At 46.4% G+C, this 72,089-nt stretch overlaps 1 protein-coding gene across 1 annotated transcript; it reads right to left on the reverse strand.

Annotated features, from left to right (window-relative positions):
• Positions 1-10,533: 10,533 nt before the first annotated feature.
• On the reverse strand, positions 10,534-33,591 carry oprk1 (opioid receptor, kappa 1). Its single transcript, XM_065013867.1, has 4 exons — positions 33,321-33,591; positions 26,254-26,380; positions 25,028-25,253; positions 10,534-11,006 (listed from the first exon to the last, which is right to left on the reverse strand). The coding sequence occupies exons 1-4, from the start codon at positions 33,584-33,586 to the stop codon at positions 10,534-10,536; spliced, it is 1,092 nt and encodes a 363-aa protein (XP_064869939.1). The 5' UTR covers positions 33,587-33,591.
• Positions 33,592-72,089: the final 38,498 nt, after the last annotated feature.

Raw genomic sequence — 72,089 nt, forward strand, 5'->3', positions numbered from 1 at the left:
ATACACATGGACTGGGGATATTCTGTAGTGGACTGGGGATATTCTGTAGTGATGAAATACACATGGACTGGGGATATTCTGTAGTGATGAAATACACAAGGACTGGGGATATTCTGTAGTGATGAAATACACATGGACTGGGGATATTCTGTAGTGATGAAATACACATGGACTGGGGATATTCTGTAGTGATGAAATACACATGGACTGGGGATATTCTGTAGTGGACTGGGGATATTCTGTAGTGATGAAATACACATGGACTGGGGATATTCTGTAGTGGACTGGGATATTCTGTAGTGATGAAATACACATGGACTGGGGATATTCTGTAGTGGACTGGGGATATTCTGTAGTGATGAAATACACATGTAGACTGGGGATATTCTGTAGTGATGAAATACACATGGACTGGGGATATTCTGTAGTGATGAAATACACATGGACTGGGGATATTCTGTGGTGATGAAATAAACATGGACTGGGGATATTCTGTAGTGATGAAATACACATGGACTGGGGATATTCTGTAGTGATGAAATACACATGGACTGGGGATATTCTGTAGTGATGAAATACACATGGACTGGGGATATTCTGTAGTGATGAAATACACATGGACTGGGGATATTCTGTAGTGGACTGGGGATATTCTGTAGTGGACTGGGGATATTCTGTAGTGGACTGGGGATATTCTGTAGTGGACTGGGGATATTCTGTAGTGGACTGGGGATATTCTGTAGTGATGAAATACACATGGACTGGGGATATTCTGTAGTGGACTGGGGATATTCTGTAGTGATGAAATACACATGGACTGGGGATATTCTGTAGTGATGAAATACACATGGACTGGGGATATTCTGTAGTGATGAAATACACATGGACTGGGGATATTCTGTAGTGATGAAATACACATGGACTGGGGATATTCTGTAGTGATGAAATACACATGGACTGGGGATATTCTGTAGTGATGAAATACACATGGACTGGGGATATTCTGTAGTGGACTGGGGATATTCTGTAGTGATGAAATACACATGGACTGGGGATATTCTGTAGTGATGAAATACACATGGACTGGGGATATTCTGTAGTGATGAAATACACAAGGACTGGGGATATTCTGTAGTGATGAAATACACATGGACTGGGGATATTCTGTAGTGATGAAATACACATGGACTGGGGATATTCTGTAGTGATGAAATACACATGGACTGGGGATATTCTGTAGTGGACTGGGGATATTCTGTAGTGATGAAATACACATGGACTGGGGATATTCTGTAGTGGACTGGGATATTCTGTAGTGATGAAATACACATGGACTGGGGATATTCTGTAGTGGACTGGGGATATTCTGTAGTGATGAAATACACATGGACTGGGGATATTCTGTAGTGATGAAATACACATGGACTGGGGATATTCTGTAGTGATGAAATACACATGGACTGGGGATATTCTGTGGTGATGAAATAAACATGGACTGGGGATATTCTGTAGTGATGAAATACACATGGACTGGGGATATTCTGTAGTGATGAAATACACATGGACTGGGGATATTCTGTAGTGATGAAATACACATGGACTGGGGATATTCTGTAGTGATGAAATACACATGGACTGGGGATATTCTGTAGTGGACTGGGGATATTCTGTAGTGGACTGGGGATATTCTGTAGTGGACTGGGGATATTCTGTAGTGGACTGGGGATATTCTGTAGTGGACTGGGGATATTCTGTAGTGATGAAATACACATGGACTGGGGATATTCTGTAGTGGACTGGGGATATTCTGTAGTGATGAAATACACATGGACTGGGGATATTCTGTAGTGATGAAATACACATGGACTGGGGATATTCTGTAGTGATGAAATACACATGGACTGGGGATATTCTGTAGTGATGAAATACACATGGACTGGGGATATTCTGTAGTGATGAAATACACATGGACTGGGGATATTCTGTAGTGATGAAATACACATGGACTGGGGATATTCTGTAGTGATGAAATACACATGGACTGGGGATATTCTGTAGTGGACTGGGGATATTCTGTAGTGGACTGGGGATATTCTGTAGTGGACTGGGGATATTCTGTAGTGGACTGTAGTGGACTGGGGATATTCTGTAGTGATGAAATACACATGGACTGGGGATATTCTGTAGTGATGAAATACACATGGACTGGGGATATTCTGTAGTGATGAAATACACATGGACTGGGGATATTCTGTAGTGATGAAATACACATGGACTGGGGATATTCTGTAGTGATGAAATACACAAGGACTGGGGATATTCTGTAGTGATGAAATACACATGGACTGGGGATATTCTGTAGTGATGAAATACACATGGACTGGGGATATTCTGTAGTGATGAAATACACATGGACTGGGATATTCTGTAGTGGACTGGGGATATTCTGTAGTGATGAAATACACATGGACTGGGGATATTCTGTAGTGGACTGGGATATTCTGTAGTGATGAAATACACATGGACTGGGGATATTCTGTAGTGGACTGGGGATATTCTGTAGTGATGAAATACACATGGACTGGGGATATTCTGTAGTGATGAAATACACATGGACTGGGGATATTCTGTAGTGATGAAATACACATGGACTGGGGATATTCTGTGGTGATGAAATAAACATGGACTGGGGATATTCTGTAGTGATGAAATACACATGGACTGGGGATATTCTGTAGTGATGAAATACACATGGACTGGGGATATTCTGTAGTGATGAAATACACATGGACTGGGGATATTCTGTAGTGATGAAATACACATGGACTGGGGATATTCTGTAGTGGACTGGGGATATTCTGTAGTGGACTGGGGATATTCTGTAGTGGACTGGGGATATTCTGTAGTGGACTGGGGATATTCTGTAGTGGACTGGGGATATTCTGTAGTGATGAAATACACATGGACTGGGGATATTCTGTAGTGAAAATACATGGACTGGGGATATTCTGTAGTGATGAAATACACATGGACTGGGGATATTCTGTAGTGATGAAATACACATGGACTGGGGATATTCTGTAGTGATGAAATACACATGGACTGGGGATATTCTGTAGTGATGAAATACACATGGACTGGGGATATTCTGTAGTGATGAAATACACATGGACTGGGGATATTCTGTAGTGGACTGGGGATATTCTGTAGTGATGAAATACACATGGACTGGGGATATTCTGTAGTGATGAAATACACAAGGACTGGGGATATTCTGTAGTGATGAAATACACATGGACTGGGGATATTCTGTAGTGATGAAATACACATGGACTGGGGATATTCTGTAGTGATGAAATACACATGGACTGGGGATATTCTGTAGTGGACTGGGGATATTCTGTAGTGATGAAATACACATGGACTGGGGATATTCTGTAGTGGACTGGGATATTCTGTAGTGATGAAATACACATGGACTGGGGATATTCTGTAGTGGACTGGGGATATTCTGTAGTGATGAAATACACATGGACTGGGGATATTCTGTAGTGATGAAATACACATGGACTGGGGATATTCTGTAGTGATGAAATACACATGGACTGGGGATATTCTGTGGTGATGAAATAAACATGGACTGGGGATATTCTGTAGTGATGAAATACACATGGACTGGGGATATTCTGTAGTGATGAAATACACATGGACTGGGGATATTCTGTAGTGATGAAATACACATGGACTGGGGATATTCTGTAGTGATGAAATACACATGGACTGGGGATATTCTGTAGTGGACTGGGGATATTCTGTAGTGGACTGGGGATATTCTGTAGTGGACTGGGGATATTCTGTAGTGGACTGGGGATATTCTGTAGTGGACTGGGGATATTCTGTAGTGATGAAATACACATGGACTGGGGATATTCTGTAGTGGACTGGGGATATTCTGTAGTGATGAAATACACATGGACTGGGGATATTCTGTAGTGATGAAATACACATGGACTGGGGATATTCTGTAGTGATGAAATACACATGGACTGGGGATATTCTGTAGTGATGAAATACACATGGACTGGGGATATTCTGTAGTGATGAAATACACATGGACTGGGGATATTCTGTAGTGATGAAATACACATGGACTGGGGATATTCTGTAGTGGACTGGGGATATTCTGTAGTGATGAAATACACATGGACTGGGGATATTCTGTAGTGATGAAATACACATGGACTGGGGATATTCTGTAGTGGACTGAAATATTCTGTAGTGGACTGGGGATATTCTGTAGTGGAAATACTGGGGGGATATTCTGTAGTGGACTGGGGATATTCTGTAGTGATGAAATACACATGGACTGGGGATATTCTGTAGTGATGAAATACACATGGACTGGGGATATTCTGTAGTGATGAAATACACATGGACTGGGGATATTCTGTAGTGATGAAATACACATGGACTGGGGATATTCTGTAGTGGACTGGGGATATTCTGTAGTGGACTGGGGATATTCTGTAGTGGACTGAAATACACATGGATATTCTGTAGTGGACTGGGGATATTCTGTAGTGGACTGGGGATATTCTGTAGTGATGAAATACACATGGACTGGGGATATTCTGTAGTGATGAAATACACATGGACTGGGGATATTCTGTAGTGATGAAATACACATGGACTGGGGATATTCTGTAGTGATGAAATACACATGGACTGGGGATATTCTGTAGTGATGAAATACACAAGGACTGGGGATATTCTGTAGTGATGAAATACACATGGACTGGGGATATTCTGTAGTGATGAAATACACATGGACTGGGGATATTCTGTAGTGATGAAATACACATGGACTGGGGATATTCTGTAGTGGACTGGGGATATTCTGTAGTGATGAAATACACATGGACTGGGGATATTCTGTAGTGGACTGGGATATTCTGTAGTGATGAAATACACATGGACTGGGGATATTCTGTAGTGATGAAATACACATGGACTGGGGATATTCTGTAGTGATGAAATACACATGGACTGGGGATATTCTGTAATGATGAAATACACATGGACTGGGGATATTCTGTAATGATGAAATACACATGGACTGGGGATATTCTGTAGTGATGAAATACACATGGACTGGGGATATTCTGTAGTGATGAAATACACATGGACTGGGGATATTCTGTAGTGATGAAATATCCCTGCTGCAGTGTGTGCAAACCTGGTCAGGGAACTACAGGAAACGTAGGATCTCTGTAATTGCAAACAAAGGTTTCTGTACCAAATATTAAGCTTAGCTTTTCTGATGTATCAAATACTTATGTCATGCAATAAAATGCAAATTAATTACTTAAATATCATACAATGTGATTTTCTGGATTTTTGTTTTAGATTCCGTCTCTCACAGTTGAAGTGTACCTATGATAAAAAATTACAGACCTCTACATGCTTTGTAAGTAGGAAAACCTGCAAAATCGGCAGTGTATCAAATGCTTGTTCTCCCCACTGTGTGTGTCCATTTTAGGGGCAGATCAACATATGTATCCCTGTTACTATAGCAATGCTGGTGCAGGTGCAAAGCTCCTGGATGTCCTCTTCTAATACAGCATAAAGAGAACACGTGGACAATATCATCACACATGGTGTTTATTGTGTCTGTGTGGAAACAGGTCCAGTACAACATAGATAGTAAACATGACAATACACAGCGTTGCTCAACCTGTTTCTGAACATCCACTTTGTATATTGGACCACAGGAACCATGTGGAAAGACAACTAGTTGTATCCCAAATAGCTGCTTATTCCCTATATAGTGACAACTAGTTGTATCCCAAATAGCTGCTTATTCCCTATATAGTGGCAACTAGTTGTATTCCAAATAGCTGCCTATTCCCTATATAATGACAACTATTCCCTATATAGTGCACTACTTTAGACCAGATCCCTATATAGTGCACTACTTTAGACCAGAGCCCTATATAGTGCACTACTTCTGAACAGAGTGTTTTGGGGCCTGGTCAAAAGTGGTACTATAAAGTCCTATAAAGGGAATGAAGTGCAATTTGGATGCAAAACTAGTGTAGGACACAGTGGTTCCCCAGGTTCAGGACTGAGCCATGATAACACAGTGGTTCCCCAGGTTCAGGACTGAGCCATGATAACACACATACACGTCAAACTGGTTCAAATGCAATAACTTCACTAATATTGAATATGTTAATAGTAGAAACATTCAATGACTTCACTAATATTGAATATGTTAATAGTAGAAACATTCAATGACTTCACCAATATTGAATATGTTAATAGTAGAAACATTCAATGACTTCACCAATATTGAATATGTTAATAGTAGAAACATTCAATAACTTCACCAATATTGACTGAAAGAAATGCATCATATTAGTATCATAAAGAGCAGGAACAGAACTAGACAGTATAAATCCTCTACGGGATCTGTGTCCCTCCATCGAGACATGTCTTATATGGGCAGAAAGCTTAACTTCTTGTTAATCTAACTGCACTGTCCAATTTACAGTAGCTATTACAGTGAAATACCATGCTATTGTTTGAGGAGAGTCCACAACAACAAACCCTTTGTCACACCAACTGGTTTGATACATTCACCTCTGAAGGTAAATAATGTACTTACGTTCAGGAATCTGGCTCTGATTTGTCATCCTGAGGGTCCCAGAGATAAAATGTAGTAAGTGGGTTCTCCAGTTTGAACCCCATGCTGTCTCTGGCTCCACACCCACCCCGCGCGGCCATCTAGATGTGGGAATGTTTGTGTATAAGCTAATGATCCGTCATGCATGACATTCCTGGTAGTGTGTAAATTTAAATGTATTTCCATAGCATGTTTGTATGTTCTCTATAGTTATGTACTTTATAGTTCTGTTCACCGGATGTGCTACCTTGTCCCGCACCTGCTGTTTTCGACTCTCTCTCTCTCTACTGCACCTGCTGTTTTCGACTCTCTCTCTCTCTACTGCACCTGCTGTTTTCGACTCTCTCTCTGTCTCTCTAACTCTGAATGCTCGGCTATCAAAAGCCAGCTGACATTTACTCCTGAGGTGCTGACCTGTTGCACCCTCTACAACCACTGTGATTATTATTATTATTATTATTATTTGACCCTGCTGGTCATCTATGAACGTTTGAACATCTTGGCCATGTTCTGTTATAATCTCAACCCGGCACAGCCAGAACAGGACTGGCCACCCCTCAGAGCCTGGTTCCTCTCTAGGTCTCTTCCTGGGTTCCTGCCTTTCTAGGGAGTTGTTCCTAGCCGCCGTGCATCTACAACTGCATTGCTTGCTGTTTGGGGTTTTAGGCTGGATTTTTGTATAGCGTGACAAAGGCTGATGTAAAAAGGGCTTTGTAAATACATTTGATTGATTGATTGAAAAGGTATCAATTGACCAATTCTGCACATTTGGGCAGGCTTGATACAAAATATTGTCCAGGATTGAAATGCTTCAGTGGATCAATCTGAAACTTTGCACACACGCTGCTGCCATCTAGTGACCTACAATAATACATTACGGCCTTTCTCCTGCATTTCAAAAATGCATGTTTTTATCTTTGTATTATCTTTTGCCAGATCTAATGTGTTATATTCTCCTACATTCATTTCACATTTCCACAAACTTCAAAGTGTTTCCTTTCAAATGGTATCAAGAAAATGCATATTCTTGCTTCAGGTCCTGAGCTTCAGGCAGTTAGATTATACGTAATTTTAGGCGAAAATTGGAGAGAAAAAGGGGCCGAGCTACGTAGTTCATAGTTCTGGTCCGTTAGGCTCTCAGAATTTATAAAAGTTGTAATATCAAAAAAAAAATCTCAGATAGAACTTCTACACATATTAATATAGACAGTCAAAACAAGCATATCTGCTTTCTGTTCAAACAATATGTTATATGTCAGGTTGTCTTTTCCCTGGTGGGGGGAAACAGTGGAAACTACGATGGTACACAAGTGAACGATGAGATAGGCAATAATAATTGTTCATGTTCTTAAAAACACCTAATTTTCAGACATCACCGACTGACAACACAACGGATAGAAACACCAAATATATTGATTGAAACAAATTTTTAGATGAACAGAAATGTCAATTTAGTTTTTTTTAAGAAACACATTTTCTGTTTACTAAATCGTGTAAGTGTAAGTTACATCAAACAGAAACACAATTATCCACTGAATACAAGCTCACACTAAATCCTTGTAGTTATCTCAAATGAATGTTTACATTCTGTTACGATTTTAATTAGAATTTTAACAGAAGCTAACAAATATAACTGATCGATCCCATCTAAACTTACAGTTTACAATCCATAGCAGAGCATTACAGTAATGCAAACTGCAAACCCACTGAACGTTGACAACATGAGTATAGATCAGGGCTCCCGATCCCTGTTCCTGAATACACAGGATGGTATCTCTCCAGGAACAGGGTTGGAGAGTCCTGGTCTAGATACACAGGATGGTATCTCTCCAGGAACAGGGTTGGAGAGTCCTGGTCTAGATACACAGGATGGTTCCACATTGACCTTGAAATAAAGAATGATCTTTAGAAACTACATTACGTCAACTGGTCAAGGGCTCCCGAGTGGCGCAGTGGTCTAAGGCACTATATCTCACTATGAAACTCCCAATCACGACCGGTTGTGATACTCACTGCTTGAGGCATCACTACAGACACCCTGGTTCAAATGTAGGCTGTATGACAACCGGCCGTGATTGGGAGTCCCATAGGGACAGCCATCTGAGTAGGTCACCTCTATTAAAACCTGTTTGGGATAGGGGGCAGCATTTTCACTTTTGGATGAAAAGCGTGCCCAGAGTAAACTGCCTCAGATGCTAATATATGCATATTATTAGTAGTATTAGATAGAAAACTGTTTGAATTATGTCTGTGACAGAACTCATATGGCAGGCAAAAACTTGAGAAAAAACCCAACCGGGAAGTGGGAAATCTGAGGTTTGTAGTTTTTTCAACTCAGCCCCTATTGAAGACACAGTGGGATACTGGTCATCTTGCACTTCCTAAGGCTTCCACTAGATGTCAACAGTCTCTAGAACATTGTTTCAGGCTTCTACTGTGAAGGAGGGGGAATGAGATGGGATTGAGTCAGAGGTCTGGCAGAGAGCCACGGGCTCGTGACGTGCAGTCATGAGAAAGTTACCTCTCGTTCCATTGCTTTTCTACAGACAATGGAATTCTCCGGTTAGGACATTATTTAACATTTATGATGAAAACATCCTAAAGATTGATTCTATACATCGTTTGATATATTTCTACGACCAGTAATATAACTTTTTGGAATTTTCGTCCGACATTTCCGCTGGACTTGCCTGAGCCTTGTGAGTTTCGATTTGTTTACTAAACGCCCTAACAAAAGGAGGTGTTTGGACATAAATTATGAACTTTATCGAACAAATCAAACATTTATTGTGGAACTGGGATTCCTGGGAGTGCATTCTGATGAAGATCATCAAAGGTAAGTGAATATTTATAATGCTATTTCTGACTAATGTTGACTGCACAATATGGCGGATATTTCTTTGGCTGTTTTGGGCTCTGAGCGCCGTACTCAGATTATGCTTTTTCCGTTAAGTTTCTTAAAAATCTGACACAGCGGTTGCATTAAGGAGAAGTTTATCTAAAGTTCCATGTATAATAGTTGTATCTATTATCAATGTTTATTATGAGTATTTCTGTGAATTGATGTGGCTCTCTGTAAAATCCCTGAATGTTTTGGAACTACTGAACATAACACGCCAATGTAAAATTAGATTTTTGGATATAAATATTCACTTTATCGAACAAAACATACATGTCCTATGAGTGTCATCTGATGAAGATCATCAAAGGTTAGTGATTAATTTTATCTCTATTTCTGCGTTTTGTGACAACTCTCTTTGGCTGGAAAAATTCCTGTGCTTTTCTGTGACTTGGTGGTGACCTAACATAATCGTTTGTGGCGCTTTCACTGTAAAGCCTTTTTGAAATCAGACACTGTGTCTGGATTAACGAGAATGTTATATTTAAAATGGTGCCCAATACTTGTATGTTTGAGAAATTTGATTTATAAGATTTCTGTTGATTGAATTTGGCGCCCTGCAATTTCATTGGCTTTTGGCCATTTGAACCCCGTTCCCAGACAGGTTAACTGAGACTGAACATTTGTTAGCAATTGGTGAGGTGAAGGATGTACTGCTGTCCCTCAGTTAGAAGAGAAGACCTGGGTCTCTTTAGGACTGGGTCAGGTTAACTCCCACAGCAGTGAACGGGTTGACTCCGATTGCATCGTCTATCTCCAGGAGAGTATTACAGCACCGTCTTCTGATGTGTTCTAGAGCAGTACATCCTTCACCTCACCATCGCTCTCTTAAGGGAGGACTGGTCCAGCTCCACCGCTAGTCATACCGACCTCCCCCTCCCTCTGTCCCCCTGGCCTCCCCCCTGCCCCCGAGCCCTAGGTGGACAGGTGTAGCTCCTCAAAGTGCTCCTCACTCGACTCCCCCGTGGCTGTCCCCCCTGCCCCCTCCCCCCGGGCAGCAGAAGTCCCTGAAGCAGCGTTTGAAGTTCTCATCCAGGAAGGCGTAGAGAATGGGGTTGAGGCTGCTGTTGGTGTAACCCAGGGCAACGCAGAAGAAGTAGGCTGCCATGACGGGCGTGGTCTCGATAATGCCCCCGGGGGGCGCCAGCATCTTAACCAGGATAAAGATGTGGATAGGCGTCCAGCAGACTATGAACACTGCTACCACCACCAGAACCAGCCGGGTGATCCGCCGCAGGTTCCGGTCCTTCTCCCGGGAGCCAGAGAGCAGCCGCACGCTCTTCAGACGCAGAACCATGAGGGTATAACACACACTGACGATGAGGAGGGGGGCCACGAAGCCGAAGATGAACACACAGATCTTCATCACTGTGTCCCAGTAGAGATAGGGGTCAGGGAACTGGAGGGCACACTCTGTGGTACCTAGAGACATAACAATCACATTATCTCTAACTCACCCTAACCTAGAGATATAGCAATAACATTATCTCTAATTAACCCTAACCTAGAGATATAACAAAACATTATCCCTAACTAGCCCTAACCTAGAGATATAACAATAACATTATCCCTAACTAGCCCTAACCTAGAGATATAACAATAACATTATCCCTAACTAGCCCTAACCTAGAGATATAACAATAACATTATCCCTAACTAGCCCTAACCTAGAGACATAACAATAACATTATCCCTAACTAGCCCTAACCTAGAGATATAACAATAACATTATCTCTAACTAACCCTAACCTAGAGATATAGCAATAAGATTATCCCTAACTAGCCCCAAATATAACTGGTGTATCAGTTAGACAGTGTTCTGGTGTATAGACAGTGGTCTGGTGTATAGACAGTGTTCTGGTGTATAGACAGTGGTCTGGTGTATAGACAGTGGTTTGATGTATAGACAGTGGTCTGGTGTATAGACAGTGGTTTGATGTATAGACAGTGGTTTGATGTATAGACAGTGGTCTGGTGTATAGACAGTGGTCTGATGTATAGACAGTGGTCTGGTGTATAGACAGTGGTCTGGTGTATAGACAGTGGTCTGATGTATAGACAGTGGTCTGGTGTATAGACAGTGGTCTGGTGTATAGACAGTGGTCTGGTGTATAGACAGTGGTCTGGTGTATAGACAGTGGTCTGGTGTATAGACAGTGGTCTGATGTACAGACAGTGTTCTGGTGTATAGACAGTGGTCTGGTGTATAGATTTGTAAGTCGCTCTGGATAAGAGCGTCTGCTAAATGACTTAAATGTAAATGTAAATGTATAGACAGTGTTCTGGTGTATAGACAGTGGTCTGGTGTATAGACAGTGTTCTGGTGTATAGACAGTGGTCTGGTGTATAGACAGTGGTCTGGTGTATAGACAGTGGTCTGATGTATAGACAGTGGTCTGGTGTACAGACAGTGGTCTGGTGTATAGACAGTGGTCTGGTGTATAGACAGTGGTCTGGTGTATAGACAGTGGTCTGATGTATAGACAGTGGTCTGGTGTATAGACAGTGGTCTGGTGTATAGACAGTGGTCTGGTCCCACTCTCCTCCCACTGTCTGTCCCACTCTCCTCCCGCTGTCTGTCCCACTCTCCTCCCGCTGTCTGTCCCACTCTCCTCCCACTGTCTGTCCCACTCTCCTCCCGCTGTCTGTCCCACTCTCCTCCCGCTGTCTGTCCCACTCTCCTCCCGCTGTCTGTCCCACTCTCCTCCCGCTGTCTGTCCCACTCTCCTCCCACTGTCTGTCCCACTCTCCTCCCGCTGTCTGTCCCACTCTCCTCCCACTGTCTGTCCCACTCTCCTCCCGCTGTCTGTCCCACTCTCCTCCCACTGTCTGTCCCACTCTCCTCCCGCTGTCTGTCCCACTCTCCTCCCACTGTCTGTCCCACTCTCCTCCCGCTGTCTGTACCACTCTCCTCCCGCTGTCTGTCCCACTCTCCTCCCGCTGTCTGTTGCTTGGTGATATGAATATTCACATGGACTTATCAAACCCAAAACTTGCCTCCGATTTCAATGTTCACAGTCACATCAAGGGACACATACTAGACCTCATCTGCTCTGTCTGACCTCAACCTAACTCATATTACCCCTCCCTGTTCCCACTGTCTGACCTCAACCTAACTCACATTACCCCTCCCTGTTCCCACTATCTGACCCCTCCCTGTTCCCACTATCTGACCCCTCCCTGTTCCTACTGTCTGACCCCTCCCTGTTCCCACTGTCTGACCCCTCCCTGTTCCCACTATCTGACCCCTCCCTGTTCCCACTGTCTGACCTCAACCTAACTCATATTAACCCTCCCTGTTCCCACTATCTGACCTCAACCCAACTCACATTACCCCTCCCTGTTCCCACTGTCTGACCCCTCCCTGTTCCCACTATCTGACCCCTCCCTGTTCCCACTATCTGACCCCTCCCTGTTCCCACTATCTGACCCCTCCCGGTTCCCACTATCTGACCCCTCCCTGTTCCCACTATCTGACCCCTCCCTGTTCCCACTTTCTGACCCCTCCCTGTTCCCACTATCTGACCCCTCCCTGTTCCCACTATCTGACCCCTCCCTGTTCCCACTATCTGACCCCTCCCTGTTCCTACTGTCTGACCCCTCCTTGTTCCCACTATCTGACCCCTCTCTGTTCCCACTATCTGACCCCTCCCTGTTCCCACTATCTGACCTCAACCCAACTCACATTACCCCTCCCTGTTCCCACTGTCTGACCTCAACCCAACTCACATTACCCCTCCCTGTTCCCACTATCTGACCCCTCCCTGTTCCTACTATCTGACCCCTCCCTGTTCCCACTATCTGACCCCTCCCTGTTCCCACTATCTGACCCCTCCCTGTTCCTACTGTCTGACCCCTCCCTGTTCCCACTATCTGACCCCTCCCTGTTCCCACTATCTGACCTCAACCCAACTCACATTACCCCTCCCTGTTCCCACTGTCTGACCTCAACCCAACTCACATTACCCCTCCCTGTTCCCACTGTCTGACCCCTCCCTGTTCCCACTATCTGACCCCTCCCTGTTCCCACTATCTGACCCCTCCCTGTTCCCACTATCTGACCCCTCCCGGTTCCCACTATCTGACCCCTCCCTGTTCCCACTATCTGACCCCTCCCTGTTCCCACTTTCTGACCCCTCCCTGTTCCCACTATCTGACCCCTCCCTGTTCCCACTATCTGACCCCTCCCTGTTCCCACTATCTGACCCCTCCCTGTTCCTACTGTCTGACCCCTCCTTGTTCCCACTATCTGACCCCTCTGTGTTCCCACTATCTGACCCCTCCCTGTTCCCACTATCTGACCTCAACCCAACTCACATTACCCCTCCCTGTTCCCACTGTCTGACCTCAACCCAACTCACATTACCCCTCCCTGTTCCCACTATCTGACCCCTCCCTGTTCCTACTATCTGACCCCTCCCTGTTCCCACTATCTGACCCCTCCCTGTTCCCACTATCTGACCCCTCCCTGTTCCTACTGTCTGACCCCTCCCTGTTCCCACTATCTGACCCCTCTCTGTTCCCACTATCTGACCCCTCCCTGTTCCCACTATCTGACCTCAACCCAACTCACATTACCCCTCCCTGTTCCCACTGTCTGACCTCAACCCAACTCACATTACCCCTCCCTGTTCCCACTATCTGACCCCTCCCTGTTCCTACTATCTGACCCCTCCCTGTTCCCACTATCTGACCCCTCCCTGTTCCCACTATCTGACCCCTCCCTGTTCCCACTATCTGACCCCTCCCTGTTCCCACTATCTGACCCCTCCCTGTTCCCACTATCTGACCCCTCCCTGTTCCTACTGTCTGACCCCTCCCTGTTCCCACTATCTGACCCCTCTCTGTTCCCACTATCTGACCCCTCCCTGTTCCCACTATCTGACCTCAACCCAACTCACATTACCCCTCCCTGTTCCCACTATCTGACCCCTCCCTGTTCCCACTATCTGACCCCTCCCTGTTCCCACTATCTGACCCCTCCCTGTTCCCACTATCTGACCCCTCCCTGTTCCCACTATCTGACCCCTCCCTGTTCCCACTATCTGACCCCTCCCTGTTCCCACTGTCTGACCCCTCCCTGTTCCCACTATCTGACTCCTCCCTGTTCCTACTATCTGACCCCTCCCTGTTCCCACTGTCTGCCCCCTCCCTGTTCCCACTGTCTGACCTCAACCTAACTCATATTACCCCTCCCTGTTCCCACTATCTGACCTCAACCTAACTCATATTACTGAAGCCCAACACCTCGCCCAAACCATGTTCTGGCACCACTTCCTGACGGGCCGGCCCCAGGTGGTGAAGGTAGGAAACATCACCTCCACTCTGCTGATCCTCATCCTGATCCTCACATCACTGACAAACTGAAATGGACCACTAACACAGACAGTGTGGTGAAGAATGCGCAACAGAGCCTCTTCAACCTCAGGAGGCTGAAGAAATGTGTCTTGTCACCTAAAACCCTCACAAACTTTTACAGGGGCACAATTGAAATCATCCTGTCGGGCTATATCACCACCTGGTATGGCAACTGCACCGCCTGCAACCTCAAGGCTCTCCAGAGGGTGGTGAGGTCTGCCCACTGGGGGCAAACTACCTGCCCTCCAGGACACCTACAACACCCAATGTCACAGGCAGGCCAGAAAGATTATCAAGGACAACAACCATCCGAGCCACTGCCTGTTCACCCCGCGATCATCTAGTAGGCGAGGTCAGTACAGGTGCATCAAAGCTGTGACTGAGAGACTGAAAAACAGCATCTATCTCAAGACCATCAGACTGTTGAACAGACATCTTCAGCACATTAGAGTCTGCTGCCTACAGACTCAGACTAGAAATCACTGGCCACTTTAAGGAAGGAAACACAAGTCACTTTAATAATGTTTACATATCTGGCATTACTCATCTCATATGTATTTACTGTACTATTCTACGTATCTTAGTCCGTTCAGCTCTGACATCGCTTGTCCATATGTACAGTGGGGCAAAAATGTATTTAGTCAGCCACCAATTGTGCAGGTTCTCCCATTTAAAAAGATGAGAGAGGCCTGTAATTTTCATCATAGGTACACTTCAACTATGACAGACAAAATGAGGGAAAGAAATCCAGAAAATCAGATTGTAGGATTTTTAATTAATTTATTTGCAAATTATTGTGGAAAATAAGCATTAAGTAAAAAAATAGATAAATAAAAAATAAAAGTAACAAATAGTTAAAGAGCAGCAGTAAAATAACAATAGCGAGGCTAGTCAATGTGGAGGCTATATACAGGGTGTTACTGTACAGAGTCAATGTGGAGGCTATATACAGGGGGTACGGTACAGAGTCAATGTGGAGGCTATATACAGGGGTACCGGTACAGAGTCCATGTGGAGGCTATATACAGGGGGTACCGGTACAGAGTCAATGTGGAGGCTATATACAGGGTATTACGGTACAGAGTCAATGTGGAGACTATATACAGGGGGTACCGGGACAGAGTCAATGTGGAGGCTATATACAGGGGGTACCGGTACAGAGTCAATGTGGAGGCTATATACAGGGGGTACCGACACAGAGTCAATGTGGAGGCTATATACAGGGGGTACCGGTACAGAGTCCATGTGGAGGCTATATACAGGGGGTACCGGTACCGAGTCAATGTGGAGGCTACCAGGGGGTACAGTCAATGTGGAGGCTATATACAGGGGGTACCGGTACAGAGTCAGTGTGGAGGCTATATACAGGGGGTACCGGTACAGAGTCAGTGTGGAGGCTATATACAGGGGGTACCGGTACAGAGTCAATGTTGAGGCTATATACAGGGGGTACCGGGACAGAGTCAATGTGGAGGCTATATACAGGGGGTACAAGTACAGAGTCAATGTGGAGGCTATATACAGGGGGTACCGGTACAGAGTCAGTGTGGAGGCTATATACAGGGGTACCGGTACAGAGTCAATGTGGAGGCTATATACAGGGGGTACCGGTACAGAGTCAGTGTGGAGGCTATATACAGGGGGTACCGGTACAGAGTCAATGTTGAGGCTATATACAGGGGGTACCGGGACAGAGTCAATGTGGAGTCTATATACAGGGGTACTGGTACAGAGTCAATGTGGAGGCTATATGCAGGGTGTTACGGTACAGAGTCAATGTGGAGGCTACATACAGGGGGTACCGGTACAGAGTCAATGTGGAGGCTATATACAGGGTGTTATGGTACAGAATCAATGTGGAGGCTATATACATTTACATTTACATTTAAGTCATTTAGCAGACGCTCTTATCCAGAGCGACTTACAAATTGGTGCTTTCACCTTATGACATCCAGTGGAACAGCCACTTTGCAATAGTGCATCTAAGTCTTTTAAGGGGGGTGAGAAGGATTACTTTATCCTATCCTAGGTATTCCTTAAAGAGGTGGGGTTTCAGGTGTCTCCGGAAGGTGGTGATTGACTCCGCTGTCCTGGCGTCGTGAGCGAGTTTGTTCCACCATTGGGGGGCCAGAGCAGCGAACAGTTTTGACTGGGATGAGCGGGAACTGGACTTCCTCAGTGGTAGGGAGGCGAGCAGGCCAGAGGTGGATGAACGCAGTGCCCTTGTTTGGGTGTAGGGCCTGATCAGAGCCTGGAGGTACTGAGGTGCCGTTCGCCTCACAGCTCCGTAGGCAAGCACCATGGTCTTGTAGCGGATGCGAGCTTCAACTGGAAGCCAGTGGAGAGAGCGGAGGAGCGGGGTGACGTGAGAGAACTTGGGAAGGTTGAACACCAGACGGGCTGCGGCGTTCTGGATGATGTGTAGGGGTTTAATGGCACAGGCAGGGAGCCCAGCCAACAGCGAGTTGCAGTAATCCAGACGGGAGATGACAAGTGCCTGGATTAGGACCTGCGCCGCTTCCTGTGTGAGGCAGGGTCGTACTCTGCGGATGTTGTAGAGCATGAACCTACAGGAACAGGCCACCGCCTTGATGTTAGTTGAGAACGACAGGGTGTTGTCCAGGATCACGCCAAGGTTCTTAGCGCTCTGGGAGGAGGACACGATGGAGTTGTCAACCGTGATGGCGAGATCATGGAACGGGCAGTCCTTCCCCGGGAGGAAGAGCAGCTCCGTCTTGCCGAGGTTCAGCTTGAGGTGGTGATCCGTCATCCACACTGATATGTCTGCCAGACATGCAGAGATGCAATTCGCCACCTGGTCATCAGAGGGGGGAAAGGAGAAGATTAATTGTGTGTCGTCTGCATAGCAATGATAGGAGAGACCATGTGAGGTTATGACAGAGCCAAGTGACTTGGTGTATAGCGAGAATAGGAGAGGGCCTAGAACAGAGCCCTGGGGACACCAGTGGTGAGAGCGCGTGGTGAGGAGACAGATTCTCGCCACGCCACCTGGTAGGAGCGACCTGTCAGGTAGGACGCAATCAAGCATGGGCCGCGCCGGAGATGCCCAACTCGGAGAGGGTGGAGAGGAGGATCTGATGGTTCACAGTATCGAAGGCAGCCGATAGGTCTAGAAGGATGAGACCAGAGGAGAGAGAGTTAGCTTTAGCAGTGCGGAGTGCCTCCGTGATACAGAGAAGAGCAGTCTCAGTTGAATGACTAGTCTTGAAACCTGACTGATTTGGATCAAGAAGGTCATTCTGAGAGAGATAGCGGGAGAGCTGGCCAAGGACGGCACGTTCAAGAGTTTTGGAGAGAAAAGAAAGAAGGGATACTGGTCTGTAGTTGTTGACATCGGAGGGATCGAGTGTAGGTTTTTTCAGAAGGGGTGCAACTCTCGCTCTCTTGAAGACGGGAGGGACGTAGCCAGCGGTCAGGGATGAGTTGATGAGCGAGGTGAGGTAAGGGAGAAGGTCACCGGAAATGGTCTGGAGAAGAGAGGAGGGGATAGGGTCAAGCGGGCAGGTTGTTGGGCGGCCGGCCGTCACAAGACGCGAGATGTCATCTGGAGAGAGAGGGAGAAAGAGGTCAGAGCACAGGGTAGGGCAGTGTGAGCAGAACCAGCGGTGTCGTTTGACTTAGCAACGAGGATCGGATGTCGTCGACCTTCTTTTCAAAATGGTTGACGAAGTCATCTGCAGAGAGGGAGGAGGGGGAGGGGGAGGAGGATTCAGGAGGGAGGAGAAGGTGGCAAAGAGCTTCCTAGGGTTAGAGGCAGATGCTTGGAATTTAGAGTGGTAGAAAGTGGCTTTAGCAGCAGAGACAGAGGAGGAAAATGTAGAGAGGAGGGAGTGAAAGGATGCCAGGTCCGCAGGGAGGCGAGTTTTCCTCCATTTCCGCTCGGCTGCCCGGAGCCCTGTTCTGTGAGCTCGCAATGAGTCGTCGAGCCACGGAGCGGGAGGGGAGGACCGAGCCGGCCTGGAGGATAGGGGACATAGAGAGTCAAAGGATGCAGAAAGGGAGGAGAGGAGGGTTGAGGAGGCAGAATCAGGAGATAGGTTGGAGAAGGTTTGAGCAGAGGGAAGAGATGATAGGATGGAAGAGGAGAGAGTAGCGGGGAGAGAGAGCGAAGGTTGGGATGGCGCGATACCATCCGAGTAGGGGCAGTGTGGGAAGTGTTGGATGAGAGCGAGAGGGAAAAGGATACAAGGTAGTGGTCGGAGACTTGGAGGGGAGTTGCAATGAGGTTAGTGGAAGAACAGCATCTAGTAAAGATGAGGTCGAGCGTATTGCCTGCCTTGTGAGTAGGGGGAAGGTGAGAGGGTGAGGTCAAAAGAGGAGAGGAGGGAAAGAAGGAGGCAGAGAGGAATGAGTCAAAGGTAGACGTGGGGAGGTTAAAGTCGCCCAGAACTGTGAGAGGTGAGCCGTCCTCAGGAAAGGAGCTTATCAAGGCATCAAGCTCATTGATGAACTCTCCGAGGGAACCTGGAGGGCGATAAATGATAAGGATGTTAAGCTTGAAAGGGCTGGTAACTGTGACAGCATGGAATTCAAAGGAGGCGATAGACAGATGGGTAAGGGGAGAAAGAGAGAATGACCACTTGGGAGAGATGAGGATCCCGGTGCCACCACCCCGCTGACCAGAAGCTCTCGGGGTGTGCGAGAACACGTGGGCGGACGAAGAGAGAGCAGTAGGAGTAGCGGTGTTGTCTGTGGTGATCCATGTTTCCGTCAGTGCCAAGAAGTCGAGGGACTGGAGGGTCGCATAGGCTGAGATGAACTCTGCCTTGTTGGCCGCAGATCGGCAGTTCCAGAGGCTACCGGAGACCTGGAACTCCACGTGGGTCGTGCGCGCTGGGACCACCAGATTAGGGTGGCCGCGGCCACGCGGTGTGGAGCGTTTGTATGTTCTGTGCAGAGAGGAGAGAACAGGGATAGACAGACACATAGTTGACAGGCTGGAGAAGAGGCTACGCTAATGCAAAGGAGATTGGAATGACAAGTGGACTACACGTCTCGAATGTTCAGAAAGTTAAGCTTACGTAGCAAGAATCTAATTGACTAAAATGATTAAAATGATACAGTACTGCTGAGGTAGGCTAGCTGGCAGTGGCTGCGTTGTTGACTTTGTAGGCTAGCTGGCAGTGGCTGCGTTGTTGACACTACACTAATCAAGTCGTTCCGTTGAGTGTAAAGTTTCTACAATGCTGCTATTCGGGGGCTAGCAGGCTAGCTAGCAGTGTTGATTACGTTACGTTGCGTTAAAAGAACGACAATAGCTGGCTAGCTAACCTAGAAAATCGCTCTAGACTACACAATTATCTTTGAAACAAAGACGGCTATGTAGCTAGCTATGTAGCTAGCTACGATCAAACAAATCACACCGTTGGGACTGTAATGAAATGAAATGAAAATGTGATACTACCTGTGGAGCGAAGCGGAATGCGAAAGTTCTATTCAGTAGACGTTGGCTAGCTGTTGGCTAGCTAGGAGTGACTCCTACGTTAAGGACGACAAATAGCTGGCTAGCTAACCTCGGTAAATTAAGATAATCACTCTAAGACTACACACTCTAAACTACACCGGGCACCGGTACAGAGTCAATGTGGAGGCTATATACAGGGGGTACCGGTACAGAGTCAATGTGGAGGCTATATAAAGGGTGTTACGGTACAGAGTCAATGTGGGGGCTATATACAGGGGGTACCGGTACAGAGTCAATGTGGAGGCTATATACAGGGGGTACCGGTACAGAGTCAATGTGGAAGCTATATACAGGGGGTACCGGTACAGAGTCAATGTGGAGGCTATATACAGGGGGTACCGACACAGAGTCAATGTGGAGGCTATATACAGGGTGTTACGGTACAGAGTCAATGTGGAGGCTATATACAGGGGGTACCGGTACAGAGTCAATGTGGAGGCTATATACAGGGGGTACCGACACAGAGTCAATGTGGAGGCTATATACAGGGGGTACCGGTACAGAGTCAATGTGGAGGCTATATACAGGGTGTACCGGTACAGAGTCCATGTGGAGGCTATATGCAGGGTGTTATGGTACAGAGTCAATGTGGAGGCTATATACAGGGGGTACCGGTACAGAGTCAATGTGGAGGCTATATACAGGGTGTTATGGTACAGAGTCAATGTGGAGGCTATATACAGGGGTATTGGTACAGAGTCAATGTGGAGGCTATATACAGGGTGTTATGGTACAGAGTCAATGTGGAGGCTATATACAGGGGTATTGGTACAGAGTCAATGTGGAGGCTATATACAGGGGGTACCGGTACAGAGTCAATGTGGAGGCTATATACAGGGGGTACCGACACAGAGTCAATGTGGAGGCTATATACAGGGTGTTACGGTACAGAGTCAATGTGGAGGCTATATACAGGGGGTACCGGTACAGAGTCAATGTGGAGGCTATATACAGGGGGTACCGGTACAGAGTCAATGTGGAGGCTATATACAGGGGGTACCGACACAGAGTCAATGTGGAGGCTATATACAGGGGGTACCGGTACAGAGTCAATGTGGAGGCTATATACAGGGGGTACCGGTATAGAGTCAATGTGGAGGCTATATACAGGGTGTACCGGTACAGAGTCAATGTGGAGGCTATATGCAGGGGGTACCGGTACAGAGTCAATGTGGAGGCTATATACAGGGTGTTATGGTACAGAGTCAATGTGGAGGCTATATACAGGGGGTACCGGTACAGAGTCAATGTGCAGGGGGCACCGGTTAGTCAAAATAATTGAGGTAATATGTAGCTGTAGGTAGGGTTAAAGTGACTATGCATAGATAATAAACAGAGACTAACAGCAGCGTAAAAGAGGGGGAAGGGGGTAATGCAGATAGTCTGGGTAGCCATTTGATTAGCTGTTCAGGAGTCTTATGGCTTGGGGGTAGAAGCTGTTACGCCTTTTGGACCTAGACTTGGTGCTCCGGTACCGCTTTCTGTGCGGTAGTAGAGAACAATCTATGACTAGGGTGGCTGGGGTCTTTGACCATTTTTTAGGGCCTTCCTCTGACACCGCCAGGTATACAGGTCCTGAATGGCAGGAAGCTTGGCCCCAGTGATGTACTGGGCCTTCCTCTGATACCGCCAGGTATACAGGTCCTGAATGGCAGGAAACCTGGCTCCAGTGATGTACTAGGCCCAGTGATGTACTACCCTCTAGTTCCTTGCGGTCGGAGGCCGAGCTGTTGCCATACCAGGCAGTGATGCAACCAGTCAGGATGCTCTCGATGGTGCAGTCATATAACGTTTTGAGGATCTGAGGACCCCATGCCAAATCCTTTTCAGTCTCTTGAGGGGGAATAGGCTTTGTTGTGCCCTCTTCACAACTGTCTTGGTCTGCTTCGACCATGATAGTTTGTTGGTGATGTGGACACCAAGGAACTTGAAGCTCTCAACCTGCTCCACTATAGCCCCGTCGATGAGAATGGGGGCATGCTTGGTCCTTCTTTTCCTGTGGTCCACAATCATCTCCTTTGTCTTGATCATGTTGAGGGAGAGGTTGTTGTCCTGGCACCACACGGCCAGGTCTCTAACCTCCTCCCTATAGGCTGTCTCATCATTGTCGGTGATCACTGTTGTGTCATCGGAAAACTTAATGATGGTGTTGGAGTCGTGCCTGGCCGTGCAGTCATGAGTGCACAGGGAGTAGGAGGGGACTGAGCACGCACCCCTGAGGGGCCCCCGTGTTGAGTATCAGCGTTTCGGATGTGTTGTTGCCTACCGTTACCACCTGGGGGCGGCCCGTCAGGTAGTCAAGGATCCAGTTGCAGAGGGAAGTGTTTAGTCCCAGGACTAAACACTATGATTACCTTCCCTATATCTCCCTTTGGTTCATTTCACAGGCAGTATTAGTTATTTTTCTCATGTCCAGACGCTACTCATGTTCTGTGTTGTTCCAGGTTTTTTGTACCACTAAATTCACCTCCTGTACTTTTATAAAGGACATCAATAATAATAAGAGACTTGCTTGGGCCAAGAAACACAAGCAATGGACATTAGACCGGTGGAAAAATATCCTATGGTCTGATGAGTCCAGATTTGAGATGTTTGGTTCCAAACACGAATTGAGTGTACACTTCTGACCCACTGGGAATGTGATGAAAGAAAGAAAAGCTGAAATAAATCATTCCTTGTCAAGACTCCTACCGAAGGTGGCTCCCCTTCCTATTCGGGTGGCGCTCGGCGCTCGTCGTCACCGGCCTACTAGCTGCCACTGAAGGTGGCTCCCCTTCCTGTTCGGGTGGCGCTCGGCGGTCGTCGTCACCGGCCTACTAGCTGCCACTGATCCCTTTTTCCCCCTTTTCTGTTTATTAGTTGCACCTGTGTTTAGTTTAGGCTGATTGGTTGGGCTTTATGTACCAGCCAGCCCGCCTGCTGGTTGTGCGGGCTGAGTCACTGGCTTACTTGGGCTCTCTCATGCCGTCCCTGGAAGGGGTGCGTCACCTGAGTGGGTTGATTCACTGATGTGGTCATCCTGTCTGGGTTGGCGCCCCCCCTTGGGTTGTGCCGTGGCGGAGATCTTTGTGGGCTATACTCAGCCTTGTCTCAGGATGGTAAGTTGGTGGTTGAAGATATCCCTCTAGTGGTGTGGGGGCTGTGCTTTGGCAAAGTGGGTGGGGTTATATCCTTCCTGTTTGGCCCTGTCCGGGGGTGTCCTCGGATGGGGCCACAGTGTCTCCTGACGCCTCCTGTCTCAGCCTCCAGTATTTATGCTGCAGTAGTTTATGTGTCGGGGGGCTAGGGTCAGTTTGTTATATCTGGAGTACTTCTCCTGTCCTATTCGGTGTCCTGTGTGAATCTAAGTGTGCGTTCTCTAATTCTCTCCTCTCTTTCTTTCTCTCTCTCGGGGGCCTGAGCTCTAGGACCATGCCCCAGGACTACCTGACATGATGACTCCTTGCTGTCCCCAGTCCACCTGGCCGTGCTGCTGCTCCAGTTTCAACTGTTCTGCCTTATTATTATTCGACCATGCTGGTCATTTATGAACATTTGTTATAATCTCCACCCGGCACAGCCAGAAGAGGACTGGCCACCCCACATAGCCTGGTTCCTCTCTAGGTTTCTTCCTAGGTTTTGGCCTTTCTAGGGAGTTTTTCCTAGCCACTGTGCTTCTACACCTGCGTTGCTTGCTGTTTGGGGTTTTAGGCTGGGTTTCTGCACAGAACTTTGAGATATCAGCTGATGTACGAAGGGCTATATAAATACATTTGATTTGATTTGATTGTTTTCAGTGTACATGTTGTACACGGCTGTAGGTCACGTTGTCCGTGTATTTTGTATTTTGCTGGACTGTTTAAGTTCCCCGTGTTTGGGGCATCTGTTTGGGTTGGCGTCGTTTCACCATTGTGGTGCAAATAAAGTAGCGTTACCCTGAACTCTCTGCTTCCTGCGCCTGACTTCTTCCTCCACCACACCCCGGGCGTTACATTCTCTCTATTATCATTCTGACATTTCACATTCTTAAAATAAAAATGGTGATCCTAACTGACCTAAAACAGGGAATATTTACTAGGATTAAATGTCAGGAATTGTGAAAAACTGAGTTGAAATGTATTTGGCTAAGGTGTACGTAAACTTCCGACTTCAGCTGTATATACCATTGCATTACATTTAAGTCATTTAGCAGACGCTCTTATCCAGAGCGACTTACAAATTGGTGCGTTCACCTTATATATTATAACAGATGGAAAGAGCTATATAAGTCCCATGTACTTTTATGATTATTTATCAGATTCTGTCTGTCCTGCCTCTGTTCCAGAGCGCAGATTTACCAATCAGAAAGCTTTATACATCTTACTGACCAATCAGCAGCTTTCAGCGGCTGAGGTGAACAGATCCCTTATATGTATTTGTCTTCCTGAAACTCAAATAACCCATAATGCACTTTTCCTTCTCATACAAAGCCTCTACTCCTCGACAGACATAATCCCACATCGACCCCTAAATCCTAAACCATACAGACTGACCGGATTTAATAGGTAATCAATATGACTGTGTGTGTGTGTGTGTGCTCGTGAGTGTGTGTCAGTGCATGTGTGTGAGCGGGTGTGTGTACCGTTGTTGTTCTGTGTGCTGCCCAGCACTAGAGCAGGGATGCCGGCAGCGGAGGATGAAACCCAGATGAGAACGTTGATGATCTTCGCTTTCACGGGAGTTCTAAAGTCCAGAGCCTTGACCGGGTGACACACAGCGACATATCGATCCACTGACATCATGGTCAGAGTGAAGATACTGGTGAACATGTTGTAGTAGTCTATACTGATGAACACCTTACACACCACCTGAAGGAGAGAAATATGCTTAATGCCATTTCAAATCATCTCACCACAGGACAGACAGAGTAGGTAATCTGCCAAACATTATGCTACTGAGGTACAGTAATCTGCCAAACATTATGCTACTGAGGTACAGTAATCTGACAAACATTATGCTACTGAGGTACAGTAATCTGACAAACATTATGCTACTGAGGTACAGTAATCTGCCAAACATTATGCTACTGAGGTACAGTAATCTGCCAAACATTATGCTACTGAGGTACAGTAATCTGACAAACATTATGCTACTGAGGTATAGTAATCTGCCAAACATTATGCTACTGAGGTATAGTAATCTGACAAACATTATGCTACTGAGGTATAGTAATCTGCCAAACATTATGCTACTCAGGTACAGTAATCTGCCACCTCTCCGACAGGCCAAGAGTTGAGCAGGTAGTCAGTACTCTGGAAGGGTTAGAGGTTAGGGGTTACCTCTCCGACGAACCAAGAGTTCAGCAGGTAGTCAGTACTCTGGAAAGGTTAGGGGTTAGAGGTCAGGGGTTAGGGTTACCTCTTCGATGGGCCAGGAGTTGATCAGGTAGTCAGTACTGTGGAAGGGTTAGGGGTTAGGGGTTACCTCTCCGAAGGGCTGGGAGTTGATCAGGTAGTCAGTACTCTGGAAAGGTTAGGGGTTAGAGGTCAGGGGTTAGGGTTACCTCTTCGATGGGCCAGGAGTTGATCAGGTAGTCAGTACTGTGGAAGGGTTAGGGGTTAGGGGTTACCTCTCCGAAGGGCTGGGAGTTGATCAGGTAGTCAGTACTCTGGAAGGGTTAGGGGTTAGAGGTTAGGGGTTACCTCTCCGACGGGCCAGGAGTTGAGCAGGTAGTCAGTACTCTGGAAGGGTTAGGGGTTAGAGGTTAGGGGTTAAAGGTTAGGAGTACCTCTCTGATGGGCCAGTAGTTGATCAGGTAGTCAGTACTCTGAAAGGGTTAGGGGTTAGAGGTTAGGGGTTAGGGGTTACCTCTCCGAAGGGCCAGGAGTTGATCAGGTAGTCAGTACTCTGGAAAGGCATTGTGGTGGTCACTAAGGCGTCGCCTACAGCCAGATTAAAGATGTAGATGTTGGTGGCTGTATTCATCTTAGTGTACCTGGAAAGACAGAGATAATAGGACTTTATTAGCCATATACCTGACCAGACAGAGATAGTAGGACTGTATTAGTCATGTACCTGACCAGACAGAGATAGTAGGACTGTATTAGTCATGTACCTGACCAGACAGAGATAGTAGGACTGTATTAGTCATATACCTGACCAGACAGAGATAGTAGGACTGTATTAGTCATATACCGGACCAGACAGAGATAATAGGACTGTATTAGTCATATACCTGACCAGACAGAGATAATAGGACTGTATTAGTGGTTTACCTGGCCAGAAATAGATCATATTTGTAACGCCCGAGGTGTAGTGGAGGAAGAAGTCAGGCGCAGGAAGCAGAGAGTTCAGGGTGTAGTGGGGAAGAAGTCAGGCACAGGAAGCAGAGAGTTCAGGGTGTAGTGGGGAAGAAGTCAGGCACAGGAAGCAGAGAGTTCAGGCAGGGTGTAGTGGAGGAAGAAGTCAGGCGCAGGAAGCAGAGAGTTCAGGGTGTAGTGGAGGAAGAAGTCAGGCACAGGAAGCAGAGAGTTCAGGGTGTAGTGGAGGAAGAAGTCAGGCGCAGGAAGCAGAGAGTTCAGGGTGTAGTGGAGGAAGAAGTCAGGCGCAGGAAGCAGAGAGTTCAGGGTGTAGTGGAGGAAGAAGTCAGGCGCAGGAAGCAGAGAGTTCAGGGTCTAGTGGAGGAAGAAGTCAGGCGCAGGAAGCAGAGAGTTCAGGGTGTAGTGGAGGAAGAAGTCAGGCGCAGGAAGCAGAGAGTTCAGGGTGTAGTGGAGGAAGAAGTCAGGCGCAGGAAGCAGAGCGTTCAGGGTGTAGTGGAGGAAGAAGTCAGGCGCAGGAAGCAGAGAGTTCAGGGTGTAGTGGAGGAAGAAGTCAGGCGCAGGAAGCAGAGAGTTCAGGGTGTAGTGGGGAAGAATTCAGGCGCAGGAAGCAGAGAGTTCAGGGTGTAGTGGAGGAAGAAGTCAGGCGCAGGAAGCAGAGAGTTCAGGGTGTAGTGGAGGAAGAAGTCAGGCGCAGGAAGCAGAGAGTTCAGGGTGTAGTGGGGAAGAATTCAGGCGCAGGAAGCAGAGGGTTCAGGGTGTAGTGGAGGAAGAAGTCAGGCGCAGGAAGCAGAGAGTTCATGGTGTAGTGGAGGAAGAAGTCAGGCGTAGGAAGCAGAGAGTTCAGGGTGTAGTGGAGGAAGAAGTCAGGCGCAGGAAGCAGAGAGTTCAGGGTGTAGTGGAGGAAGAAGTCAGGCGCAGGAAGCAGAGAGTTCAGGGTAACGCTACTTTTTAATGCACCACAACGGTGAACAGACGCCAACCCAAATAAATGCCCCAAACACGGGGGACTTAAACAGTTCAACAAAAACCCAAACACACGGACAACGTGACCTACAGCCGTGTACAACATGTACACTGAAATAATCATGCACAACCAGCAGGCGGACCGGCTGGTAAATAAAGCCCAACCAATCAGCCTAAACTAAACACAGGTGCAACTAATAAACAGAAAAGGGGGAAAAGGGATCAGTGGCAGCTAGTAGGCCGGTGACGACGACCGCCGAGCGCCACCCGAACAGGAAGGGAGCCACCTTCAGTGGCAGCTAGTAGGCCGGTGACGACGACCGCCGAGCGCCACCCGAACAGGAAGGGGAGCCACCTTCAGTGGCAGCTAGTAGGCCGGGGACGACGACCGCCGAGCGCCACCCGAACAGGAAGGGGAGGCACCTTCAGTGGCAGCTAGTAGGCCGGGGACGACGAGCGCCGAGCGCCACCCGAACAGGAAGGGGAGGCACCTTCAGTGGCAGCTAGTAGGCCGGGGACGACGACCGCCGAGCGCCACCCGAACAGGAAGGGGAGGCACCTTCAGTGGCAGCTAGTAGGCCAGTGACGACGACCGCCGAGCGCCACCCGAACAGGAAGGGGAGGCACCTTCAGTGGCAGCTAGTAGGCCGGGGACGACGAGCGCCGAGTGCCACCCAAACAGGAGGGGGAGCCACCTTCGGTAGGAGTCATGACAATATTTCTTTATTGGTGGTATACCTGGTCAGACAGAGATAACAGGACCTTATTAGTGGTTTACCTGGTCAGACAGAGATAACAGGACCTTATTAGTGGTATACCTGGTCAGACAGAGATAACAGGACCTTATTAGTGGTATACCTGGTCAGACAGAGATAACAGGACCTTATTAGTGGTACACCTGGTCAGACAGAGATAACAGGACCTTATTAGTGGTATACCTGGTCAGACAGAGATAACAGGACCTTATTAGTGGTATACCTGGTCAGACAGAGATAACAGGACCTTATTAGTGGTATACCTGGTCAGACAGAGATAACAGGACCTTATTAGTGGTATACCTGGTCAGACAGAGATAACAGGACCTTATTAGTGGTATACCTGGTCAGACAGAGATAACAGGACCTTATTAGTGGTATACCTGGTCAGACAGAGATAACAGGACCTTATTAGTGGTATACCTGGTCAGACAGAGATAACAGGACCTTATTAGTGGTATACCTGGTCAGACAGAGATAACAGGACCTTATTAGTGGTATACCCGGTCAGACAGAGATAACATGACCTTATTAGTTGTATACCTGGTCAGACAGAGATAACAGGACCTTATTAGTGGTATACCTGGTCAGACAGAGATAACAGGACCTTATTAGTGGTATACCTGGTCAGACAGAGATAACAGGACCTTATTAGTGGTATACCTGGTCAGACAGAGATAACAGGACCTTATTAGTGGTATACCTGGTCAGACAGAGATAACAGGACCTTATTAGTGGTATACCTGGTCAGACAGAGACCTAATTAGGGTACCTTATTAGTGGTATACCTGGTCAGACAGAGATAACAGGACCTTATTAGTGGTATACCTGGTCAGACAGAGATAACAGGACCTTATTAGTGGTATACCTGGTCAGACAGAGATAACAGGACCTTATTAGTGGTATACCTGGTCAGACAGAGATAACAGGACCTTATTAGTGGTATACCTGGTCAGACAGAGATAACAGGACCTTATTAGTGGTATACCTGGTCAGACAGAGATAACAGGACCTTATTAGTGGTATACCTGGTCAGACAGAGATAACAGGACCTTATTAGTGGTATACCTGGTCAGACAGAGATAACAGGACCTTAGTGGTATACCTGGTCAGACAGAGATAACAGGACCTTATAGTGGTATACCTGGTCAGACAGAGATAACAGGACCTTATTAGTGGTATACCTGGTCAGACAGAGATAACAGGACCTTATTAGTGGTATACCTGGTCAGACAGAGATAACAGGACCTTATTAGTGGTATACCTGGTCAGACAGAGATAACAGGACCTTATTAGTGGTATACCTGGTCAGACAGAGATAACAGGACCTTATTAGTGGTAGGACCTTATTAGTGGTATACCTGGTCAGACAGAGATAACAGGACCTTATTAGTGGTATACCTGGTCAGACAGAGATAACAGGACCTTATTAGTGGTATACCTGGTCAGACAGAGATAACAGGACCTTATTAGTGACCTTATTAGTGGTATACCCGGTCAGACAGAGATAACAGGACCTTATTAGTGGTATACCTGGTCAGACAGAGATAACAGGACCTTATTAGTGGTATACCTGGTCAGACAGAGATAACAGGACCTTATTAGTGGTATACCTGGTCAGACAGAGATAACAGGACCTTATTAGTGGTATACCTGGTCAGACAGAGATAACAGGACCTTATTAGTGGTCCCGGTCAGACAGAGATAACAGGACCTTATTAGTGGTATACCTGGTCAGACAGAGATAACAGGACCTTATTAGTGGTATACCTGGTCAGACAGAGATAACAGGACCTTATTAGTGGTATACCTGGTCAGACAGAGATAACAGGACCTTATTAGTGGTATACCTGGTCAGACAGAGATAACAGGACCTTATTAGTGGTATACCTGGTCAGACAGAGATAATTTGACTTTATTACATGGGCATTCAACCTGCAGGGCTCTGCGAAAATTTGAATAAAATAAAAAAGTGGAAAAAATATTGTGTTTTTTAGGAATTTCGCTAGCAACAATAGAACACATTAATTACATACCTACGGAAAAGAGGAGAATATCTTATTTCTAATGATTTCAAATGCACATTATTTCTCAACTTCTAATATTGAGCAAATTACACTAATTGGAGCTGATTATACTCACTGGAATGTCTGACATAGGCTTTGAAAAAAGCATCTGCTAATAGGCTACCAGCCTCACTCACTGGAGAGACGTTCTTGACCTTCCTATGACACCGGACTGGAGGGCAGGACGTGTGCCGCTGGTGATGCGTTGGGCAGACCGCACTAACCTCTGGAGAGCCTTACGGTTGTGGGCGGAGCAGCTGCCGTACCACGCGGTGATACAGCCCGACAGGATGCTCTCGAGCCTAGGGCCTCGAGTTTGGAGGGTACTATGGTGTTAAATGCTGAGCTGTAATCGATGAATAGCATTCTTACATAGGTATTCCTGTTGTCCAGATGGGTTAGGGCAGTGTGCAGTGTGATGGCGATTGCATCGTCTGGGGACCTATAAGGGCGGTAATCGAATTGGAGTTGGTCTAGGGTGTCAGGTAGGGTGGAGGTGATATGGCCCTTGACTAGTCTCTCAAAGCACTTCATGATGACGGAAGTGAGTGCTACGGGGCGATAGTCATTTAGCTCAGTTACCTTATTTTTTGGGGGAACAGGAACCACCAAGAAGAGGGTTCCTGTTCCCAAGAAACAGCAGACTGGGATAAGGATTGATTGAATATGTCCGTAAACACACCAGCCAGCTGGTCTGCGCATGATCTGAGGGCGCGGCTGGGGATGCCATCTGGGTCTGCAGCCTTGCGAGGGTTAACACGTTTAAATGTTTTAATCACGTTGGCTACAGTGAAGGAGAGCCCGCATATTTTGGTAGTGGCCCGTGTCAGTGGCACTGTATTGTCCTCAAAGCGAGCAAAAGGTTTTTCTAAAAAAAAGGCATCAAGGATCCAGAGAACCACATTATCATAGCCATTTCACACACATACAAGCTCGCACCCCACACATGCACACATACTGACAGTGAACAATTATTCAATTTGAAATTAATCGGAATCTAAATATGTATTTTGACAAAGGAACGTCCACAAAGGTCACTGGTCACGATGGCAACACCCCCCCCCCGTAACACGCGCTCCAGCAGGTGTATCTCACTGATCATCCCTAAAGCCAACACCTCATTTGGCCGCCTTTCGTTCCAGTTCTCTGCTGCCTGTGACTGGAACGAATTGCAAAAATCGCTGAAGTTGGAGACTTTTATCTCCCTCACCAATCTGAGCAGCTAACCGATCGCTGCAGCTGTACATAGTCAATCGGTAAATAGCCCACCCAATTTCACCTACCTCATCCCCATACTGTTTTTATTTATTTACTTTTCTGCTCTTTTGCACACCAATATCTCTACCTGTACATGACCATCTGATCATTTAGCACTCCAGTGTTAATCTGCAATATTGTAATTATTCGCCTACCTCCTCATGCCTTTTGCACACAATGTATATAGACTCTTTTTTTTCTACTGTGTTATTGACTTGTTAATTGTTTACTCCATGTGTAACTCTGTGTTGTCTGTTCACACTGCTATGCTTTATCTTGGCCAGGTCGCAGTTGCAAATGAGAACTTGTTCTCAACTAGCCTACCTGGTTAAATAAAGGTGAAATAAAAATAAAAAATAAATAAAAAAACTTCTCAGTGTTGCGCACGAAACTCAGACAACTCCCTGGCAGTCCATGTCATCGAATCACTGGAGCAGTTGAAAGTTAAACCAGAACAAACACTCATAATCCTCACAATAATGCAGCATAGTAGGGTCCTAGTCATTTATTTATGAATTGAAACTCAGACAACTCCCTGGCAGTCTAGATTACACCTAACCACGGTCTAGATTACACCTAACCACGGTCTAGATTACACCTAACCACAGTCTAGATTACACCTAACCACAGTCTAGATTACACCTAACCACAGTCTAGATTACACCTAACCACAGTCTAGATTACACCTAACCATAGTCTAGATTACACCTAACCATAGTCTAGATTACACCTAACCACAGTCTAGATTACACCTAACCACGGTCTAGATTACACCTAACCACAGTCTAGATTACACCTAGCCACAGTCTAGATTACACCTAACCACAGTCTAGATTACACCTAACCACAGTCTAGATTACACCTAACCATAGTCTAGATTACACCTAACCATAGTCTAGATTACACCTAACCACAGTCTAGATTACACCTAACCACGGTCCAGATTACACCTAACCACAGTCCAGATTACACCTAACCACAGTCTAGATTACACCTAACCACGGTCTAGATTACACCTAACCACAGTCTAGATTACACCTAACCCCAGTCTAGATTACACCTAACCACAGTCTAGATTACACCTAACCACGGTCCAGATTACACCTAACCATAGTCCAGATTACACCTAACCACAGTCTAGATTACACCTAACCACGGTCCAGATTACACCTAACCACAGTCTAGATTACACCTAACCACAGTCTAGATTACACCTAACCACGGTCCAGATTACACCTAACCATAGTCCAGATTACACCTAACCACAGTCTAGATTACACCTAACCACGGTCTAGATTACACCGAACCACAGTCTAGATTACACCGAACCACAGTCTAGATTACACCTAACCACAGTCTAGATTACACCTAACCACAGTCTAGATTACACCTAACCATGGTCCAGCGCTGGGAAAAAAAACTCCCAAGGCTGCATGCTTGGATCTTTGCTAAAGTAGTGATGCCTTCATCTATGCATCACATAGCCTACAACCCCTAGTTTACTCCACATGGACCATACGGACAAGGGACAGGAGTAGACTAACCTAGTCAGAACATGACTATCCCAGACTCACCTGATGATGACAAACATGACCAGACAGTTTCCAACCAGCCCGACCACAAACACTACGGAGTACATCGCTGCTATGATAAGGATGATTGGCGACATGGGCTCCGGGTCCCCCAGCCAGCTGCCATTAGCTGTGTAGTTGAACAGCTCTGGGAAACCTGGCTGCCAGGTGAAGTTGAGGAGGCAGTCCTCGAGCCTACCGGATGGGCACCGGTCCTCCTTGAAGATCTGCACAACGCCGTTACTGTCCCGGGAACCGGCGCTGGCCATGGTGCTGAAACCAACTGGGCCAGCGGAGAGACACGAACTGAATGTTACACGGACGATTATAGTGTTACTCTCAAACGGTGCGTTGTTGCAATAATTAACATGACATTTGCATGTTGAGGTGTTTGTACAAGTTTCAATATAGGCTATAGGATAAATATCTGAAGATAATATTTTAAACAGAAAAATAACATTCACATAACATCAATCTTACCTTTGATAACTGCCTCTTTTAAAGTTGACTGGAGTGAAAAGTTTCCACAGTTAACTAAACAGGATATTTTACCATCAACAAACCTTGATCATCCATCCTTTCCAGAAAATAACCGTTTACCCTTGTAGTGCGAGCTATCCCGGTTTCACGCGCTCTCCATCAGATTTCCCCGCATGAACTAGCCACTGACTTCCCCGGTGGCTCACGCTCCAAGCCAAAGACGCTTGCAGTGAGTGACATCAGAGCTGAGAGAAGACCGAGCCCACCTACACACAGAAACACACGGCTATATGCAGCAAGCAAAACTGAAAAGATGGTCGTTTCCAATATGTGGTCTAAATCTGCATTCCTTCTTCCCCAATGCAATTTTTAGTATGAGTTAATTCTTCCTCAATGAAATGTATATTAATTCCAAGCCATAAGTAGACGGCAAGCAGAATAACATAACTCTTTTCTATACCCAATTAAACTATGTAGCTATACTGTTTTGTCATTGATAATAGCCTACACGTCTGTATACTTCTCCAGTGATATTTAATGACTAATTCAATATTCCGTAATCTTCTCATCAACCAACCAGCCTGTGTTTGCAAACTAAGGCTGAGTAAAGACAGAGACAGAGTACATATTCAGGTTGCCAGGGTTTCCTCACCATGCAGCCCCACACTTTCTGTAACATATAACGTGTGTCTTTACCATGTGGGCCTCACTCAGTAACTCAGCAACTATGTGATATCTAGATACTAGAAGACAGTATGGAGGAGTGGAGGTGTTGATTATAGATGACAGTATGGAGGAGTGGAGGTGTTGATTATAGAAGACAGTATGGAGGAGTGGAGGTGTTGATTATAGAAGACAGTATGGAGGAGTGGAGGTGTTGATTATAGAAGACAGTATGGAGGAGTGGAGGTGTTGATTATAGAAGACAGTATGGAGGAGTGGAGGTGTTGATTATAGAAGACAGTATGGAGGAGTGGGTGTTGATTATAGGAGTGGAGGTGGATTCTAGAAGACAGTATGGAGGAGTGGAGGTGTTGATTATAGAAGACAGTATGGATGGAGGTGTTGAGATGACAGTATGGAGGAGTGGAGGTGTTGATTATAGAAGACAAAAGTATGGAGGAGTGGAGTATGGAGGAGTGGAGGTGTTGATTATAGAAGACAGTATGGAGGAGTGGAGGTGTTGATTATAGAAGACAGTATGGAGGAGTGGAGGTGTTGATTATAGAACAGTATGGAGGAGTGGAGGTGGATTATAGAAGACAGTATGGAGGAGTGGAGGTGTTGATTATAGAAGACAGTATGGAGGAGTGGAGGTGTTGATTATAGAAGACAGTATGGAGGAGTGGAGGTGTTGATTATAGAAGACAGTATGGAGGAGTGGAGGTGTTCATTCTGAAGACAGTATGGAGGAGTGGAGGGAGGTGTTGATTCTGAAGACAGTATGGAGGGAGGTGGATTATGTGGAGGAGGAGGTGTTGATTCTGAAGACAGTATGGAGGAGTGGAGGTGTTGATTCTGAAGACAGTATGGAGGAGTGGAGGTGTTGATTCTAGAAGACAGTATGGAGGAGTGGAGGTGTTGATTCTGAAGACAGTATGGAGGAGTGGAGGTGTTGATTATAGAAGACAGTATGGAGGAGTGGAGGTGTTGATTATAGATATGGAGGAGTGGAGGTGTTGATTCTAGAAGACAGTATGGATTATAGATGAGTGGAGGTGTTGATTCTAGAAGACAGTATGGAGGATTCTAGTGGAGGTGTTGATTCTAGAAGACAGTATGGAGGAGTGGAGGTGTTGATTATGGAGATGATTATAGTATGGAGGAGTGGAGGTGTTGATTCTAGAAGACAGTATGGAGGAGTGGAGGTGTTGATTATAGAAGACAGTATGGAGGAGTGGAGGTGTTGATTCTAGAAGACAGTATGGAGGAGTGGAGGTGTTCATTATAGATGACAGTATGGAGGAGTGGAGGTGTTGATTATAGAAGACAGTATGGAGGAGTGGAGGTGTTCATTATAGATGACAGTATGGAGGAGTGGAGGTGTTGATTATAGAAGACAGTGGAGGAGTGGAGGTTCAGTATGGAGGAGTGGAGGTGTTGATTATAGAAGACAGTATGGAGGAGTGGAGGTGTTCATTCTGAAGACAGTATGGAGGAGTGGAGGTGTTGATTCTGAAGACAGTATGGAGGAGTGGAGGTGTTGATTCTAGAAGACAGTATGGAGGAGTGGAGGTGTTGATTCTAGAAGACAGTATGGAGGAGTGGAGGTGTTGGATTCTGAAGACAGTATGGATGAAGACAGTATGGAGAGAGTGGAGGTGTTGATTATTCAGAATGGAGAAGGTGTTAATTATAGATACAGTGGAGGAGTGGAGGTGTTGATTATAGAAGACAGTATGGAGGAGTGGAGGTGTTGATTCTAGAAGACAGTATGGAGGAGTGGAGGTGTTGATTCTAGAAGACAGTATGGAGGAGTGGAGGTGTTGATTATAGATGACAGTATGGAGGAGTGGAGGTGTTGATTCTAGAAGACAGTATGGAGGAGTGGAGGTGTTGATTCTAGAAGACAGTATGGAGGAGTGGAGGTGTTGATTCTGAAGACAGTATGGAGGAGTGGAGGTGTTGATTCTGAAGACAGTATGGAGGAGTGGAGGTGTTGATTCTAAGACAGACAGGAGTATGGATTCTAGAAGACAGTGGAGGTGTTGATTATGGAGATGACAGTATGGAGGATTCTAGAAGACAGTATGGAGGTGTTGATTATAGATGACAGTATGGAGGAGTGGAGGTGTTGATTCTGTATGGAGGAGTGTTGATGAAGACAGTATGGAGGAGTGGAGGTGTTGATTCTAGAAGACAGTATGGAGGAGTGGAGGTGTTGATTATAGATGAGGAGTGGAGGTGTTGATTCAAGACAGTATGGAGGAGTGGAGGTGTTGATTCTAGGACAGGAGGAGTGGAGGTGTTGATTCTAGAAGTGTGGAGGTGTTGATTATAGATGACAGTATGGAGGAGTGGAGGTGTTGATTATATGGAGGAGACAGTATGGAGGAGTGGAGGTGTTGATTATAGATGACAGTATGGAGGAGTGGAGGTGTTGATTCTAGAAGACAGTATGGAGGAGTGGAGGTGTTGATTCTGAAGACAGTATGGAGGAGTGGAGGTGTTGATTCTGAAGACAGTATGGAGGAGTGGAGGTGTTGATTATAGAAGACAGTATGGAGGAGTGATTCTAGAAGACAGTGTTGATTATAGAAGACAGTATGGAGGAGTGGAGGTGTTGATTCTAGATGACAGTATGGAGGAGTGGAGGTGTTGATTCTAGGAGACAGTATGGAGGCAGGTGAAGACAGTATGGAGGAGTAGAAGACAGTATGGAGGAGTGGAGGTGTTGATTATAGATGACAGTATGGAGGAGTGGAGGTGTTGATTATAGAAGACAGTATGGAGGAGTGGAGGTGTTGATTATAGATGACAGTATGGAGGAGTGGAGGTGTTGATTATAGATGACAGTATGGAGGAGTGGAGGTGTTGATTATAGATGACAGTATGGAGGAGTGGAGGTGTTGATTATAGATGACAGTATGGAGGAGTGGAGGTGTTGATTATAGATGACAGTATGGAGGAGTGGAGGTGTTGATTATAGATGACAGTATGGAGGAGTGGAGGTGTTGATTCTGAAGACAGTATGGAGGAGTGGAGGTGTTGATTCTAGAAGACAGTATGGAGAAGGGGAGATGTTGATTCTAGTCAACAGTATTGTTAAGTGGAGATGTTGATTCCAGCAGACCGAATTGAGTAGTGAAAAGTGGAAAGGAGGATTCTAGAAGACAGTATGGAGGAGTGTAGGAGTCAACATTTCCATTAAGACGTTGGCATATCTATGAGAAAAAATAGCATAGGTTTTACGTTCGGAGATCTTTTGTATATTCGCTTTTTAGTCGTAGATATGGCTAGCTACTAAACAGCAAGCTACAACGTTACAAAAAGACCCCTAAAGCTAGGTTTACTAGCAAAAGTTAGCACAAGACATGAGTTGGCTATGTAGTTAGCCTAGCAAATGCTAACTTGTTATACGCAACACCTAGCTATCGTAACTTGTTAGCAAATGTGTTACATCAGCAACTGTAAATAATTTTACTATCGCGCTATGTAGCATAATTGACAAGGGTTGACATCGTGTAACGGCTGTTGGAAGGAGAGGACCAAGGTGCAGCGTGGTATGTGTCCATATTTATTTATTTAATGAACACTGAAATCACAAAAATAACAAAGCGAACGACCAAAACAGTTCTGGCTGGTGCAGACACACAACAGGAAACAGTTCTGGCTGGTGCAGACACACAACAGGAAACAGTTCTGGCTGGTGCAGACACACAACAGGAAACAGTTCTGGCTGGTGCAGACACACAACAGGAAACAGTTCTGGCTGGTGCAGACACACAACAGACAACAGTTCTGGCTGGTGCAGACACACAACAGGAAACAACTACCCACAACTCAAGGGCGAAACCAGGCTACCTAAGTATGGTTCTCAATCAGAGACAACGATTGGCAGCTGCCTCTGATTGCTCACACTGCCCTACCCTGTGCTCTGACCTCTTTCTCCCCTCTCTCTCCAGATGAAATCTCGCGTCTTGTGACGGCCGGCCGCCCAACAACCTGCCCGCTTGACCCTATTCCCTCCTCTCTTCTCCAGACCATTTCCGGAGACCTTCTCCCTTACCTCACCTCGCTCATCAACTCATCCCTGACCGCTGGCTACGTCCCTTCTGTCTTCAAGAGAGCGAGAGTTGCACCCCTTCTGAAAAAACCTACACTCGATCCCTCCGATGTCAACAACTACAGACCAGTATCCCTTCTTTCTTTTCTCTCCAAAACTCTTGAACGTGCCGTCCTTGGCCAGCTCTCCCGCTATCTCTCTCAGAATGACCTTCTTGATCCAAATCAGTCTGGTTTCAAGACTAGTCATTCAACTGAGACTGCTCTTCTCTGTATCACGGAGGCCCTCCGCACTGCTAAAGCTAACTCTCTCTCCTCTGCTCTCATCCTTCTAGACCTATCGGCTGCCTTCGATACTGTGAACCATCAGATCCTCCTCTCCACCCTCTCCGAGTTGGGCATCTCCGGCGCGGCCCACGCTTGGATTGCGTCCTACCTGACAGGTCGCTCCTACCAGGTGGCGTGGCGAGAATCTGTCTCCTCACCACGCGCTCTCACCACTGGCGTCCCCCAGGGCTCTGTTCTAGGCCCTCTCCTATTCTCGCTATACACCAAGTCACTTGGCTCTGTCATAACCTCACATGGTCTCTCCTATCATTGCTATGCAGACGACACACAATTAATCTTCTCCTTTCCCCCTTCTGATGACCAGGTGGCGAATCGCATCTCTGCATGTCTGGCAGACATATCAGTGTGGATGACGGATCACCACCTCAAGCTGAACCTCGGCAAGACGGAGCTGCCCTTCCTCCCGGGGAAGGACTGCCCGTTCCATGATCTCGCCATCACGGTTGACAACTCCATTGTGTCCTCCTCCCAGAGCGCTAAGAACCTTGGCGTGATCCTGGACAACACCCTGTCGTTCTCAACTAACATCATGGCGGTGGCCCGTTCTTGTAGGTTCATGCTCTACAACATCCGCAGAGTACGACCCTGCCTCACACAGGAAGCAGCGCAGGTCCTAATCCAGGCACTTGTCATCTCCCGTCTGGATTACTGCAACTCGCTGTTGGCTGGGCTCCCTGCCTGTGCCATTAAACCCCTACAACTCATCCAGAACGCCGCAGCCCCCGTCTGGTGTTCAACCTTCCCAAGTTCTCTCACGTCACCCCGCTCCTCCGCTCTCCACTGGCTTCCAGTTGAAGCTCGCATCCGCTACAAGACCATGGTGCTTGCCTACGGAGCTGTGAGGGGAACGGCACCTCAGTACCTCCAGGCTCTGATCAGGCCCTACACCCAAACAAGGGCACTGCGTTCATCCACCTCTGGCCTGCTCGCCTCCCTACCACTGAGGAAGTACAGTTCCCGCGCAGCCCAGTCAAAACTGTTCGCTGCTCTGGCCCCCCAATGGTGGAACAAACTCCCTCACGACGCCAGGACAGCGGAGTCAATCACCACCTTTCGGAGACACCTGAAACCCCACCTCTTTCATGAATACCTAGGATAGGATAAAGTAATCCTTCTCACCCCCCTTAAAATATTTAGATGCACTATTGTAAAGTGGCTGTTCCACTGGATGTCTTAAGGTGAACGCACCAATTTGTAAGTCGCTCTGGATAAGAGCGTCTGCTAAATGACTTAAATGTAAATGTAAATGGAACCATACCAGGCCAAACACATAAAAATACAAGATAGGATTCCAAACAGATGTAAATAACAAGTATTACATATCCAGCTTGCAAAGTTTACTAGCAAACAGTAAATCTCCACAACTGAAGCTGGTTAGTAACATTATGAATTGGGATTAACTAACTACATGTCTAAACTGAAGACTCCACTATGCAGGTAACCATTTCAATAGAATGTTCATGATGCCACTGCGAAAACTGACACTAGACGTAGCTGGTAAATTCGCTCTGGCTAGCTACTCTGATTTCAGAGCCCTCGTCTGAGTGTGCCAGAGTGCAGAATAATTAACGAATTTACAAACGTGCAACACATGCTGTATATGGCCAGTGTCAGTAAACGCTGGCAAAAAAAGCCCAGTTGCAGTCACCAACGCTCTGGATAACATAACAACAGCCTAACCAGCTCTGCTAGGGAGAGTAAAATGGTCAGAGTGAGCTGTTCCAACGTTAGCCAGTTAGCAAGCTAGCCAACGTTAGCCAGTTAGCAAGCTAGCCAACGTTAGCCAGTTAGCAAGCTAGCCAACGTTAGCCAGTTAGCTTTGGTGCTTGACTGTTAAGTCAGAACACTCGGATCAACACTACTCCTCGCACAGAGCGTCCAGTGTCCGCTCCGAGAGAATCTGACAACTCTCTGAGTTTACAAATGCCCAGAGCTCACTCTGAGCACACTCTGGCACTCCAGATTGAATTTATTAACACACCTGCAGTATAAACCAGCCTTTAGTCTTGAAATCTTTGGTTGTTTTGTACATGGCCTCAAATGTGAATCCTTAAAGAGCTGGGTGGGGCTAAAGCATATGAGAGGGTGTGAACGATGCTGAATGGGTGTAGACAAAAAATAGCTCTCCAGTTGGTGTACCAAAACATTCAAGGAACATTTTCACAAAAGTGAGATTACAAGTTTACTTTCAAAGCAGAATTACTTTCCCATTGTTCCTCACCTGTAGTATATGATATTGTTCCTCACCTGTAGTGTATGATATACAATTTTCTAGATCTGAGTCTACTTTTAACCAATGTAAAAAACACAATTTAAAATTTTGCTACACAAGACCGATTCACATTTTGAGAAAAATAAGTCCTGGATGCTTTGCTAGACAGCAAGAAATAAATAGGGACTGACTAGACAGCAAGAAATCCATAGGGACCGATTAGACAGCAAGAAATCCATAGGGGCCGACTAGACAGCAAGAAATCCATAGGGACCGACTAGACAGCAAGAAATCCATAGGGACCGACTAGACTGCAAGAAATCCATAGGGACCGACTAGACAGCAAGAAATCCATAGGGACCGACTAGACAGCAAGAAATCCATAGGGACCGACTAGACAGCAAGAAATCCATAGGGACCGACTAGACAGCAAGAAATCCATAGGGACTAATTGGATCCTGGTCTGCTTAAGTATGCAGCCCCCATCATTGTTGGCACAATAACGCACGTTTTTTTACTCAACATTGTTCTCAGGAAATATTCCAAAAGTCTGGAAATCATCTCTTGTGCTGCCACTCCATCAGGACAGGAAGGTGCTGCCGCTCCATCAGGACAGGGAGGTGCTGCCGCTCCATAAGGACAGGGAGGTGCTGCCGCTCCATCAGGACAGGGAGGTGCTGCCGCTCCATCAGGACAGGGAGGTGCTGCCGCTCCATAAGGACAGGGAGGTGCTGCCGCTCCATAAGGACAGGGAGGTGCTGCCGCTCCATAAGGACAGGGAGGTGCTGCCGCTCCATCAGGACGGGGAGGTGCTGCCGCTCCATAAGGACAGGGAGGTGCTGCCGCTCCATAAGGACGGGGAGGTGCTGCCGCTCCATCAGGACAGGGAGGTGCTGCCGCTCCATCAGGACAGGGAGGTGCTGCCGCTCCATCAGGACAGGGAGGTGCTGCCGCTCCATCAGGACAGGGAGGTGCTGCCGCTCCATCAGGACAGGGAGGTGCTGCCGCTCCATCAGGACTGCCGCTCCATCAGGAGGGAGGTGCTGCCGCTCCATAAGGACAGGGAGGTGCTGCCGCTCCATAAGGACAGGGAGGTGCTGCCGCTCCATCAGGACAGGGGTGCTGGTGCTGCCGCTCCATCAGGACAGGGAGGTGCTGCCGCTCCATCAGGACAGGAGGTGCTGGACCTGCTCCATCAAAGACAGGGGGAGGTGCTGCCGCTCCATAAGGACAGGGAGGTGCTGCCGCTCCATCAGGACAGGGAGGTGCTGCCGCTCCATCAGGACAGGGAGGTGCTGCCGCTCAGGATGGGGAGGTGCTGCCGCTCCATCAGGACGGGGAGGTGCTGCCGCTCAGGATGGGGAGGTGCTGCCGCTCCATCAGGACGGGGAGGTGCTGCCGCTCCATCAGGACGGGGAGGTGCTGCCGCTCCATCAGGACAGGGAGGTGCTGCCGCTCAGGATGGGGAGGTGCTGCCGCTCCATCAGGACAGGGAGGTGCTGCCGCTCCATAAGGACAGGGAGGTGCTGCCGCTCCATAAGGACAGGGAGGTGCTGCCGCTCAGGATGGGGAGGTGCTGCCGCTCCATAAGGTGGGGAGGTACTGCCGCTCCATAAGGACGTGGAGGTGCTGCCGCTCCATAAGGACAGGGAGGTGCTGCCGCTCCATAAGGACAGGGAGGTGCTGCCGCTCCATAAGGACAGGGAGGTGCTGCCGCTCCATAAGGACAGGGAGGTGCTGCCGCTCCATAAGGACAGGGAGGTGCTGCCGCTCCATCAGGACAGGGAGGTGCTGCCGCTCCATCAGGACAGGGAGGTGCTGCCGCTCCATAAGGACAGGGAGGTGCTGCCGCTCCATAAGGACAGGGAGGTGCTGCCGCTCCATCAGGACAGGGAGGTGCTGCCGCTCCATCAGGACAGGGAGGTGCTGCCGCTCCATAAGGACAGGGAGGTGCTGCCGCTCCATCAGGACAGGGAGGTGCTGCCGCTCCATCAGGACAGGGAGGTGCTGCCGCTCAGGATGGGGAGGTGCTGCCGCTCCATCAGGACAGGGAGGTTCTGCCGCTCCATCAGGACAGGGAGGTGCTGCCGCTCAGGATGGGGAGGTGCTGCCGCTCCATCAGGACGGGGAGGTGCTGCCGCTCCATCAGGACAGGGAGGTGCTGCCGCTCAGGATGGGGAGGTGCTGCCGCTCCATCAGGACAGGGAGGTGCTGCCGCTCCATATGACAGGGAGGTGCTGCCGCTCCATCAGGACAGGGAGGTGCTGCCGCTCAGGTGCTGCCGCTCCATGGGGGAGGTGCTGCCGCTCCATAAGGTGGGAGGTGCTGCCGCTCCATAAGGACAGGGAGGTGCTGATAAGGATGGGGAGGTGCTGCCGCTCCATAAGGACGGGGAGGTGCTGCCGCTCCATAAGGACAGGGAGGTGCTGCCGCTCCATAAGGACAGGGAGGTGCTGCCGCTCCATAAGGACAGGGAGGTGCTGCCGCTCCATAAGGACAGGGAGGTGCTGCCGCTCCATAAGGACAGGGAGGTGCTGCCGCTCCATCAGGACAGGGAGGTGCTGCCGCTCCATCAGGACAGGGAGGTGCTGCCGCTCCATCAGGACAGGGAGGTGCTGCCGCTCAGGATGGGAGGTGCTGCCGCTCCATCAGGAGGGAGGTGGGGAGGTAGGACAGGGGTGCTGCGCTCCATAAGGACGGGAGGTGCTGCCGCTCCATAAGGACAGGGAGGTGCTGCCGCTCCATATGGGGACAGGGGGGGAGGTGCTGCCGCTCCATAAGGACAGGGAGGTGCTGCCGCTCCATAAGGACAGGGAGGTCAGCTAAGGACGTGGGAGGTGCTGCCGCTCCATAAGGACAGGGAGGTGCTGCCGCTCAGGAGGGAGGTGCTGCCGCTCCATCCATCAGGACAGGGAGGTGCTGCCGCTCCATCAGGACAGGGAGGTGCTGCCGCTCCATCAGGACAGGGAGGTGCTGCCGCTCCATAAGGACAGGGAGGTGCTGCCGCTCCATAAGGACAGGGAGGTGATGCCGCTCCATCAGGACAGGGAGGTGCTGCCGCTCCATCAGGACAGGGAGGTGCTGCCGCTCCATAAGGACAGGGGTGCTGCCGCTCCATCAGGACAGGGAGGTGCTGCCGCTCCATCAGGACAGGGAGGTGCTGCCGCTCCATAAGGACATGGAGGTGCTGCCGCTCCATCAGGACAGGGAGGTGCTGCCGCTCCATCAGGACAGGGAGGTGCTGCCGCTCCATCAGGACAGGGAGGTGCTGCCGCTCCATCAGGACAGGGAGGTGCTGCCGCTCCATAAGGACAGGGAGGTGCTGCCACTCCATAAGGACAGGGAGGTGCTGCCGCTCCATCAGGACAGTGAGGTGCTGCCGCTCCATCAGGACAGGGAGGTGCTGCCGCTCCATCAGGACAGGGAGGTGCTGCCGCTCCATAAGGACAGGGAGGTGCTGCCGCTCCATAAGGGGAGGGAGGTGCTGCCGCTCCATAAGGACAGGAGGTGACAGGACAGGGAGGTGCTGCCGCTGCTGCCGCTCCATAAGGACTGGGAGGTGCTGCCGCTCCATCAGGACGGGGAGGTGCTGCCGCTCCATAAGGACAGGGAGGTGCTGCCGCTCCATCAGGACGGGGAGGTGCTGCCGTTCCATAAGGACGTGGAGGTGCTGCCGTTCCATAAGGACGTGGAGGTGCTGCCGCTCCATAAGGACAGGGAGGTGCTGCCGCTCCATAAGGACAGGGAGGTGCTGCCGCTCCATAAGGTGGGGAGGTGCTGCCGCTCCATAAGGACAGGGAGGTGCTGCCGCTCCATCAGGACAGTGAGGTGCTGCCGCTCCATCAGGACAGTGAGGTGCTGCCGCTCCTTCAGGACAGGGAGGTGCTGCCGCTCCATAAGGACAGGGAGGTGCTGCCGCTCCATCAGGACAGGGAGGTGCTGCCGCTCCATCAGGACAGGGAGGTGCTGCCGCTCCATAAGGACAGGGAGGTGCTGCCGCTCCATAAGGACGGGGAGGTGCTGCCGCTCCATAAGGACGTGGAGGTGCTGCCGCTCCATAAGGACAGGGAGGTGCTGCCGCTCCATAAGGACAGGGAGGTGCTGCCGCTCCATCAGGACAGGGAGGTGCTGCCGCTCCATCAGGACAGGGAGGTGCTGCCGCTCCATAAGGACAGGGAAACGATTGGTTTACATTCAAAATGCTTGGCTATGAAAAGCCAACTGACATTTACTCCTGAGGTACTGACCTGTTGCACCCTCTACAACAACTGTTATTATTATTTGACCCTGCTGGTCATGAAGAATCTAGCCTTAATGGCCATGTTTAGGGTTTAGTCCTGGTCATAGTACTATTACAACAACCACTACAGTCAGGGTTTAGTCCTGGTCAACAACCACTACAGTCAGGGTTTAGTCCTGAACAACAACCACTACAGTCAGGGTTTAGTCCTGGACAACAACCACTACAGTCAGGGTTTTGTCCTGGACAACAACCACTACAGTTAGGGTTTAGTCCTGGACAACAACCACTACAGTCAGGGTTTAGTCCTGAACAACAACCACTACAGTCAGGGTTTAGTCCTGGACAACAATCACTGCAGTCAGGGTTTAGTCCTGGACAACAACCACTACAGTCAGGGTTTAGTCCTGGACAACAACCACTACAGTCAGGGTTTAGTCCTGGACAACAACCACTACAGTCAGGGTTTAGTCCTCGACAACAACCACTACAGTCAGGGTTTAGTCCTGGACAACAACCACCACAGTCAGGGTTTAGTCCTGAACAACAACCACTACAGTCAGGGTTTAGTCCTGGACAACAACCACTACAGTCAGGGTTTAGTCCTGGACAACAACCACTACAGTCAGGGTTTAGTCCTGAACAACAACCACTACAGTCAGGGTTTAGTCCTGGACAATAACCACTACATTCAGGGTTTAGTCCTGGTCAACAACCACTACAGTCAGGGTTTAGTCCTGAACAACAACCACCACAGTCAGGGTTTAGTCCTGAACAACAACCACCGCAGTCAGGGTTTAGTCCTGGACAACAACCACTACAGTCAGGGTTTAGTCCTGGACAACAACCACTACAGTCAGGGTTTAGTCCTGGACAACAACCACTACAGTCAGGGTTTAGTCCTGGACAACAATCACTGCAGTCAGGGTTTAGTCCTGGACAACAACCACTACAGTCAGGGTTTAGTCCTGAACAACAACCACTACAGTCAGGGTTAGTCATGGACAACAACCACTACAGTCAGGGTTTAGTCCTGGTCAACAACCACTACAGTTAGGGTTTAGTCCTGAACAACAACCACTACAGTCAGGGTTTAGTCCTGGACAACAACCACTACAGTCAGGGTTTAGTCCTGAACAACAACCACTACAGTCAGGGTTTAGTCCTGAACAACAACCACCACAGTCAGGGTTTAGTCCTGGACAACAACCACTACAGTCAGGGGTTTAGTGGACAGTCAGGTTTAGCCTGGACAACAACCACTACAGTCAGGGTTTAGTCCTGAACAACAACCACTACAGTCAGGGTTTAGTCCTGAACAACAACCACTACAGTCAGGGTTTAGTCCTGACAGTCAGGGTTTAGTCCTGGAACAACAACCACTACAGGTTGAACAACAACCACCACAGTAGTCCTGGTCAACAACCACTACAGTCAGGGTTTAGCCCTGGACAACAACCACTACAGTCAGGGTTTAGTCCTGAACAACAACCACTACAGTCAGGGTTTCAGTCCTGGACAACAACCACTACAGTCAGGGTTTAGTCAACTGAACCTGAACAACAACCACTACAGTCAGGGTTTAGTCCTGAACAACAACCAGTCAGGGTTTAGTCAGTCAGGGTTTAGTCCTGGACAACAACCACTACAGTCAGGGTTTAGTCCTGAACAACAACCACTACAGTCAGGGTTTAGTCCTGACAGTCAGGGTTTAGTTTTGTCCTGGACAACAACCACCACAGTCAGGGTTTTGTCCTGGACAACAACCACTACAGTCAGGGTTTAGTCCTGAACAACAACCACTACAGTCAGGGTTAGTCCTGAACAACAACCACTACAGTCAGGGTTTAGTCCTGGACAACAACCACTACAGTCAGGGTTTAGTCCTGGTCAACAACCACTACAGTCAGGGTTTACTCCTGAACAACAACCACTACAGTCAGGGTTTAGTCCTGGACAACAACCACTACAGTCAGGGTTAGTCCTGAACAACAACCACTACAGTCAGGGTTTAGTCCTGGACAACAACCACCACAGTCAGGGTTTTGTCCTGGACAACAACCACTACAGTCAGGGTTTAGTCCTGAACAACAACCACTACAGTCAGGGTTAGTCCTGGACAACAACCACTACAGTCAGGGTTTAGTCCTGAACAACAACCACTACAGTCAGGGTTTAGTCCTGGTCAACAACCACTACAGTCAGGGTTTAGCCCTGGACAACAACCACTACAGTCAGGGTTTAGTCCTGGTCAACAACCACTACAGTCAGTGTTTTGTCCTGGACAACAACCACTACAGTCAGGGTTTAGTCCTGAACAACAACCACTACAGTCAGGGTTAGTCCTGAACAACAACCACTACAGTCAGGGTTAGTCCTGGACAACAACCACTACAGTCAGGGTTTAGTCCTGAACAACAACCACTACAGTCAGGGTTTAGTCCTGAACAACAACCACTACAGTCAGGGTTAGTCCTGGACAACAACCACTACAGTCAGGGTTTAGTCCTGGACAACAACCACTACAGTCAGGGTTTAGTCCTGGACAACAACCACTACAGTCAGGGTTTACAGTCCTGAACAACAACCACTACAGTCAGGGTTTTGTCCTGAACAACAACCACTACAGTCAGGGTTTAGTCAACAACCACTGTCAGGGTTTACAACAACCCACTACAGTCAGGGTTTAGTCCTGGACAACAACCACTACAGTCAGGGTTTAGTCCTGGACAACAACCACTACAGTCAGGGTTTAGTCAGGGGTCGATAACAACCACTACAGTCAGGGTTTAGTCCTGGACAACAACCACTACAGTCAGGGTTTAGTCCTGGACAACAACCACTACAGTCAGGGTTTAGTCCTGGACAACAACCACTACAGTCACCTGGAAACAACCACTACAGTCAGGGTTTAGTCCTGAACAACAACCACTACAGTCAGGGTTTAGTCCTGGACAACAACCACTACAGTCAGGGTTTAGTCCTGGACACTATTACAACAACCACTACAGTCAGGGTTAGTCCTGGATATGTACTATTACAACAACCACTACAGTCAGGGGTTTAGTCCTGGACTGTACTATTACAACAACCACTACAGTCAGGGTTAGTCCTGGATATAGTACTATTACAACAACCACTACAGTCAGGGTTTAGTCCTGGATATAGTACTATTGGACAACAACCACTACAGTCAGGGTTTAGTCCTGTCAGGGTTTTGTCCTATTACAACAACCACTACAGTCAGGGTTAGTCCTGGATATAGTACTATTACAACAACCACTACAGTCAGGGTTTGGCCTGGAGTCCTGGACAACAACCACTACAGTCAGGGTTAGTCCTGGACAGTCAGGGTTTACCTATTACAACCACCACTACAGTCAGGGTTTAGTCCTGGACAACAACCACTACAGTCAGGGTTTAGTCCTGGACAACAACCACTACAGTCAGAGTTTAGTCCTGGACAACAACCACTACAGTCAAGGTTTATTCCTGGACATAGTACTATTACAACCACCACTACAGTCAGGGTTTAGTCCTGGACAACAACCACTACAGTCAGGGTTTAGTCCTGGACAACAACCACTACAGTCAGGGTTAGTCCTGGACAACAACCACTACAGTCAGGGTTTAGTCCTGAACAACAACCACTACAGTCAGGGTTTAGTCCTGGACAACAACCACTACAGTCAAGGTTTAGTCCTGGACATAGTACTATTACAACCACCACTACAGTCAGGGTTTAGTCCTGGACAACAACCACTACAGTCAGGGTTTAGTCCTGGACAACAACCACTACAGTCAGGGTTAGTCCTGGACAACAACCACTACAGTCAGGGTTTAGTCCTGAACAACAACCACTACAGTCAGGGTTTAGTCCTGGACATAGCACTATTACAACGACCACTACAGTTGTTAATGATCTTGGCAATGCTGTAGACACTACAACGAAATGTGCTGCTTTGTTTGTGGACCTGTCAAAAGCTTTTGATACTCTTGATCATTCTATTTTATTGATTAAGTTGTCCTCGATAGGCCTGAGCTCTGACGCCTGTTTATGGTTTCATGATTACACAACTCAGGCCATTGGTGATTGATGGGGTTGAGTATGAATTTCTTGAAGTACATAAAGTTGCACCACAGGTCGATTTTGGGAAATGTTCTCTTCACTATTTATATAACACCATTGGTCAATCTGTTAAAATGTGTACACTTCATCTACATGTGAATGATACTATTATGTATGATATTACCCTGACTGTTGATCTGGCTGTGTCAAAACTACAATTACATTTTATTGCTATGAGGGAATTTAAAACGTATGCTTAATATGGGCAAAACTAAATACATGTTTGTTTTTAAACTCTCGTAAGAACGTTTCATATTAACTACATTCATTAGATGGTTCTCCAATTGAACTTTTTCCCGTAAACTTGAATTGATATTTTATGTTTAAAAAACATATGAGCTGGTTAAGAATCAAAGATTTAAAGTTTTAAAGCTTTTCTACAGAAACAGATTGTGTCTTTCTCTAAGCAGTAGGAAGCAGATCATTCAGTCAACCTTTTCATCTGTTCTAGATTATGGTGATATTATTTATCAAAGTGCTGCTACTCTTAAACCATTGGATGTCATCTCCCATAGTGCCTTTTGTTTTGAGGTCACTGCATCCTGTATCGAAAGGTTGGCTGGACTTCGCTGAAGACCGTAGACATCTACAGTGATATATGTGCATGCAAAGAGCAAACAACAAGCTGCACAAGAACTCACTACTGTAATGGTCCAGGTTACAAAGTGGCCCCGTGACTCATGTTTGCATCTCAATGTGAAAAAAACTGTTTGCATGTTCTTCACAAAGAGGGCAACAGATGCTACTGAGCCAGACGTCTATGTGTCAGGGGAGAAGCTCCAGGTGGTATCTGATTTTAAGTACCTTGGCATCATACTTGATTCCAACCTCTCTTTTAAAAAGCATGTGAAAAAGGTCTTTCAGATAACCAAATTCAACCTAGCTAATTTCCGATTTATATGAAATTGTTTGACTACAGAGGTAGCAAAACTGTACTTCGAATCTACGATACTCCCCCACTTAACATACTGCTTGACTAGTTGGGCCCAAGCTTGTTGTACAACATTAAGACCTATTCAGTCTGTCTACAAACAGGCTCTCAAAGTGCTTGATAGGAAGCCCAATAGCCATCATCACTGTTACATCCTCAGAAAGCATGAGCTCCTGAGTTGGGAAAATCTTGTGCAATACACCGACGCATGTCTTGTATTCAAGATCCTAAATGGCCTGGCCTGTTTTGTTAAACAGAAAACCCAAACATATGGCAGCAGATCCACAAGGTCTGCCATGAGAGGTGACTGTATAGTTCCCCTAAGGAAAAGCACCTTTAGTAAATCTGCATTCTCTGTGAGAGCTTCCCATGTCTGGAATACACTGCCATCAGACACACATAACTGCACCACATATCACACTTTCACAAAATGCTTGAAGACATGGCTAAAGGTCAATCAGATTTGTGAACATAATCCCTAGCTGTGTGTTGCCGCTTTCCATGTTGTCTGTAGCTCGTGAGGTGTGGAAACTACTTTTATGAATTTTGTCTTGCTGCCTTTTGTTCTATGTTTCTCTGTCTGTATGCTACGTCTTGCTTGTCCTATGTTGTTCTGTCTGTATGCTACGTCTTGCTTGTTCTATGTAGCTCTGTCTGTATGCTATGTCTTGCTTGTCCTATGTTGCTCTGTCTGTATGCTATGTCTTGCGTTGTTCTGTCTGTATGCTACGTCTTGCTTGTCCTATGTAGCTCTGTCTGTATGCTACGTCTTGCTTGTCCTTTGTTGCTCTGTCTGTATGCTACGTCTTGCTTGTCCTATGTTGCTCTGTCTGTATGCTACGTCTTGCTTGTCCTATGTTGCTCTGTCTGTATGCTATGTCTTGTCCTATGTTGCTCTGTCTGTATGCTACGTCTTGCTTGTCCTTTGTTGCTCTGTCTGTATGCTAGGTCTTGTCCTATGTAGCTCTGTCTGTATGCTATGTCTTGTTCTATGTTGCTCTGTCTGTATGCTACGTCTTGCTTGTCCTTTGTTGCTCTGTCTGTATGCTACGTCTTGCTTGTCCTATGTTGTTCTGTCTGTATGCTACGTCTTGTCCTATGTTGTTCTGTCTGTATGCTACGTCTTGTCCTATGTTGCTCTGTCTGTATGCTACGTCTTGCTTGTCCTATGTTGTTCTGTCTGTATGCTACGTCTTGTTCTATGTTGCTCTGTCTGTATGCTACGTCTTCCTTGTCCTATGTTGCTCTGCGTGTGCTCACTGCTCAATGATTGTCTATATTGTAATTGTTTTCAATAACCTGTCCAGGGACTGCGGTTGAAAATTAGCCGGCTGGCTAAAACCGTCACTTTTACTGACACGTTGATTAATGTGCACTGTCCCTGTACAAACAAAATAAACTCAACTCAAACATGACCTTTTTATTACAAGGCTTCTATCTAACTTTGTTGTTGAAGATACCTTTTAGTTTTAATGCTGGAACAAAATTCTACATACACTATGTATACAAAAGTATGTGGACACCCCTTCAAATTTGTGGATTCGGATATTTGCTGACGGGTATATAAAATCGAGCACATAGCCATGCAATCTCCACAGACAAACATTGACAGCAGAATGGCCTTACTGAAGAGCTCAGTGACTTTCAACGTGGCACCGTTATAGGATGCCACCTTTCCAGCAAGTCAGTTCGTCAAATTTCTGCCCTGTTAGAATTGCCCCAGTCAACTAAGTGCAGTTATTGTGAAGTCGAAGTGTCTAGGAGCAACAGCAGCTTAGCCGTGAAGTGACTGAGTGCTTAAGCGCATAGTGCATCAAAATGATCTGTCCTCAGTTGCAACACTCACTACCGAGTTCCAAACTGCCTCTGGATGCAACAAGCACAAGAACTGTTCGTCGGGAGCTTCATAAAATGGGTTTCCATGGCCAAGCAGCCGCACACACGCCGAAGATCACCATGTGTAATACCAAGCATCGGTTGGAGTGGTGTAAAGCTCACCGACATTGGACTCTGGAGGCTGACCCAAACAATGGCGCTGGAGAAGGGGTAGATGGAGCAGTCTTCTGGTCAGACTTTGGATGCCCGCACACCACCCAACCCTTCCGAGTACATTACTCGCTAATGTCCACTCTCTTGACAACAAGGTAGATGTTATTAGGGCAAGGGTTGCTTTCAAGAGAGACATCAGGGATTGTAACATACTCTGTTTCATGGAAACATGGCTCTATCGGGATATGCTGTCAGAGTCGGGTACAGCCACCTGGATTCTTTGTGCATGACAGGAATCTTTCCGGGAAGAAAAAGGGCAGAGGTGTTTCATGATTAACGTCTCATGGTGTAATTGTAACAGCATGCAGGAACTCAAGCCCTTTTGTTCACTTGATCTATTGATTCCTCTCAATCAAATGCGACCGTATTATGTCCCAAGGAATTATTTTTGGTTATTGTCACAGCCGTGTACACCCCCTCCCCCTCTTGTCGATACCGTGACGGCCCTCAAGGAACTTCACTGGACTTTATGCAAACTGGAAACCATATATCATGAGGCTGCATTTATTGGAGCTGGGGATTTTAAAACTGCTCTGGGATATGTGACACGCTAGCGTCCGCTGTGTCAGATTTCAAAAAGGCTTTACTGCGAAAGCACACCTTGCGGTTATGTTAGGTCAGCGCCTAGTCACAGAAAAACATACAGCCATTTTCCAAAGAAGGAGAGGTGTCAGAAAAGTCAGAGATAGCGTTATAAATATTCACTTACCTTTGATGATCTTCATCGGAATGCAGTCCCAGGAATCCCAGTTCCACAATAAATGTTTGTTTTGTTCGATAAAGTCCATCATTTATGTCCAAATACCTCAAATCAAATCAAATCAAATCAAATTTTATTTGTCACATACACATGGTTAGCAGATGTTAATGCGAGTGTAGCGAAATGCTTGTGCTTCTAGTTCCGACAATGCAGTGATAACCAACAAGTAATCTAACTAACAATTCCAAAACTACTGTCTTATACACAGTGTAAGGGGATAAGGAATATGTACATAAGGATATATGAATGAGTGATGGTACAGAGCAGCATACAGTAGATGGTATCGAGTACAGTATATACATATGAGATGAGTATGTAGACAAAGTAAACAAAGTGGCATAGTTAAAGTGGCTAGTGACATAAGAATGCAGTCGATGATCTAGAGTACAGTATATACATATGCATATGAGATGAATAGTGTAGGGTAAGTAACATTATATAAGGTAGCATTGTTTAAAGTGGCTAGTGATATATTTACATCATTTCCCATCAATTCCCATTTTTAAAGTGGCTGGAGTTGGGTCAGTGTCAATGACAGTGTGTTGGCAGCAGCCACTCAATGTTAGTGATTGCTGTTTTTCAGTCTCTCGGTCCCAGCTTTGATGCACCTGTACTGACCTCGCCTTCTGGATGATAGCGGGGTGAACAGGCAGTGGTTTAGGTGGTTGATGTCCTTGATGATCTTTATGGCCTTCCTGTAACATCGGGTGGTGTAGGTGTCCTGGAGGGCAGGTAGTTTGCCCCCGGTGATGCGTTGTGCAGACCTCACTACCCTCTGGAGAGCCTTACGGTTGAGGCGGAGCAGTTGCCGTACCAGGCGGTGATACAGCCCGCCAGGATGCTCTCGATTGTGCATCTGTAGAAGTTTGTGAGTGCTTTTGGTGACAAGCCGAATTTCTTCAGCCTCCTGAGGTTGAAGAGGCGCTGCTGCGCCTTCTTCACGACGCTGTCAGTGTGAGTGGACCAATTCAGTTTGTCTGTGATGTGTATGCCGAGGAACTTAAAACTTGCTACCCTCTCCACTACTGATCCATCGATGTGGATAGGGGTGTTCCCTCTGCTGTTTCCTGAAGTCCACAATCATCTCCTTAGTTTTGTTGACGTTGAGTGTGAGGTTATTTTCCTGACACCACACTCCGAGGGCCCTCACCTCCTCCCTGTAGGCCGTCTCATCGTTGTTGGTAATCAAGCCTACCACTGTTGTGTCGTCCATAAACTTGATGATTGAGTTGGAGGCGTGCATGGCCACGCAGTCGTGGGTGAACAGGGAGTACAGGAGAGGGCTCAGAACGCACCCTTGTGGGGCCCCGTGTTGAGGATCAGCGGGGAGGAGATGTTGTTGCCTACCCTCACCACCTGTGGGCGGCCCGTCAGGAAGTCAGTACCCAGTTGCACAGGGGCGGGGTCGAGACCCAGGGTCTCGAGCTTGATGACGAGCTTGGAGGGTACTATGGTATTGAATGCCGAGCTGTAGTCGATGAACAGCATTCTCACATAGGTATTCCTCTTGTCCAGGTGGGTTAGGGCAGTGTGCAGTGTGGTTGAGATTGCATCGTCTGTGGACCTATTTGGGCGGTAAGCAAATTGGAGTGGGTCTAGGGTGTCAGGTAGGGTGGAGGTGATATGGTCCTTGACTAGTCTCTCAAAGCACTTCATGATGACGGAAGTGAGTGCTACGGGGCGGTAGTCGTTTAGCTCAGTTACCTTAGCTTTCTTGGGAACAGGAACAATGGTGGCCCTCTTGAAGCATGTGGGAACAGCAGACTGGTATAGGGATTGATTGAATATGTCCGTAAACACACCGGCCAGCTGGTCTGCGCATGCTCTGAGGCGCGGCTGGGGATGCCGTCTGGGCCTGCAGCCTTGCGAGGGTTAACACGTTTAAATGTCTTACTCACCTCGGCTGCAGTGAAGGAGAGACTGCATGTTTTCGTTGCAGGCCGTGTCAGTGGCACTGTATTGTCCTCAAAGCGGGCAAAAAGTGATTTAGTCTGCCTGGGAGCAAGACATCCTGGTCCGTGACTGGGCTGGGTTTCTTCTTGTAGTCCGTGATTGACTGTAGACCCTGCCACATGCCTCTTGTGTCTGAGCCATTGAATTGAGATTCCACTTTGTCTCTGTACTGACGCTTAGCTTGTTTAATAGCCTTGCGGAGGAATAGCTGCATTGTTTATATTCGGACATATTACCAGACACCTTGCCCTGATTAAAAGCAGTGGTTCGCTTTCAGTTTCACGCGAATGCTGCCATCAATCCACGGTTTCTGGTTTGGGAATGTTTTTATCGTTGCTATGGGAACGACATCTTCGGCACGTTCTAATGAACTCGCACACCGAATCAGCGTATTCGTCAATATTTCCATCTGGCCAATCGAAACATGTCCCAGTCCACGTGATGGAAGCAGTCTTGGAGTGTGGAGTCAGCTTGGTCTGACCAGCGTTGGACAGACCTCAGCGTGGGAGCCTCTTGTTTAAGTTTCTGCCTGTAGGCAGGGATCAGCAAAATGGAGTCGTGGTCAGCTTTTCCGAAAGGGGCGGGGCAGGGCCTTATATGCGTCGCGGAAGTTAGAGTAACAATGATCCAAGGTTTTACTACCCCTGGTTGCGCAATCGATATGCTGGTAAAATTTAGGGAGTCTTGTTTTCAGATTAGCTTTGTTAAAATCCCCAGCTACAATGAATGCAGCCTCCGGATAAATGGTTTCCAGTTTGCAAAGAGTTAAATAAAGTTCGTTCAGAGCCATCGATGTGTCTGCTTGGGGGGGATATATACGGCTGAGATTATAATCGAGGAGAATTCTCTTGGAAGATAATGCGGTCTACATTTGATTGTGAGGAATTCTAAATCAGGTGAACAGAAGGATTTGAGTTCCTGTATGTTTCCTTCATCACACCATGTCTCGTTAGTCATGAGGCATACGCCCCCGCCACTCTTCTTACCAGAAAGATGTTTGTTTCTGTCGGCGCGATGCGTGGAGAAACCCGTTGGCTGCACCGCCTCGGATTGCGTCTTCCCAGTTAGCCATGTTTCTGTGAAGCAGAGAACGTTGCAGTCTCTGATGTCCCTCTGGAATGCTACTCTTGCTCGGATTTCGTCAACCTTGTTGTCAAGAGACTGGACATTGGCAAGAAGAATGCTGGGGAGTGCTGCGCGATGTGCCCTTTTTCGGAGTCTGACCAGAACACCGCCTCGTTTCCCTCTTTTTCGGAGTCGTTTCCTTGGGTCGCTGCATGCGATCCATTCCGTTGTCCTGTTTGTAAGGCAGAACACCGGATCCGCTTCGCGGAAAACATATTCTTGGTCGTACTGATGGTGAGTTGGCGCTGATCTTATATTCAGTAGTTCTTCTCGACTGTATGTAATGAAACCTAAGATGACCTGGGGTACTAATGTAAGAAATAACACGTAAAAAAACAAAAAACTGCATAGTTTCCTAGGAACGCGAAGCGAGGCGGCCATCTCAGTCAGCGCCGGAAGTAATCAACCTCCTTTTTGTTCGCGCGTTTTGCCCAGTAATCCAAATGCTCAATGCCCGATTGCTTAGTTCAGACGAAAAGTCAAAAAAGTTATATTACAGTTCGTAGAAACATGTCAAACGATGTATAGAATCAATCTTTAGGATGTTTTTATCATAAATCTTCAATAATGTTTCAACCGGACAATTCTTTTGTCTTTAGAAATGAAAAGGAACGCAGCTCGTTCTCACGGCCACGCACATGATGTAGCTCATGGCATTCTGCCAGACACCTGGTTGAAACAGCTCTTTTTCGCTCCCCCTACACAATAGAAGCCTGAAGCAAGGTTCTAAAGACTGTTGACATCTAGTGGAAGCCATAGGAAGTGCAATATGACCCCATAGACACCGCATATTGGATAGGCAAAGACTTGAAAACCTACAAACCTCAGATTTACCAATTGCTGTTTGGATTTTTTCTCAGGTTCTTGCCTGCCATATGAGTTCTGAGGGGATTGAGTATGAGTATGAGTATATGAGTTATACTCACAGACATTATTCAAACTGTTTTAGAAACGTCAGTGTTTTATATCCAGATCTACTAATTATTAGCATATTCTAGCTTTTGGGCCTGAGTAGCAGGCAGTTTACTCTGGGAACTTTATTCATCCAAGCTACTCAATACTGCACCCAGTCCCAAAGAAGTTAATTAACAAAGCAAATTTGAGAACAAGGCTACCTACCTATACCTATCAGTATATCGACTGTAGCACTTGCGCTGGAAAAACACTGGATCACTGCTACTCTAACTTACACAAAGCGTAAAAGACTCTCTCCCACCCTCCTTTCGGCAAATCTGACCACAACTCCATTTTGCTCCTCCCTTCCTACAGACAGAAGCTCAAACAGGAAGTACCCGTGCTTAGGACTATTCAATGCTGACCAATCGGAATCCACGCTTCAAGGTTGTTTTGATCACGCGGACTGGGACGATGTTCCGGGTTCCTCAGAGAATAATATTTATACGCTGATTCTGTGAGGGAGTTTATAATGAAGTGTATAAGAGATGTTGTACCTACTGTGACGATTAAAACCTTTCCTAAACAGAAACCGTGGATAGAAGGCAGCATTCACGCAAAACTGAAAGCTCGAATCACCGCATGTAACTATGGAAAGAGAATATGGCCGAATACAAACAGCATAGTTATTCCCTCTGCAAAGCAATCAAACAAGCGAAATGTCAGTATAGAGACAAAGTGGAGTCACAATTCAACGGATCAGACACGAGACGTATGTGGCAGGGTAACAGACAATCACAGACTACAAAAGGAAAACCAGCCACGTCACGGACAACGACATCTTGCATCCACACAAACTAACCACCTTCGACACGGCCCGCTACCAAGGACTGTGGGCTCTCCTTTGCCGTGGCCGACGTGAGGAAGACATTTAACCTTCTCAAGTCTGCCGGCCCAGACGGCATCCCAGATCCCTCACTTCCAAGGCAGTTATAGTCAACTTGATGTGATTAGCTTGATTGAAATATGGCTTAAGCCTGATGAATTTACTGTGTTAAATGAGGCCTCACCTCCTGGTTACACTAGTGACCATATCCCCCGCGAGAGCAAAATATGCATTCCTTGTCACGACTCCTACCGAAGGTGGCTCCCCTTCCTGTTCGGGTGGCGCTCGGCGGTCGTCGTCACCGGCCTACTAGCTGCCACCGAAGGTGGCTCCCCTTCCTGTTCGGGTGGCGCTCGGCGGTCGTCGTCCCCGACCTACTAGCTGCCACTGAAGGTGGCTCCCCTTCCTGTTCGGGTGGCGCTCGGCGGTCGTCGTCACCGGCCTACTAGCTGCCACTGATCCCTTTTCCCCCTTTTCTGTTTATTAGTTGCACCTGTGTTTAGTTTAGGCTGATTGGTCAGGCTTTATTTACCAGTAGGCCTGCCTGTACGCGTGTACACGTCTGTGTGTCTCGGTTTGCCCATGTTCTTGGGTTTTGCTGGACTGTTTAAGTCCCCCATGTTTGGGGCATTTGTTTTTGGTGTGCGCCCTGTGTTCCGTGGGGTTGGTGTATGTTCACCGTTTTTGTACATTAAACGATATAGCACTACCCTGAACTCTCTGCTTCCTGCGCCTGACTTCGCACCCACTACACTCTTTAAATCTGCATATTCCTCCAAAGCTCAGTTGTTCTGAGTCTGCACAACTCTGCCAGGACCGAGGATCAAGGGAGACACTCAAATGTTTTAATACTATATATATTGACACATTGATGAACATAATCATGGCCTCTAAACCTTCAAGCTGCATACTGGACCCTATTCCAACTAAACTACTGAAAGAGCTGTTTCCTGTGCTTGGCCCTCCTATGTTGAACATAATAAACGGCTCTCTATCCACCGGATGTGTACCAAACTCACTAAAGGTGGCAGTAATAAAGCCTCTCTTGAAGAAGCCAAACATTGACCCAGAATTGGAAACCCAAATTAGTCTTCAAGGACAAGTTCTGGACTGGTTAAGATTTTATCTGTCTGAAAAATATCAGTTTGTCTCTGTAGATCATTTGTCCTCTGACAAATCAACTGTACATTTTGGTGTTCCTCAAGGCTCTGTTTCAGAACCACTATTGTTTTCACTATATATTTTACTTCTTAGTGATGTCATTCGGAAACACACTGTCAAATTTCACTGCTATGCGGACGTAGCCCCCAAATTGCCCTCCCTGGAAGCCTGTGTTTCAGACATAAGGAAGTGGATGGCGGCAAAAGTTTTACTTTTAAACTCGGACAAAACAGAGATGCTTGTTCTAGATCCCAAGAAACCAAGAGATCTTCTGTTGAATCTGACAATTAATCTTGATGGTTGTACAGTCGTCTCAAATAAAACTGAAGGACCTCAGCGTTACTCTGGACCCTGATCTCTCTTTTGACGAACATACGTAACATTCCATCTACGTAACATTGCAAAAATCTGAAACTTTCTGTCCAAAAATGCTGCAGAAAAATGTATCTATGCTTTTGTCACTTCTAGGTTAGACTACTGCAATGCTCTACTTTCCGGCTACCCGGATAAAGCACTAAATAAACTTCAGTAAGTGCTAAATACGGCTGCTAGAATCTTGGAGTGAAACAGAGAAAGAAGAGAGAGAGAACATTAAAGTTTGAGACAATAGAGAGAAAGGAAGAGGTTTGATTTGGCCCTGAAGAGTGAGTAGGATACCAACCCATCTTAGCAACACTTTGTTTCTCCAGTTTCCATGGTAACATAACGTCCTCGGAGACATGTGAGGTGGGTTCTATAATACCAGGTGGAAAAACAGTTTATGGTTAATCAGTGACTTAATTGCATTGGATTTATAAAGTGTTTTATTCTACCAGCTATGAAGTCATATTCTCTGTGGGGAAGGAAAATCAAATCAAATTGAATTAGTCACATGCGCCGAATACGACAGGACCTTACAGTGAAATGCTTACTTACGAGCCCCTAACCAACAGTGAAATGCTTACTTACGAGCCCCTAACCAACAGTGAAATGCTTACTTACGAGCCCCTAACCAACAGTGAAATGCTTACTTACGAGCCCCTAACCAACAGTGCAGTTTAAAAAAATATGGATAAAAATAAGAGATAAAAGTAACAAGTAATTAAAGAGAGGCAGTAAAATAACAATAGCAAGACTATATACAGGGGGGGTACCGGTACAGAGTCAATGTGCGGGGGGCACCGGTTAGTTGAGGTAGTATGTACAGTTGAAGTCAGAAGTTTACATACGCTTATGTTGGAGTCATTAAAACTCATTTTTTCAATCACTCCACAAATTTCTTGTTAATTAACAAACTAGAGTTTTGGCAAGTCGGTTAGGACATCTACTTTGTGCATGACTGTCACAATCATCGTCGTAATGAGGGGACCAAGGCGTGATTGAAGTTCCACATCTTTATTACGGTGAAACTTTAAACAAAAACAATACACCAATAACGAAACGTGAAAGTGCACAAACACAAAACAATATCCCACAAACACAGGTGGGGAAAATGGCTACCTACATATGATCCCCAATTAGAGGCAACATTTACCAGCTGCCTCTAATTGGGAACCACACAAAACACCAACATAGAAATATTGAGCTAGAACACCCCCTAGTCACGCCATGACCTACTACACCATAGAGAACCAAGGGCTCTCTATGGTCAGAGCGTGACAATGACAAAAGTAATTTTTCCAACAATTGTTTAAAGACAGATTATTTCACTTATAATTCACTGTATCACAATTCCAGTGGGTCAGAAGTTTACATACACTAAGTTGACTGTGCCTTTAAACAGCTTGGACAATTCCTGAAAATGATGCCATGGCTTTAGAAGCTTCTGATAGGCTAATTCACATCATTTGAGTCAATTGGAGGTGTACCTGTGGATGCATTTCAAGGCCTACCTTCAAACTCTATGACGCTTTGCTTCACATCATGGGAAAATCAAAAGAAATCAGCCAAGACCTCTGCTTCTGTTACGTGTAAATGAGTGAAGAGGTGTGGAGTCAGGCGCAGAGAGCAAAGGATGTGGGAAAAACAACACGCTTTAATGTCCTGGAAACATAACATGAACAAAAGTGGAAACACAAATGAACAGAAAGATAAACGGACAGCGTGAAACCCAAATGCCAACAAAAATACACTCAAACAAAGAAACAGGAGAACAAGCCCGCACGAAACAGAAGCGGGCTGAACAGACTATATATAACCCTATCCTAACAACCAAACAAGAAACAGGTGATACCAATTAGACAGAACTAAACGAACACAGAACAACGGATCAGCGATAGCTAGTAGACCGGCGACGACGACCGCCGAGCGCCACCCGAACAAGAAGGGGAGTCACCTTCGGTAATATTCGTGACAGCTTCATCCTTGGGAGCAATTTCCAAACGCCTGAAGGTACCATGTTCGTATGTAAAAACAATAGTACGCAAGTATAAACACCATGGGAGCACGCAGCTGTCATACTGCTCAGGAAGGAGACGCGTTCTGTCTCCTAGAGATGAACGTACTTTGGTGCAAAAAGTGCAAATCAATCCCAGAACAACAGCAAAGGACCTTGTGAAGATGCTGAAGGAAACAGGTACAAAAGTATTTATATCCACAGTAAAACGAGTCCTACATCCACATAACCTGAAAGGCCGCTCAGCAAGGAAGAAGCCACTGCTCCAAAACCGCCATAAAAAAGCCAGACTATGATTTGCAACTGCACATGGGGACAAAGATCATACTTTTTGGAGAAATGTCCTCTGGTCTGATGAAACAAAAATAGAACTGTTTGGTCATAATGACCATCGTTATGTTTGGAGGAAAAAGGGGGTGGCTTGCAAGCCGAAGAGCACCATCCCAACCATGAAGCACGGGGGTGGCAGCATCATGTTATGGGGGTGCTTTGCTGCAGGAGGGACTGGTGCACTTCACAAAATGGATGGCAAGATGAGAAAGGAAAATGATGTGGATATATTGAAGCAACAAATCAAGACATCAGTCAGGAAGTTAAAGCTTGCTCACAAATGGGTCTTCCAAATGGACAATGACCCCAAGCATACTTCCAAAGTTGTGGCAAAATGGCTTAAGGACAACAAAGTCAAGATATTGGAGTGGCCATTACAAAGCCCTGACCTCAATCCTATAGAACATTTGTGGGCAGAACTGAAAAAGCGTGTGCGAGCAAGAAGGCCTACAAACCTGACTCAGTTATACCAGCTCTGTCAGGAGGAATGGGCCATAATTCACCCCACTTATTGTGGGAAGTTTGTGAAGGCTTCCCGAAACGTTTGACTCGAGTTAAACAATTTAAAGCTAATGCTACCAAATACTAATTGAGTGTATGTAAACTTCTGACCCACTGGGAATGTGATGAAAGAAATAAAAGCTGAAATAAATCATTCTCTCTATGATTATTCTGACATTCCACATTCTTAAAATAAAGTGGTGATCCTTACTGACCTAAGACAGGGAATGTTTTACTTGGCTAAGGTGTATTTAAACTTCCGACTTCAACTGTATATTCCAAGAGACTATGTTTACATAACCATTAGCCATATTTCTCTGGCGCGGCCCACGCTTGGATTGCGTCCTACCTGACAGGTCGCTCCTACCAGGTGGCGTGGCGAGAATCCGTCTCCTCACCACGTGCTCTCACCACTGGTGTCCCCCAGGGCTCTGTTCTAGGCCCTCTCCTATTCTCGCTATACACCAAGTCACTTGGCTCTGTCATAACCTCACATGGTCTCTCCTATCATTGCTATGCAGACGACACACAATTAATCTTCTCCTTTCCCCCTTCTGATGACCAGGTGGCGAATCGCATCTCTGCATGTCTGGCAGACATATCAGTGTGGATGACGGATCACCACCTCAAGCTGAACCTCGGCAAGACGGAGCTGCTCTTCCTCCCGGGGAAGGACTGCCCGTTCCATGATCTCGCCATCACGGTTGACAACTCCACTGTGTCCTCCTCCCAGAGCGCTAAGAACCTTGGCGTGATCCTGGACAACACCCTGTCGTTCTCAACTAACATCAAGGCGGTGGCCCGTTCCTGTTGGTTCATGCTCTACAACATCCGCAGAGTACGACCCTGCCTCACACAGGAAGCGGCGCAGGTCCTAATCCAGGCACTTGTCATCTCCCGTCTGGATTACTGCAACTCGCTGTTGGCTGGGCTCCTGCCTGTGCCATTAAACCCTACAACTCATCCAGAACGCCGCAGCCCGTCTGGTGTTCAACCTTCCCAAGTTCTCTCACGTCACCCCGCTCCTCCGCTCTCTCCACTGGCTTCCAGTTGAAGCTCGCATCCGCTACAAGAACATGGTGCTTGCCTATGGAGCTGTGAGGGGAACGGCACCTCAGTACCTCCAGGCTCTGATCAGGCCCTACACCCAAACAAGGGCACTGCGTTCATCCACCTCTGGCCTGCTCGCCTCCCTACCACTGAGGAAGTACAGTTCCCGCTCAGCCCAGTCAAAACTGTTCGCTGCTCTGGCCCCCCAATGGTGGAACAAACTCCCTCACGACGCCAGGACAGCGGAGTCACCTGAAACCCCACCTCTTTAAGGAATACCTAGGATAGGATAAAGTAATCCCTCTCACCCCCCCCTTAAAAGATTTAGATGCACTATTGTAAAGTGGCTGCTCCACTGGATGTCATAAGGTGAATGCAACAATTTGTAAGTCGCTCTGGATAAGAGCGTCTGCTAAATGACTTAAATGTAATGTAAATGTAAATTTACTCTGAGTAGTTTTAAGGTGACAACTCTAATGAACATCATTATATAACATTTCACAATATATGCTCCAGCTGTACGATAAAACAGTGTAAATAAACATAGAAAACCAATCCGAAAATAAAACAACTAGGAATGTAACATTGCTTCTCGATGAGTCAATCGATCAATTGTCTTTGATGCTACAGAAGATAACATGCAGTCTCAACTCAAATTTCCTTATGGTCCGTGAGGCCCTTGAAAAGCTCCCCAGAGTCCCGCAAACATATAGGCTACCTTCATTTGTATAGTAAACAGTATACAATTCAAGTTATATTTTACCTTGTCTCATTTTGTCTATCTAGGCTAAACACCCTCTCTCTAACAATAATTTCTCTGCCTCCACGTTGTCCTTGAAAATCATTTTCTTTTCCTTCCAAGTAAAGAGCCGGGTCTCTGGGAAAGCTACTGTGTGCCTGATGTTCTTCTCGTGTAATTGTTTCTTCGCCGTTGCAAACTTCTTCCTCTTCATTGCCAGTTCAGTTAATCCCTACCATTGTGTCGCTGAATTGTCATAATGCTTCAGCATCATAACAGGGGCGTTGGAAGACACAATGTAAATAACATAACTGAATGCTTCTGCTGATCCTACAGCGATTGTATGCAGTAATCATGTGCCTATGAACCAGAGTTATACTGTTATCACTGAGGCGGTGTGTCCTAGTAGGAAGACCACTGAGGGGGTGTGTCCTAGTAGGAAGACAACTGAGGGGGTGTGTCCTAGTAGGAAGACCACTGAGGGGGTGTGTCCTAGTAGGAAGACCACTGAGGGGGTGTGTCCTAGTAGGAAGACCACTGAAGTCCACTGAGGCGGTGTGTCCTAGTAGGAAGACCACTGAGGGGTGTGTCCTAGTAGGAAGACCACTGAGGTGGTGTGTCCTAGTCCTAGTAGGAAGACCACTGAGGCGGTGTGTCCTAGTAGGAAGACCACTGAGGCGGTGTGTCCTAGTAGGAAGACCACTGAGGCGGTGTGTCCTAGTAGGAAGACCACTGAGGGGGTGTGTCCTAGTAGGAAGACCACTGAGGGGGTGTGTCCTAGTAGGAAGACCACTGAGGCGGTGTGTCCTAGTAGGAAGACCACTGAGGCGGTGTGTCCTAGTAGGAAGACCACTGAGGCGGTGTGTCCTAGTAGGAAGACCACTGAGGGGGTGTGTCCTAGTAGGAAGACCACTGAGGAGGTGTGTCCTAGTGGAAGACCACTAGGGTGGTGTGTCCTAGTAGGAAGACCACTGAGGGGTGTGTCCTAGTAGGAAGACCACTGAGGGGTGTGTCCTAGTAGGAAGACCACTGAGGGGTGTGTCCTAGACCACTGAGGGGTGTGTCCTAGTAGGAAGACCACTGAGGAGGTGTGTCCTGAGTGTGTCCTAGTAGGAAGACCACTGAGGCGGGAAGACCACTGAGGGTGTCCTAGTAGGAAGACCACTGAGGGGGTGTGTCCTAGTAGGAAGACCACTGAGGAGGTGTGTCCTAGTAGGAAGACCACTGAGGGTGTGTCAAGACCACTGAGGGGGTGTGTCCTAGTAGGAAGACCACTGAGGAGGTGTGTCCTAGTAGGAAGACCACTGAGGGGTGTGTCCTAGTAGGAAGACCACTGAGGGGTGTGTCCTAATAGGAAGACCACTGAGGGGGTGTGTCCTAATAGGAAGACCACTGAGGGGTGTGTCCTAGTAGGAAGACCACTGAGGGGTGTGTCCTAGTAGGAAGACCACTGGTGGTGTGTCCTAGTAGGAAGACCACTGTGTGCAACTCACCCTGCACTAACATAAATAAGACCATATCTGAGGCTGCTGTGTCCCAGTAAAGAATGAAAACAGTAAGCATCCCGGAAGAAAAATGCTCAAAATCCCCCGTTAACATATGTAGGAAGAAACAAGGTTCATGGCTAGTAACAGATGACATTCATATTCTGACTATCTCTGAAACTCACTTAGATAAAACCTTTGATGATACAGTGGTAGCTGGTTATAACATCTACAGAAAATACAGAAATGCCAGTGGTGGAGGTGTTGCTGTTTATATTCAGAACCACTTTACTGTAAGATTAGAGAGGATCTCATGTTAAATACTGTTGTAGTAATATGGCTACAGGTTCATCTGCCTCACCTAAAGCCCATTCTGGTGGGAAGCTGCTATAGACCAGTCAGTATCTTGATAATGTTAAATACTGTTGTAGTAATATGGCTACAGGTTCACCTGCCTCACCTAAAGCCCATTCTGGTGGGAAGCTGCTATAGACCAGTCAGTATCTGGATAATGTTAAATACTGTTGAAGTAATATGGTGTGGTGGGAAGCTGCTATAGACAGTCTAGTATCTGGATAATGTTAAATACTGTTGAGTAATATGGCTACAGGTTCATCTGCCTCCCTAAAGCCCATTCTGGTGGGAAGCTGATATAGACCACCAAGTGTTAACAGTCAGTATCTGGATAATGTTAAATACTAGTAGTAATATGGCTAAGGTTCATCTGCCTCACCTAAAGCCCATTCTGGTAGGAAGCTGCTATAGACCACCAAGTGTTAACAGTCAGTGTCTGGATAATGTTAAATACTGTTGTAGTAATATGGCTAATCTGCCTCACCTAAAGCCCATTCTGGGGGAAGCTGTCAGTATCTGGATAATGTTAAATACTGTTGAGGTTCATCTGGATTCTGGTGAAATACCAAGTGTTAACAGTCACTGTTGTAGTAATATGGCTACAGGTTCATCTGCCTCACCTAAAGCCCATTCTGGTGGGAAACTGCTATAATGTTAAATACTGTTGAGTAATATGGCTACAGGTTCATCTGCCTCACCTAAAGCCCATTCTGGTGGGAAGCTGATATAGACCAGTCAGTATCTGGATAATGTTAAATACTGTTGTAGTAATATGGCTACAGGTTCATCTGGTTCACCTGGATTCTGGTGTTAAATAAACCTGCCTCACCTAAAAGCCCATTCTGGTGGGAAGCTGCTATAGACCAGTCAGTATCTGGATAATGTTAAATACTGTTGTAGTAATATGGCTACAGGTTCATCTGCCTCACCTAAAGCCCATTCTGGTGGGAAGCTGCTATAGACCAGTCAGTATCTGGATAATGTTAAATACTGTTGAAGTAATATGGCTACAGGTTCACCTGCCTCACCTAAAGCCCATTCTGGTGGGAAGCTGCTATAGACCAGTGCAAACAGTATCTGGATAATGAAATACTTGATAATGTAATATGATTCATCAAAGCCCATTTTCTGCTATAGACCACCAAGTGCAAACAGTATCTGGATGACAATAAATGCTTGATAATGTATGTGATATCAACTGGTTTTCACCTCACTGACTGGTTTTTTCATCAAGCTGCCCACTAAAGAAAAAAAGATTCAAACTGTAACCAGTGCCTGCAACCTGGTTCAGGTTATCAGTCAACCTACCAGGGTATTTACAAACAGCACAGAATGAAATCATCTACATATATTGATGTATTCATGTATTGATCACATCTTTACTGATGCTGCAGAAATGTGCTTTAAGGCAGAATCCAGATCCATCAGATGTAGTGGTCACAATATAGTAGCCATACATGTCTAGGAAAAGCAAAAGATCCAAAGGGGGCCTAATATAGTGTATAAGAGGTCATGGGGCCTAATATAGTGTATAAGAGGTCATGGGGCCTAATATAGTGTATAAGAGGTCATGGGGCCTAATATAGTGTATAAGAGGTCATGGGGCCTAATATAGTGTATAAGAGGTCATGGGGCCTAATATAGTATATAAGAGGTCATGGGGCCTAATATAGTGTATAAGAGGTCATACCTAATATAGTGTATAAGAGGTCGTTTTGTAGTGATTCCTATGTTGTTGATGTAAAGAATAAGTGTTGGTCCGTGGTGTGTAATGACGAGCAGCCAGATGCTCCACTTGACACATTTATGAATTGTTTTATCCCAGTTACCAATAAGCACACACCCATTAAGAAAATGACTGTAACAACTGGTAAATCCCCTTAGATTAATGAGGAATTTAAAATGTTTTATGGTTGAGAGGGAAAAAGGAATGGCACATAAGTCTGGCTGCACAACCCATTGTTAAACGTACTGCACATTGAGAAATCATGTGACTAAACTGAATAAAAAGAAGAAACTACACTGTGAAACAAAGATAAATGACATGAAGAACGATAGTAAAAAGCTTTGAGCTCCTTAAATGAAACGTTTGGGAAAAAAGATAACTCAGCTCCATCATTCATTGAATCAGATGGTTCATTCATTACAAAACCAACTGATATTGCCAACTACTTTAATGAATTTTTCATTGTCAAGATAAGCAAACGTAGGGATAACATGCCAGCAACAAACACTGCCACTACACATCCAAGTATATCGGACCAAATTATGAAAGACAAGAATTATACTTTTGAATTCCGTAAAGTCAGTGTGGAAGAGGTGAAAAAAAGATTGTTTATCAACAATGACAAACCACCTAACAACTTGGATGGAAAATGACTGAGGATGATAGGGGACAATATTGCCACTCCTATTTGCCATATTTTCAATATAAGCCTACTAGAAAGTGTGCGCCCCCAGGCCTGGAGGGAACCAAGTCATTCTGATACCCAAGAATAGTAAAGCCCCCATTGCTGGGTAAAATAGCCGACCAATCAGACTGTTACCAACACATTGTAAACTGTAGGAAAAAATGGTGTTTGACCAGATACAATGCTATTTTACAGTACATTTACATTTACATTTAAGTCATTTAGCAGACGCTCTTATCCAGAGCGACTTACAAATTGGTGCGTTCACCTTATGACATCCAGTGGAACAGCCACTTTACAATAGTGCATCTAAATCTTTTAAGGGGGTGAGAAGGATTACTTTATCCTATACTAGGTATTCCTTAAAGAGGTGGGGTTTCAGTAAATAAACAGACAGACTTTCAGCTGATAGGGAAGGATACTCAACAAGCACAGCACTTACACACATGTAGAAGCACAAGCATTATGCTACACTCGCAATAACATCTGCTAACCATGTGACCAATAACATCTGGTAACCATGTGACCAATAACATCTGGTAACCATGTGACCAATAACATCTGATAACCATGTGTATGTGACCAATAACATCTGCTAACCATGTGTATGTGACCAATAACATCTGCTAACCATGTGACCAATAACATCTGGTAACCATGTGACCAATAACATCTGATAACCATGTGTATGTGACCAATAACATCTGCTAACCATGTGTATGTGACCAATAACATCTGATAACCATGTGTATGTGACCAATAACATCTGCTAACCATGTGACCAATAACATCCGATAACCATGTGCATGTGACCAATAACATCTGCTAACCATGTGACCAATAACATCTGCTAACCATGTGACCAATAACATCTGATAACCATGTGACCAATAACATCTGCTAACCATGTGACCATTAACATCTGCTAACCATGTGACCATTAACATCTGCTAACCATGTGACCAATAACATCTGATAACCATGTGTATGTGACCAATAACATCTGCTAACCATGTGACCAATAACATCTGCTAACCATGTGTATGTGACCAATAACATCTGCTAACCATGTGTATGTGACCAATAACATCTGCTAACCATGTGTATGTGACCATTAACGTCTACTAACCATGTGTATATGACCATTAACATCTGCTAACCGTGTGCATGTGACCATTAACATCTGCTAACCATGTGTATGTGACCAATAACATCTGCTAACCATGTGTATGTGACCAATAACATCTGCTAACCATGTGTATGTGACCATTAACATCTGCTAACCATGTGTATGTGACCAATAACATCTGCTAACCATGTGTATGTGACCAATAACATCTGCTAACCATGTGTATGTGACCAATAACATCTGGTAACCATGTGCATGTGACCAATAACATCTGCTAACCATGTGTATATGACCATTAACATCTGGTAACCATGTGTATATGACCAATAACATATGGTAACCATGTGACCATTAACATCTGCTAACCATGTGTATGTGACCATTAACATCTGCTAACCATGTGACCAACCATGTGTATGTGACCAATAACATCTACTAACCATGTGTATGTGACCATTGACATCTGGTAACCATGTGTATGTGACCAATAACATCTACTAACCATGTGTATGTGACCATTAACATCTGCTAACCATGTGTATATGACCAATAACATCTGCTAACCATGTGTATGTGACCAATAACATCTGCTAACCATGTGACCAATAACATCTGCTAACCATGTGTATGTGACCATTAACATCTGCTAACCATGTGTATATGACCAATAACATCTACTAACCATGTGTATGTGACCATTAACATCTGCTAACCATGTGTATATGACCAATAACATCTACTAACCATGTGTATGTGACCATTAACATCTGCTAACCATGTGTATATGACCAATACCATCTGCTAACCATGTATATGACCAATAACATCTGCTAACCATGTGTATGTGACCAATAACATCTGGTAACCATGTGACCATTAACATCTGATAACCATGTGTATGTGACCATTAACATCTGGTAACCATGTGTATGTGACCAATAACATCTGCTAACCATGTGACCAATAACATCTGCTAACCATGTGTATGTGACCAATAACATCTGCTAACCATGTGACCAATAACATCTGCTAACCATGTGTATGTGACCAATAACATCTGCTAACCGTGTGACCAATAACATCTGCTAACCATGTGACCAATAACATCTGATAACCATGTGTATGTGACCAATAACATCTGCTAACCATGTGACCAATAACATCTGCTAACCATGTGTAAGTGACCAATAACATCTGGTAACCATGTGTATGTGACCAATAACATCTGGTAACCATGTGTATGTGACCAATAACATCTGGTAACCATGTGTATGTGACCAATAACATCTGGTAACCATGTGTATGTGACCAATAACATCTGGTAACCATGTGTATGTGACCAATAACATCTGGTAACCATGTGTATGTGACCATTAACATCTGGTAACCATGTGACCAATAACATCTGATAACCATGTGACCAATAACATCTGATAAACATGTGACCAATAACATCTGATAACCATGTGCATGTGACCAATAACATCTGGTAACCATGTGTATGTGACCAATAACATCTGGTAACCATGTATGTGACCAATAACATCTGAACCATGTGTATGTGACCAATAACATCTGGTAACCATGTGTATGTGACCAATAACATCTGGTAACCATGTGTATGTGACCAATAACATCTGGTAACCATGTGACCAATAACATCTGGTAACCATGTGACCAATAACATCTGATAACCATGTGCATGTGACCAATAACATCTGGTAACCATGTGTATTTGACCAATAACATCTGCTAACCATGTGACCAATAACATCTGGTAACCATGTGTATGTGACTAATAACATCTGGTAACCATGTGTATGTGACCAATAACATCTGGTAACCATGTGTATGTGACCATTAACATCTGCTAACCATGTGTATGTGACCAATAACATCTGCTAACCATGTGACCAATAACATCTACTAACCATGTGTATGTGACCAATAACATCTACTAACCATGTGTATGTGACCAATAACATCTGCTAACCATGTGACCATTAACATCTACTAACCATGTGTATGTGACCAATAACATCTGCTAACCATGTGACCAATAACATCTGCTAACCATGTATGTGACCAATAACATCTACTAACCATGTGTATGTGACCAATAACATCTGCTAACCATGTGACCAATAACATCTGCTAACCATGTGTATGTGACCAATAACATCTGCTAACCGTGTGACCAATAACATCTGCTAACCATGTGACCAATAACATCTGATAACCATGTGTATGTGACCAATAACATCTGCTAGCCATGTGACCAATAACATCTGCTAACCATGTGTATGTGACCAATAACATCTGCTAACCATGTGTGACCAATAACATCTGGTAACCATGTGTATGTGACCAATAACATCTGGTAACCATGTGTAAGTGACCAATAACATCTGGTAACCATGTGTATGTGACCAATAACATCTGGTAACCATGTGTATGTGACCAATAACATCTGGTAACCATGTGTATGTGACCAATAACATCTGGTA

This window comes from Oncorhynchus nerka, linkage group LG9b, assembly GCF_034236695.1.
Source record: "Oncorhynchus nerka isolate Pitt River linkage group LG9b, Oner_Uvic_2.0, whole genome shotgun sequence".
NCBI classification, from domain to species: domain Eukaryota; kingdom Metazoa; phylum Chordata; class Actinopteri; order Salmoniformes; family Salmonidae; genus Oncorhynchus; species Oncorhynchus nerka.

Excerpts from the sequence above, each read along its gene's own strand:
- oprk1 (XM_065013867.1), bottom strand. The coding sequence starts at position 33,586 with ATGGCCAGCGCCGGTTCCCGGGACAGTAACGGCGTTGTGCAGATCTTC. Across the intron at positions 26,381-33,320 it reads GTCATGTTTGTCATCATCAG|GTACACTAAGATGAATACAG; the intron begins GTGAGTCTGGGA and ends CTGTCTTTCCAG. Across the intron at positions 25,254-26,253 it reads ACTCCTGGCCCTTCGGAGAG|GTGGTGTGTAAGGTGTTCAT; the intron begins GTAACCCCTAAC and ends TCTCTCCTTCAG.